At 34.1% G+C, this 60,948-nt stretch overlaps 4 protein-coding genes across 5 annotated transcripts; all 4 read right to left on the bottom strand.

The window, feature by feature from the left end:
- Positions 1-778: 778 nt before the first annotated feature.
- Positions 779-13,570, bottom strand: LOC128988074 (cytochrome P450 6j1-like). Its single transcript, XM_054409273.1, has 5 exons — positions 13,299-13,570; positions 6,390-7,322; positions 3,759-3,980; positions 2,540-2,788; positions 779-1,053 (listed from the first exon to the last, which is right to left on the bottom strand). Exons 2-5 carry the CDS (start codon positions 7,318-7,320, stop codon positions 872-874), a joined length of 1,584 nt encoding a protein of 527 aa, XP_054265248.1. The 5' UTR covers positions 7,321-7,322; positions 13,299-13,570; the 3' UTR covers positions 779-871.
- An 824-nt stretch (positions 13,571-14,394) lies between these two features.
- LOC128988099 (tRNA-specific adenosine deaminase 2-like) lies at positions 14,395-33,139 on the bottom strand. Of its 2 annotated transcripts, XM_054409309.1 has the most exons (5): positions 32,891-33,139; positions 25,504-25,770; positions 17,351-17,497; positions 16,586-16,705; positions 14,992-15,126 (listed from the first exon to the last, which is right to left on the bottom strand). In XM_054409309.1, exons 1-4 carry the CDS (start codon positions 33,113-33,115, stop codon positions 16,595-16,597), a joined length of 750 nt encoding a protein of 249 aa, XP_054265284.1. In that variant the 5' UTR covers positions 33,116-33,139; the 3' UTR covers positions 14,992-15,126; positions 16,586-16,594. The 2 variants fall into 2 exon arrangements, with proteins under 2 accessions (XP_054265292.1, XP_054265284.1); XM_054409317.1 differs by lacking the exons at positions 17,351-17,497; positions 25,504-25,770; positions 32,891-33,139 and having other exon boundaries at positions 14,395-15,126.
- On the bottom strand, positions 21,669-23,856 carry LOC128988084 (histone-lysine N-methyltransferase SETD1B-A-like). The gene has a single exon (XM_054409284.1). The coding sequence runs from the start codon at positions 23,833-23,835 to the stop codon at positions 22,666-22,668; it is 1,170 nt and encodes a 389-aa protein (XP_054265259.1). The 5' UTR covers positions 23,836-23,856; the 3' UTR covers positions 21,669-22,665.
- A 1,858-nt stretch (positions 33,140-34,997) lies between the features above and the next one.
- Positions 34,998-38,687, bottom strand: LOC128988113 (uncharacterized). Its single transcript, XM_054409330.1, has 2 exons — positions 38,634-38,687; positions 34,998-35,496 (listed from the first exon to the last, which is right to left on the bottom strand). The coding sequence occupies exons 1-2, from the start codon at positions 38,640-38,642 to the stop codon at positions 35,047-35,049; spliced, it is 459 nt and encodes a 152-aa protein (XP_054265305.1). The 5' UTR covers positions 38,643-38,687; the 3' UTR covers positions 34,998-35,046.
- Between the last annotated feature and the right edge of the window lie 22,261 nt (positions 38,688-60,948).

Raw genomic sequence — 60,948 nt, 5'->3', positions numbered from 1 at the left:
ACTGAAGTCTGCAACGCAACTGCAACGTCGGGCCCACGGTTGCATGTGACTGGTTTCAAACTTTTTTGAAATCGCATACAACCAGTTGCGTCCTGTGCGCCTCCCCATTACAATACATTGCCGAGGTCTCAAAACAGTTGCACGCGCAACTGGTTTGCAACGAAAGTTGTAAAACAGTCACACCGTGTGCGCTGGGCCTTAGTCAGCGAAGCTGAGGTGATGTCAATGTATGGCCTGGCAAAAACAGCACTACCATATTGATCATGAGGTCTCTCTAGAATCAGTCTCATTCCCTCTATGTTGGGTCTAGGTTTTAAATGCCCCGGTGTGTTTCTTGCTCAAGGAGGAAGTCGCATTCGTACATCTTGCACATATCAGACAGTAATACTTCTTTGTCTCTCGATATTAATCGAGATCGTTACTAATGGCCTTGAAAAAGACCGTTTAGGTAGATTCATTTTTTGAAGTCTTCTGGTTGTAGAAGGATTTGCCGCTGAGATGTCAGCGTTGCCCAGGGTGCGTCCGTGTAATGGTCACAATCTTCAGGGAGGCGCTCCTTCTCTGCACCCCAATGTTTTAAACAAGAATGTACTAATGAAAAACAGTAAACTGCAATCATTTTACATTATCTTTAAATAAAATTCCATCATTTGAATTTAACTAAGGTGTTGCACTTTTAATGCCACCAGTACTGGCCATTGTATTGCTGGACAGCTTGGAAAACAAGGTAACAAATTTTAACTTACAAACTCATGTGCAAGCTTTAATTAAAATGTACAATAACTTAGGTGATAAACGTACCAATGTCCTATTTTATAGTATTAGCTTAATAATTTCTATAGGAAGTTTGTTTATCCTTAAGTGCAAATTTTCACATAAAATATACATCTTGCCGCTTGGACACCCTGAGTAGGATGGATTCTAGAGGAGCAGGAAGAAATGAGCGAGGGTCCAGTGTTATCTTCTCTGGAGTTTCTGGAACCACCGAAACTTCATATTTGGAGAGAATCGTAGTCAAAGCACATTTTACTTGCATCTTTCCAAAGCGCATACCTAAAACAAACATCTCCAATAATTATACACCATTAAGAGTAGGGAGTGAAAATATTCAATATAACAGAACACAGAAAAATAATAACTTATGTTTAAAATAATTTAGTGTTATGCTAACCTCACAGGAAGTCAATCTTCTCATATTAAAAAAAAAAAATTGTTTTTCTTTTCCGAGTAAGTTTCGCTCTTCTACCCGACTGATTTTCATGATTGATGTCTCAAATTTAAGGTTTGTACGCACAGATTTCACATCAAGCATCGGCATATATTTATTTACTGTCCCACTCGACTTATACGTAAACGAAATTTGCTCCCTGTGTATTTCTTATGGGGGTTATATTTGGCTTTTTTTTCTGAGTTCCTTCAACCGATTTTAATGATTGAGGTCTCAAATTGAAGGTATGCACGCACAGATTTCACATCAAGCAATGGCATATATTTATCTACTGTATAACTTGACCAAAAAACATAATTCTGCTTTTTTTAAATTTATACTTCAGTTAAATATGTATTTCACCAGTTATCTATATAAATAAAATTACAGTTATGTCTGTACATTGCTTAGAATCATGCAGATTTGGTTATTTTTACGTTTCATAGCCTAAGAAAGGCGAAACGAGTCTTATCTCAATTTCTGTCTGTCTGTCTGTTTGTCTGTCCATTCTGTCATTCTGTCTGTGATGCCAAAATGTCATTTTACACGGCCTACTCCTAGAAAACTAGAGTACCGATCATTTTTCTGCATTTACTGGATTGGTGATGTCTTTGGCTATAAAAACATGGTCTCGCCTCTTTGAAAACTAAATAACAAACCATCAAAACCCCAATTTTGTTCGATTTTTGTCAAATTTTCAGAATTATGTAGCCCGATTGGTAAACTGACGGTATTATAACAATATGTCCGTGTGAATTACCTTTTGGATTAAAAAAAATTTGTTTTAGAGGTTGAAAAAATCATATTTTATTTGAACAGATGGCGTTTTTGGTCTCTGGGAATCTGAATTAAAAAAAGTAAATTGGTCCTGGTCCAGGTCTTACCATGAGACCTGGGGTAATAGAGCTTATTCTCTATATGGAAAATTCACACAAAAAATGGGTTCTCACCAGTTGGTAGTCGTGCACAAGTCACTATACTTCACCCTCGTCTTTCTGGATTTGACTTAACTCTTAAAATTCCCCTCTTACTTCCCCCTCACAAGTCAGTCGGGGTGTCATTATATTATATAAATGTCATTATATTTATGTAGTTTGACAAAATAATAACAATTAAAATTAAAAAGTATATAACAAATCACATCCGCAGTTTCAATAGCTTTAAAATGAGATATTTTGCAACTTTTTATCTTAATAAACAACGCCGGGGCATCAACTATTAACATTGCCATTATGGGCAGAAAATCCAAGACAGCCAGCGGTCCTACCGACTCTTAAGTACAATTTCGCAAATTGTTTGGATTTAACAAACTACCTACTATCCAAGACTCACCAATGCATGCCATTGGTCCATCACCAAAATGAAGATTCACCACTTTGTGCTCCTTGGTGTTAGAGGGGTTGAAGCGTTCTGGGTCAAATCTTAGAGGGTCTGGGTAAATCTCAGGATCTCTATTGATGGCAAAGCTGGGAATGATCACCCTCACACCACTTTCAACCATCAAGTCTCTATCCGGCATCTTGTAAGGTTTTGTACATTTTCTTGTCAGAATTGGAAGAGAAGGATAGAGACGCAAGGTTTCTGAAAAACAAGATTTCCTCACACTTAGTGATTAAAATTACAATTAAAATTAAAGTCACAAACACTGATAAATAGTTGTTGCATACTTGTTTTTATACTTTAATACTTTTTTCTGAAATGGCAAACATTCGAAAGTAGGGGTTTTAAGCCACTTAAGTATGAACGGAGAGGAGTGGCATATGGTTACAGAAAAGGTATTATCAAAACATATACACAGGGTTGAAGGGACTATGATCTAACTGTATTTACAAATTTGTTTCATGTACAACTTAAGCAATTAGATTGTATAATCTATTGATAACTTCTTGATCAGCACTATGTGTTATTAAATTTTACAGAAAGTAAATAAAAGAAACGTTCTATAACACTTAAAACATATATTTACGCTTATACTATTACTCTCTATGTATATTTAAAAAAAATTATACTAAAAAATTAAAATAAAAATTAAATTAAAAAATAAATATCTATGTAAATATACATAAAAGATAGTAAGTGGTGGTCGATGTCGATTGGACACTGCAATCATCATCAGACCCAATAGGCGAATTATAATAGCGAATTAACATTCGCAAATATATGTTTTTAAGTTTTATAAGACGTTTCTTTTATTTGCTTTCCGTAAATTTATTGATGTCACAATAAATGCCTTGACTAAGAAGACATTCATAGCATTCACAACATTTTCAACTAGTAGAAAAATGTGGAATTTAAAGGCTTAAAACATATTTTTATACGTAATTGACCTCTAAAATATGTGGAATTTAAAGCCAAAAAACATATTTTTATACGTATTTGAACTCTAAAATATGCTCATGCTAATAGTATTTATGTTAGCTAATAAAATATAAAATATTTCGGGGAGGGATATATCCCTCCCATCCCCCCCCCCTGGGACCACACTGACTTTCTGGTCTAAATAGAGTGAGGAAACCAGCAGATTTCTGTAGTGTGACAAAAAATGTCTTACCATAAATCACTTGTTCCAAATAAGCCATATCTTTGAGAGATTGATATGTAATTTGTCCTCCGTGTCTCTTTAAAACTTGATCCACTTCCTGGACGGCCTTTGCAAGAATGTCAGGTTGTCGAGCCATCTCATACAAGGCCATTGTTGTTGTTGTTGATGATGTTTCAAACCCAGCAGCAAACATTACAAATACTTGAGCTGCCATTTCCTCAAATGTAAGTCCTGCAATGCATCAAACCTTTTGTACTTAACAAGTTTCAAGTTTTAACTACACAATTAAATAAGGTACGGTTTGAAACAAACTTAAATGCAGTTCCCTTTTAAAATAATGAACTCCGCTCCATTCATTTTATTATTTTATGAATACATAAAACAATGGTGATTCCTTTTTTAGCGAATTTCCCATATAGGGAATAAGCTATTACCGTAGTACTCATGGTAAGACCTGGACCAGGGACCGATTTTTTTTTTCGTTTTGAGGTCCCTAGAGGCCAAAAACACCATCCGTTCAAATTCATATATATATATATATGTGTCCGTTAGCGCGATAACTCGAGCAAAAATGATCCGATTTTGATGAAATTTGGTACAAACGTGTAAACCTACGTTTATTCGAACGAGTTCGCGAACCAGCATGATCGGACCATGGGAACAGGGGTTTATGGGGGCTTTTATGGGGTAAAAATGGGTTTTTCCTATTTTTGACCCAAAAAACATAAAACTTTGAAATTTCTTTCAAAACTATTTTGTAGAGCTTAAAAAAACAAATAATTTAGTATATTGAAGCGCTATAATGCGCCTAATGGTTACGGAGAAAATTCCAAACAATTGTTAATTTAAAATTCCCATGTTATTCTTATGGAGAATAAGTAAACCGTTGTGGTGTGCTTGTTTATTAACATATTTTGCCCAAATTTGGAAAATGCTTTTATTTCTTACTAACTATTAACATTTTACATAAAAAAAAAACACTTTTACCCTCCCTGTTGCAGCAAACCTAAGTATGTGTTAAACTGATTCTATTTAAATAGGGAATAAATGTGATATTTTTAAGGAGACATTTTAGTCTAAATCCAATCAGGCAAATGGAAATTCGCTTAGTCTGCAGGTTTGCTGCGGCGGGGGTATTACGTTGTTTAGCATTGTTTAAATGGAGAAAAGTGGTCATACATTATGAAAACAACACGTTTCTCTGTTATTATTTATCCAATCTTAACAAATGAGGTATCATTGAAAACTACATAAAATTTACAAACTTTTTTGTCTCTTGCAATTTTTTTGTTAAGTTAACGGTTTTCGTGAAATTTGGCATCAAATATTATAAATGGCCGCCATTTTGAAACGGTTAAGGATTTTTTAGTATAATTTCTAACGATAATAGGTCTTTATAAGATTAACATTTTTGCAAAATATCAAAGCTGTATCTCAAACCGTTTAGAAGTTATTAGTTTTTTAGTAAAAAACACATAAATACCGACAGTCGGTAAACTAGACACCACAGACCCATGTTCCTATGGTGAAATGTGTTTGACTTGACCTAAGGAATAACGCTATATACAAGTGTCCAGAGAGTTACGGGACACCCTGTATAATCAATACTAAATAGTATTCATAGGAATATCCTTTTCTTTTGTACTGTATTTAGTACATAATTTGCTTCTATACTTTAAATGATTTGGTACAAGCATAATATGTTAATAAGTTAATTTATTTAAATTTTAATAAAACTTTCATCATGGCTACTTGACAGCCCATAAGACCATAGACAAAAAAAATATTAAATATAGACTGTCAGCTGTGATTTGGTTACTATGGTTACCATAGGTTCTGGCGCACACCGCTCTGGGAGCGCCGTGTAGTTACGTAGCGCGTAGGCCGTAAAAAAAAAAAATACTAGGCCAAATATTCATAATCATAATACCAGGGGGAGGGGAAACTTGGATATAGTACCACATAGGCTTACCAAAACTAAAACTTCTTTTAAACTAAATTTACTTTTTCAATAAGCTGCCTGAGTATGCAAGAGAGGTTGGTTTAAACAGGTTTTTAATCTGTATTGTACACCTGGCTGGGTAGAAAATCCCTTTTATAAACTTGAGGATTTCTGTACAAACAGACCAATGGAAATAAAATATTCTTATTCTTATTCTTACATGGCGCTTCCAGCGGTGTGCGCCAGAACCTATCGTAACCACAGCACAGCTGACGGTCTATATTTTATTCTTTTTGTCTATGACAAGACTAATGTTAAAAATAATAAAATTTAATTTTAAGTTTTTAATGAAAAACAAATTTTCCCATAACATGGGTATTGTTTTTAGTCTGAAACTAAGATATTTCTAACATTTTGGAGGAAATTGTAGGAGCCGTTTTTTAAATCATTGTGCGCAAACGTTAACATGGGAAACTCCAGAGCCACTGGGGCGGCGCCCAAAAGGATTTTTGAGATAAGAATGTGTCTATCGGGAATGTGAGCTCATCACACCAAATTTCAACCCAATCCGACCAGTATTTTTCAAGTTTACTTGTCACAAACATCCATCCATCCAAACTTTCTCACTTATAATATTATTAGGATTGATCTATAATTACATAATAAACTATATCATTAAGCATGTTTCAAATACAAACCATCATTGGATCCATCAGAATGTCTGCTTTCAGCCTTTTCTTTGTCATCCTCTTCATCGTCATACAAGTTCTTATTTTGTTTAATTTTTATTAACAAATCAATAAAATCTTCTCGGTAAATGTTATTATTTACTCTATAGTCATAAGTTTCTTTGGCAACCTGCATACAAAACTCCTTAACTTTTTTGTGGTTTATTTCAAGTCCTAACAAATCATAAACGTAAGGTTGATTTATGGACAACATTAGTTTTATCTGATTCCATAATTCAATAGGGAACATTAGCTTACTTATTTTTCTGACTTCACTGTCCTTTTCCATTACGGCATTTGTTTGAAGTCCAAACAGACACGAGCTGATGGAATCACTTGTAAATCGAGACAACAAGTCCTTAAATTCAACAGTTTCATTACTTTTAGCAACATTTTCTAAATATTTATCCAGCTCCAACGAACACATAAACATAAGGTGATACATCTTCTTCATTCTCCCGGAGGTAAATGTAGGCGTAAGTTTCGTTCTCATTCTTTTCCATTCTTTATCCTTCAAGTTGAACAAGTGCAGAGCAGCAAGAAAATCCTTTTTTACATCTTGATGAATATGACCTCTGTCAGCAAAGTTGTAGAAGTCAGTTACCATAACAGCTTTGATAATGGACTGATCTCTTAGTACCAACGTTGGTTTTCCAAGTTCAAATATACCAAAGTATTTTTCATTAGGCATTTGATCGTATAGAACTTTGAAACAGGTTCCAATGTCAGCCTTATTTATCACTTGATCCTTGATGTTACCAAAAGGAAAAGATGGCTTTATGTAAGGTACGTTACGCTTCTTCCAGTAGGAATACTCTGATGTCAAGTAAAAGTAAAATAACACTGGTAATAAGGTGATGATTGCAGCCAAAAATATCTCCAGAACATAGTCCACAGCCATGGCTACAAAACAAAAGTTAACATTTAATATTATGATGGGTTAGCCTCTGGATCGAAAATTGCAATATAAAATGGTTATGTTACCTTTCGCGTTGAACGATCCTTGTGTAGTAAGTGATAACTACAGCTGTTTCATGCCGCTGGGGCACATCTTCAGGTTGTAGAGCGTCAAGATAAAATAGCTGTCATCCGTGGATGATTTTGTCGAAATAAATATTACACAGAAAACATAAATAAGATAACATTTAAATACACGAGTTTAACAAACTTGGCCAAGTGACAAACTGACAAACACGCGAGACAGGCGCCAGTGAATGTGAATGCGTAGTTATAATGGCATAAAGCTTTGTATAAATAAAAATAAATAACTTGAAGTTCATACAAAAACTTAAACGTGTTAAAAAACAAATTAAAATTACAGTTTATTACCGGTAGCTTACATACTTTTTTTAACAGTGGATTGGCATGTTTTCATCATGCACATTTTAAGCAGAGAACTTAATGAAATATATATAAAAAAAATGATTGGTTATTGACAGGCCCCAAGGAGCTTCATCCTTTGTCGGATGATTGAGCCCGCATTCAACTGATTAGTTCTTCCTCAGGAAGATGACCCCTCTTACCTGATTGCCAAGAGTTGTCTTACCACTATTATAAATGACACAGGTTTTTGGAAAATCCCCTGAATAATTTTTTGTATTACCTAACATTAACTCCTGGTACCATCTCGGTCTGCCCAGTTTATGGCTAATCAGTACCAGTAAGAGATAAATGAACGAATGATGATGATGATGAGTGATGAATGAATGAATGATTGGAAGGTTCAGTATTTGATCAACATCCGGTAATTTCCAACTAAGATGCTACTATTTCACCAATGTGTGTGATGTGTAGTATTGTAGTCAAAGTCAAGTCAAAAATGCTTTATTCATTGTCTTGTACATAACGGTAGTTGTTAGCACATTTTTTGAATGCGCCATTTCTTAAAACTAATCCTTATAACTACCCAATACAATTTGTCAATTTCTGTTAATAGTCGTACAATAATGAAAAACACCATAATTTCTGTTGGCAAATGTTCAATGTAAGGCCATTAGTTATTTTAAAACTCATCTAGTGAGTAATGCTCTCTCGACTTGGTGTTCTTTTAATTTTCTTATAAATTTTGAAAACTCATGATTTGTGTCTATTATGGGAGAAATTAGGTTTAAAAATTTAGATCCGATATAATTTTGCGGGGGTATCAAGTTTTGTTGTTATTCTTGTTATACTGTTTTTCAACAAAGTCAGGTCAACAAGATTGCCCACGAGGACAGAAAAGGAGGACACAGTTCCCCACAATTTCATGAAAGCGTTTTAAAGATCAGGAGACACTTTCAATGGCACATTTTTAAAAGGTGACTAATAATAGCATCAGTTGATTAGTATACCTATCGAGAGATGGCTGCGTCAAAGATAGATACTCAATCCTTGTTAGCCTTGCATAGTCCAAAAACAGTGATTGAAAATACCTACCAGAGCATTAGACTACAACAAACTTAATGGCAAAAACAACATCCCCAAACATTTTGTGATCCCCTTTAAATTTTCTGGCTTGTAAAGTCCACTCAGGGTGGGCTTGCCAACTTGGGAGATAAGGATCAGGCAATATTAGCCGCCACAGTAGACTAAGCGAATTTCCATTATTTTGCCTGATGAGTCATTCATACATTTCCTGTATAATAAAACACATTTCCTGGGTACAATCTGGGAATTTTCACATTTAAAAAAATTAATAAATAAGAGACAAATTTAAAAACGTTCCTATGCTCTGATATTTATGATTCAAACTCATTAATTCATTGTTGGTTGAATTAGTTTGTTGGTGTTTGTATAGTGTGGTGTTTAGCTCTTTAGCCCATTGGGGACACCGAATTGTTAAAGTAAAACGACCCAGGGTCCAAGTCTAGGTTTTCCCATGAGACCTACGAAATTAACCAACAATTCCAAAACTTGGGGGAGGTTTTGTAATAGCTTCTTTCCTATTGGGGAAATTTGCTAAAATAATAATAATTACCACACAACTATACAGAATTTTGCCTTTTGTATCAAGAACAAGAAAAATATGGAGACAGTCACTACATTATAGCCTTACAAACTTCTTGATTGACTTTGTTACTTGGAAAGTTCAATTAACACTAATGGTTGTGATTCAAATAGTGCTTCATATAAATACTGTATTTGAAATTATTTATATAGACTAGTTAACCGCCCGTTCTCCGCCACGGGAATATTGACAGCAATAAAAGATATAATAATAATAATTAACAAAATTATTTATTTTAGAAGAGGCTTAACTTTTTACTGCTATTAACCTATAAAGTCTCTATAGTGTATATCAATAAAATAATATACGATCAACCTTTTATTTCTAGCTACAATCTTTTAGGTCTCTGTAACAAATAAAAAGCATAAAAAGTCACTAATATCAAATTAAACTTGATAATTGCTACTAACTCACCTAATATTTAATACTGTTTATATTTGTATTTTATTTAGGGGCTGCTTAATTTTTTTTTACATGAAGTAGAACGGATAGTTGGCCTGTATAAACTATTTATGTTAATCAAACCGATATATTAGTTTAACCAAATGAATGTTTTAAATTAATTTGAGTTACATTTAAAAAATAAATAATGTAGCCTATGAACTGCACAATGCTGATAACCTAATAAGCTACTTATGCTATGGAGATAATTTGTTCATATATATTCCTACATTCATTGTTTTCTTGTTCATTACATTCGTTGTGTGGAATAAAGATAGTCACTTAAATCACACCTCAGCAGTTGGTCGCATTTCACGGATCTTTGACCCATTCTGTGAGTTAACAGCTGTGTTTACATCGTATAGCCGATAATATAAAGTTGGGCATACTTTGGTTCAATGTTAGAGGGTATTAACGGGAACGGTCCAATCCAATGGTAAAAGGAGTCCCAGATCTAAAATTATATAGACTACCGTACCAGAATTATGATTCATCTAAGTGAGAATTATAAACTCACCATTGCAAATGCAGAGTTGTATGATCTTATATTATTCAAATAGTTTTTTTGGACTTTTTTTGTTTCTTTTGAAACTTAATACTTTATATAGGCCTATAGTTTATGTAGCCCCGTTGATAAGATTTTCTATGAACTCAGAATGTTGATAAGGAGCTAATTTAACATTCCCCTTGTGACAACATAAGGAGAATATACTTGTGTCCCTGTTAGTCTGTTCTGACTCTAAATTCATAGATTTGCAGAAGGTGAAAAATCCAATTTAACAACCCCAATTCAAAAAAGTCGGGGTTTTTTCAGAAACTTCCAGAGCACATTTAATACCATAACTGCTATTTAATTTTTAGTTCCATGGTTCTCCGCGTTTTTTTCGTTCTGGTTGTCACTTTACGCACAGTTAACCCTAGATCTGGCGGTCATTTTATTCACCAGTGGCGGGTATATTTTGGCGCTTTTGTAGTGGTATCATATATTTTGCCACAGAACATTTATTTGTGAATATAAGTACACACATATATATATTTTCTATTTCAGTGATGAATTTAGAATATAATAAAATAAAAATATTCTTTTCCTAGCAATGCGTTTAGGCGTCGTAGCAAAAGGTTTGCAAATTTTTGGATTATGCAAATTAGAAATTTCAAAAGCAACCCACAAGAAAACCACAAAAAATACTCATAAAAATAAAATTATAAAAAATAAATTCTTCATACATATTTTCTTTTTTGAAAAACTACCAAATTACTTTTTGTCACATAGGAAATAATAGAATGCATCAACAAAAAATGAAATGATACTGTACAATAGGTAATAAAAAGATCTTTCTGAAAATATATAGTTATATTTAGTTGAATTCTAAAATGTCGGAGAAATTAACGTCGGAATGTAAAATTTTGAAGATTTTTTTACAAAAACATAATATTTATGACATTTTAAAAAACAAATAAAATTTTTACAATCAACCTTATAGATTCACAGGGAATTGTAGGGAATTTATTGTAGTTTCAGAATATGTACTAATATTGTATACAATTTAATTGACAATCACCAAAAACAGCTGTTTTTGTAGTCAGGTGACCAAAACTTTCCACCGCCATATTTTGAACTCTCTAGTTTTTCAAACTACCGTTTCTCGCTACATAATACTCACTCAATAATGTTTTAAGCAAGAAAATGAATCCTCAGAATCTCATCTTTCTAATGGTATAAGATTTATTGCGTTTTAAAACTGTTTTCATATTTTAATAATAGAAAAACCCGACCCATGTCATCTTGGTCTATAATCGACCAGCGCCACTGAGAACTCACGTTTTAGTGGTCGAAAATCGACCAGCGCCAGATAGAGACCAATGACTTACCTTTTCTTTTTCTTTTTGTACTTTTCACACCCTGGGGATTATGATAAAGTTGTATAACGCTGTAATGACCCGAGTCAACTTTGCCTTTAAACATCAAGTCACACACTTTTACGCCAGAACCGAAATCATAAGTCACAGTTTCTCAAACCAACTACACTTTCCCTTGTTCGAAATCGTGTCTGATTTTAACAGGAACTCCTAGATTAATAATTACATACTGAAAGTGAGGTTATAAAAATAATAACAAATGTCTGACAAATATTAAACAGCTGACAAATAATTTATAAACTGTGTATATATTCTTCAATAGAATTGTATTGACTCGACCTTTGAAGGGCTGTAGGTCGTAGCCCTTAGAAAATACGCAAATTATAAGGAAGTTCGGCAAATCTACGCATTATCCTCTTTAATTTGAGACATAAATCTTGTAGATCGGTCCAGAAATGACTGAGAAAACAGTGTTACAACTGTGTATTAAATATATAGATAGATAATTTATAAACTGTGTATATATTCTTCAATAGAATTGTATTGACTCGACCTTTGAAGGGCTGTAGGTCGTAGCCCTTAGAAAATACGCAAATTATAAGGAAGTTCGGCAAATCTACGCATTATCCTCTTTAATTTGAGACATAAATCTTGTATATCGGTCCAGAAATGACTGAGAAAACAGTGTTACAACTGTGTATTAAATATATAGATAAGAAGATTTTAACTAGTTTGGTACTTTACTGTTTTATCTGTAAATTCTTGGATATACAGTAGGTATTATAAAAGTAATAGTTATTTGTGCAACTAGTGAGAAAAGTGAGCAATTGACTCACTCGAGAGAAATCCTTACTCACGAGCCGTAGGCGAGTGAGGAATTGTTTCTCGAGTGAGGCAATTGTACTTTGCACTCGAGTTGCACATTATATTTTTCCTACAGTTACCATAAAACAAATAAATTGGTGAAGAAACGTAACATATTTTTACACAGAAGTGAACTTTTGATATAACATTTAATGTGAAGTGACAAATACAACAGTACAACAGCTGACCAGCTGATTTACAGCCAGTGCTGCCAACGTATTTCGCGCGCATACGACGTTGTCTGCATGTTACGCGCTCACTATTTCGTGCCTTCACGTTGCAAATCTGGAGTGAGACAAAGTAATTAGAGTGAGACAATGTTAACATTGTCTCACTGATGAGCGAATTGGCCACTTTGCTTTCTCAAATCAGTGAGAGAACATGTACATTGTTAGGTAACTGTAGGAAAAAAAATCATTGTGATACTAAAACAGTGTTTGAATATTTTTTTACAAAACAAGAAAAGCTAAAGGTAAAAGCTTGAAGTTTAAGTTTCAATTTTGTATTTATAACTGGTAGCAAAAGGGAAGCTCACTTTGTTCATTTATTTTAGAAGAGGCTTAATTTTTTACTGCTATTAACCTATAAAGTCTCCATAGTGTCTATCAATAAAATAATATAATCAACCACTTTATTTCTAGCTATTGCTTTTAGGTCTCTAAAACAACTAAAAAGCATAAAAAGTCACTAATATCAAATTAAACTATTGATAATTGCTACTAACTCACCTAAAATAAAGCAGTTCTGTCCTATAACGACTGAGATAAGTTGTTGTAGTTGTGAGTACAGATGTTTATTTATCACTAAGGTTGGCTTATCACTTGAACCAAATCAACCTTTATCTCTTCCTTCTTTACAAAATAGCTTTTGATAATTTGAAATGATTAGTGCATAGCAGAAGTATAAATCTAGAAATAATTATAAACTTCTTAAATTTATAACTGGCGATACATTAGTCATATCCACTTCCTTTTTTTATGATCATGTCTTTATAAATTGGCCGAAAGACAATCGTGTATGTAATAGCTTTTCAACGGCATGCAGAGAACTATATTATTGTCTCAATTGTCACTAATTTAGAGAGACCTACTTTCTCTTTGTTTCAGAGCAGATATGACTCACGCAAAACTAAGGTCAAATAAATAACCTTAAGCAAAATGGAATTCACAACAAAGCCTTGTAAATAAGTTCTATATATCTAAAAATCTACTTTTTGAAGCAAATATTTTTCTCATGCTAGAGACGGTACACAAGGAGTCAGAAGGATGTAAATGAGACCAGTATTCAACAAATGGATATACTGTTAATTTAATTTACAACTCATTTATATTTAAGAATTCATTCAGACTCTTTGAGGCGCTTTTGTAGAATGAAGAAAAAATTTTATATCTGCTTCTAAGAGTAGATTTTTTTGTAAAATACTTATGTACAGTATAAAGTTTTGTTACATTATCTGTACGGTTAAATTGATAAGATGCTGTTTCCGAACGTTTTGGGGAAAAGGAATGACAGTAGAAATGATGAAGAAATGACGAGCCTTATATTTTGTGTGACTGTTAACTGTCATTCCTATGTATGTGTGTATGTTTCAAGATAAATGAACAGCATACAGCAATCAAACATCAAATTCTACGTTTAGCTTCAAAAGTCATCTTGATATTCAAGTTTAGGAAAGAAGAAAATGGCGTAGTAAGAGTGATATTATTAAATTATATTAAAATTTGTACCAATAATCGACATGTCTACTAGTAGTGAATAGCTGTAAAATTGAACTATAAGTCATTAAAGTTGCCAAGATTATGAGAAATCTAAATTTAAGATAGTTTAGGAGAGAGTTATAAACTGTTAAAAAGTAATATACATTATTTATTTCACACAATATACAAGAAGATTTATAAAAGATCGATGACAAGGAATACATGGGCTGAAGATTTACCCACCGAGAATTACCAAAATTACTACATACCGGTACTACACCATCAGTAAAACACATTTCGTTTAAACTTACGTTTTTAAAGATTGCTCACTATAAATAAAGTAAGTCTCAGTGAATAACATCAGTGTTGTCAACTATAATTTAGGCTTTTTAAGTTTAACCTTGCACTCTGGAGCATTCGGATTCTGGCCTTTATAAAATTCCTTGAGCAAATCCATAGCTTCATCAGCCATCACACCTCCAACTACGGGACAAGGGTTGGTGTACATCTTGGACGTATCCAAGACCGAGGAGCAGCCTCCAAAACGATCATTGGCACACCCGTACGTGATGGAGGCTACTCTGACGTCGTGAAGAGCTGCTGCACACATGATGCACGGTTCTACGGTCACTACCACCTGACAGTCATGTAGAACATCTGTCCAGTTGGGGTACTTCTTGACTATGATCTCTACACAGTCCATCTCAGCATGCCTGGTAGCATTGCGGGTTTCATTGACAGTGTTACTGCCAGTGGCAATCACCTGGCCCTTGTATATGAACAGACATCCTACAGGCACCTCCCCGCCAACAAGAGCCTCTTTTGCCACTTTCAGCGCTTCTTTCATGTAATTTGCCATCTGTAATGTGTATCATCAGCTCATTAGATATTTTGTTACAAGTGAAATGTAATTCAACAGTTTTTCCAAACATTTGTCATCATGTTGTTGAGAGGCAGTTTTTGTAGGGAAAAAAGGGTATTTGAAATACAATTCAAAAGTGATCCCATATAATAAAATTTTAAAATGTATGAATATTTAAGTCTGTTACATCCAGTTTTGATTGATTATGAAAACGATATGTGAATATTACAACAAGGCTTTTAAAATTAGGTTTCAGTTGGGTAAAAACAGTATACTCTAAGTAATTCAAACACCCAATAAATTTTGAACTCCAAGCAGATGGCAGGTCAAATTGGAACACACCGTAGTTCGAAGTTCTGTTGGCAAAACACTTTATAATAATTAGAAGGGAGGGATTCCTTCCTGTCATACAGTGATAGGAAACTAACTATACAGTATGTTAGCACAGTAGTTTGTCAAATATAAACTCATTGACGCAACAATCAATAGCACAATGCAAAAAAAAAGTCTTTTTTGTAACTAACTAAAAATAGGCTTTTGCTTGTTTTAAAGTAACTGAAATAAAATTTTTAGTTGTGCTGTTCTGAACCTTATACAGGGTGAGTTTCTACTAAGTGCGTTAATTTTTACCAGTTATTTTACTCACTAAAAGGAACAAAAAATGACAAATAAAAATTTTCTATCCCCACCCGTTATGCTGTAATGGCCGATTATGTGAATTTTTAAAATTACCTGTAGTAGCTTCACTAAAACGAGCATTGAAATTAAGCCAATAATAACAGCATAATAACTTATACCAATGAAAGGAGCGTTAAATTTCCTACAAAACCATTGCAACACCTTTAACATACAACCATAACATAAAAAAAAGTTTCAAAATCAATTCTTTACAACTTCAAAGTGGTTTTACAACTATACATACTAATGTGATGTTTTGTCAAATTACGTAAAAAACTTTCCCATTTAATGCCCTTTAAAATGATGTAACCCATAAGGTTATTGCTGTAATAAAAGTTCGAAAAATTTGGTCAAAACCGCGTCAAGGTCAGAGTTTTCGGAATCAAAACATTGAACCAAATGTAATACAGTATTTGTTAATTTCTTTGCTATCTTATAATTAGCTGACATCTGATCAGCTGGGTGTTAAACTTTGTTTACAAAACCAGCTGATTTCATATAATACAGTAACTTATTAAATAAGTTACACTTTATAATTCAAATGGTTAATTTTTCTCCTGATAAATCAAACCTCGATAGTAAAAATTTTTTGGTTGGCCCACCATTTTCAAATAGTCAAGAGTCTTTTAAGTTTTAACCTTAACCTGTCTACTGATCCTTATTTCTATAAAATTTAGTATATCGTGAACTTTTGGAGCCCAAATCCAAGGATGTGACATGATTTGCATAAAAATACATAGATAATTTGAAAATACAGATTAAATAACGAAAAAAATACCTTGAAAGATCAAGTGAAGTATTTCAACAGATCCAGTTGGGCAAACTGAGCTAGAGTTTTTTCGTGCCAGTTTTGGTTACTCTTGGCATTTCGAGGACTTGGGTGAGGAATAGACACGACCTGAAACACACGACACATACATAAAAAATGCTTAGGTAAGAAAAATAAAAACCCTTGTTTGAATTTGCTCAAGTACAGAACTGCCCAGAAAGTAGAAGGCGGCTCCAAACATGCACCAGTTGCCATGCACAGAGTCGCGATTAGTGTAGATAGGTGGTCTATTTGGCAAGCAGCAAACATTCGTCCTCGTGTTTCCCATTTATTGTCGGTATTTTTGCCCACATCAGAATGAACGAATATTTGCTATTTCCGAAACGAAAGAAAAAGGAACAGTTGCTCATAAAACAACACATGTGTGTAGACATCTTCTCGTTAATCGGCTAATAGCAAGACAGCTAGATTGCCAAACATCAAATGTTTTGTGCTTATCGAATGGCGCATGTCTGGAGCCGCCTTTACTGAAGTACATTCTACTAACATCCAAAAGTTTCAATGAAACGTGCTCTGATTATGTATTCGTAGCAATGTTGTTAGGATTTGTATTCAGGGTTGTACAACTTAAACTTGGATTTCGTACGGTATGAATAATCCATAATTGTGATAGTAGCTGTGGGTTCTAAAAAGTATTATGTTCAGGTTCTTGAGTATTGCTTATTGTACTTTTGCACATAATATTCTTGACCTATCCCAAGTAGATACTCTTACCTTTATGAAAGGAAATTCCTTCAGCGCTTCTTTGGCTCTTTTTTCAGCAAACCTCCCAATAGCAACAACAATTTGAACTTGCAAAAGGCTTACAATTTGACGCAAAGCTGCATCACACGGATTGAAGAGCTTCTTCTGTTCATTTGCCTGAAAAGAAAACATAAAGTACCGGTAACAATTTTATCAACACTTGAAACAAGAATAGGCATTTAGCAAAAATCCATTTTACTTTCTCCCCCTATTGATGGAAAAGGCTTTTTTGTCAACATTTTAAAGTTTGTTTTTTTGGTTGCACATTTGCGCCCCCCTCAACCCAAAAAAGGGGGTTTATAAGTTGTGTTTGAGTGGATGGATTTGTATAGAACTATACAGACTACACCTGTGGTCTGGATATGTACTAATCTATAATATCTCCAGGGCCCTGTTTCATAAAGATACTAGTCTAGTAATTACTAGTCTAGTAAATACTAGTCCCGTATTTACCTGTCCTACTAAATTGTGTTTCATAAACGTTTTTATACCGCTAGTAAATACTAGTGTATTTTACTAGTCACGTGACCAAAACTACTAGTCACGTGACCAACTTTACAAGGTAAACTTTCAAAACAAATTTCTAACCTCAATCACGGGTTTTCAAACCCTTTATAAAGGGTTTTAATTTTGTTTTCATTTGATGCAAAAAGTAAATAGTTGTAGAAACGCAGTGTTTTCTTTTAATTAATAAATATATAGACACATAAGTAAAACAATCACACATTATTTACCAAACCGCTATTATTTATGTTCATCAATGAGCCCGACGACGCGCCGGCGCGTCGCTGCAATCAACACGGTGATTGTAGGCCTAGTTGCGGCGCTTAACTGTTGGGTGGAAGTTGATCTGTGTCTGCCGCATTCGCTGTGATTTGTATAGTTTTTGTTTTATTCTGACATATAAAATTAAGCTTGCTATGAGTAAAGAAAAGAAGGCTTAAATTTTGAATGTAATTAAATCGTATAAGGACATTTTGTTAGGAACGTTTTCAAGTACCCTAACCTATGTTTTCAAATATTCGAATGCATAAGAATATTTCGGTTAAAAACCATTCTGTGATATTCTAATTTTGAGTCTACAAACCATGAATAATAAGCCTAAACGTTTATTGATGTAACAAATAATTGCAACGCCGTTACAAGCAATGGAGAAGTAGGTTTTCAAGTATAGTAAAACATGGCATACGCGCTATTGCAGGGCGTAGCTCAGAGGAAGAGTTTTCGCTTCTCATGTGGTCGGTCCTTGGTTCAAATCCGCACCACTCACTATACTTTAGTTACATTAATTAAACTTTTACATGTTTTACATTTAAATAACAGCTCTAATCAAAATTTAATTTTGTATTACTTTGAATAACAAATTCAGAATACCAAAATGGATTAAAAGTAATTTTTTAATGATAAACAGTTCAGTCCAACGCCCAAAAATCAAATATAGGCATACAAAATGGTTAGTACATCACAGGGTTTTAGCTATTTAGGGAAACAAATAATGAGCACCTAAAAAAATACAATGCAACCCCTCTTTAAAATTGTCTTACTATTATTTCCTATTAAAATGTCTTTAAATAAAACCGAGAGCCTTGGGTGTAAAATAATCTGATTAATGTTGCAATGTTGGATACATTTTTGTACATCTTTGTATGCAATACGATATGCTGTTTTAATTTGATTTCTCTCAAAGCTTAAAAATCTTTTCTCTGTGATAGCTAAATAGTTGATATAACCATGAAATTTAACTCAAGTAAAATTAGACTAAAATTTCACAGAAATTGATAACTTATAATTATAATTAATTCTAATAGGGCGATTGTACATACATTATAAAATTCAATTTCACTCTTTTTGTACTACGCTACATTTATTGATTGTAATTTATATCTAATAATAATTATCATTTTAGCACTCATGGATATATTTTTATCTTAAATTGCAAACGTGAGCCAATTCGCACTTGCAAAAAGAACCTAATAATTCATTTTTTTAAATGATGTGAGTAATGAAATAACTCTCTTTCCAAAAATACTAGTCTACTTCAAATAATACGGGTGTAGAGAGGTTGTTAGAAAATGGCAAGTATTTACCAGTGTAATTTACAAGAGTAAAACTTTATGAAACACATTGCTGTCTACACTAGTAAAAACCACTAGTAATACTAGTCCCTACACTAGTAACTAGTATTTTACACTAGTAGGTTTTTGAAACGTAGACTTGTAAAATACACTAGTATTACTAGTCCATGGACTAGTAAATACTAGACTAGTAGTTTTATGAAACAGGGCCCGGGTGGTTTTTTTTCATTTTTTCTTAAAGTTAATTTTAATGGTGACTTTCTCATAAAATTGTGGTAAAACCGGATTTTCACAAAAGCGGCCAAAACGATTTTGAATAAAATGTATTGTGTTATTATTAGAAACAAAATGTGTTGTTGTTTTGTTTCATTATAAACAAAATGTTACAAACCCATTACTGTAAAAAGTATGGTTTGAAAATCATTCCTAACTTATAAGATTTTTCCATAAAAAGTAAAAACCTATAAAATGACTGAAATATCGGATGAAAACAAATTAATCCTATGTTAAATTGTTTACCTGCAGACTATAAGCACTTTCTATTTGTCTGAGTGGATTTTTCTTCAAATATTACCATAAACAAGAAATTTTTATCCCCCAATCAAATAACATTATAGGTACTTTAAATATGGAGTTACATGGACCATAACTTATGGTCCACAACAAAACACCAAAAAAACGGTACAGTAAAACAAAAATGGTACAGTATAACCTCCAATACTGTAAAAAGTATGGTACAACAGATATTGTAGCTTTTGTGATTGTAGCCATAAAATACAATTACTCCCATCGCTTGTTCATGATAAGGGTTTTTGACAAGTTGAAATAGGAGAAAGTGTGTGCAAGATTGATGGATGTACCGTTTATTTTACACAATTTTATAAAGGAAAAGAAAATGTTAGTTGAGTTTGATATTTATTTTTTTAACTTCAAATTCCATTCATCTTTCTGGCTGCAGTAGAATGGTCCAACAGGTACTTCTAGCCAAATGGGTAAGTTTACATTCCAAGGGAATATACAGGACTCTGAAAATCTCATGAAGGGCAATTGGTCAATTTGCAGGTACCTACAAAATACAACAGCGGCTGACAATATCTTATAACTGCACAGCATATTCTAACCAAGAAGCAATACAATTTTCTGTTAGGATAAGGATGGTATGTGTGATCTCTTATCAAAACATTTACGTTTTAGACCCAACCGTGCTTTGTCTTAAGTTTGGGGTTTCTTATAGCCCTTCCAAACTAAATCTAGTTTTTACCAAAAATATTGCCAGCTATGGGAATAGGAATATCATTTTTGGAGATGTGTCTAATGTAGGTATGTCTGAAGAATACCTAACATGTTCATAACCAATCAACGTTTGTTTTGTATTTCTCTAAGGAAAATTTTTGAGCTAGCATCTGATATTTTCAAATGGGTTTTATTTTATGACATGTCCGCCGCACATGTGGCATTCACTGAGCAGAACCGAACTGCACAGAATCAGACCAACACAAATAGTCCATCTCTTGTCAAATATTCGACCCTCAGTAAATGATGCGTGGAAAAACTAAAAAGCAGCATTGTTAAAAAAAATCAAAATTTATAAAAAAAGGTTTTTATTAAAAATTTGGAATTTCACAGCTGAATTTTCAAAAGACAAGGAGTCTTAGGCCCAATCTATTAGTTTATCTAATCTCTTTGGTCACTGTGCATATTTCCAAGCTGCATGTACACTTGACAAAATATGTTTACCAGAAAAAGGATATTCCATTGATGTGGACATCTCAACAAATATTCCAAGGGCAATGGTAGAGGTGACACCAAGTGCAATTTTCGTTTTCCATAAATCTTTGCTCCGAGAGCGCGTTTTTTTTTTTAGTTTAGAAAACGCAATCGTTTGTGTGTTGGAACCCTTAGTAGGCATTAACTAAAGTGACTTGACGCTTGGCACTATAAATAATGTAATACAGAGTTTTAGTCATTAAAATTTTTATTTTTAGTGCAAAAGAGTATAATATTCCTCAAGGCCTGCAAGTAAGTGTTTACAGTAAGAGCATGATAATTTAATGCAGAAGAAAAACGACCTTTAAAACGACCTCCTGCAGCATTGGTTTAGCATTAGCGCGCAGGTCGTTTTCTAAGCGGCCGAACTATAGTACATCTACCACACTACCAGAAACAAAAAACAGGGTAATTAAAACACAACCCATATCTATAATACCGTTTAATATACACTATCTGGACACAAGATTTTAACAGAGTTTCGATTATTTGTATAAAACATAAAGTTTTTCTAATGTTTAGTGTCAGTGTGAAACGAGCCTGCCCAAACCTAATGTTAATTTTTGTTGTGTAGTTTTGATGGAGACATCTGAAATAACGCTTTTTATGCCGTTTTGACAGAGTGAAACAGTATTATTAAGTGGAAATTTGTTATTTTTAAGAGAGTGATCGGTAAATTTACAGAATTCCAACAGATTTTACCAAAATCCTCCTTAGTTCCCCTGGAGATAGACCTACTCTTTTAACATTTGTGTACCTATACCACATATTATACAATTCTATCATCCTACTTTAAGTACAATACACATTTTAACCACTAAAGCACACCAACTCAAGTCAACATCAAGTACATAAACTAAAACCTTTACATATGTAATTCACAAGGAAATTAATTGAACTAAACATATTTTCACTTAACGAGAAGTGACAATCAGTTTAACTAAAACTCCTTGATGATTTTTCATGACAAAATGCACAATCATATGTTTAAAACTCAGCGCTTCAGTAATAATTGCTTTGTTATAGGCTTATTTCTATTGATAAATTTAACTGACTTCACCAAGACTGACACTTTCCACATCTCTTAACTACCATTATAAAACCGAACAAAAAACAAATTTTTGAAAATGCTTTTAAATTTCTTAATTGTACACATTTATTCCAAAGAGAACAAGAGCTAAATAGATATTGATCACAAACCACTCTTATTACTAGCTTAAAATCTAAAATGATTATGGTTAGAGACAACCATAAATTAACTAAAAAAAACTATGAACACTTATAGATGATTAAAATCTATGATTTCGAAACTTGGTATCCTTTTAGGATCATTCATATTAAAAATTTGTGTTTGGTTTTCCATAGCATAGCCTAAATGCCTTAATTTGTACGGCTGTACTGATTGTGATCATCTTAATCAACTCTTGCCATTACTAAGCCGTATTAGTTTAACGATTTTTTGCATCCAGAATCTTTACATAGGCATTGAATTTTGTCCTCCTCGATTTTCATCTTATAGTCAAAAGTAATTTCCTCGCCCACTTTAATATCTCTTTTAGAAAAGAAAACAATTTTCTTTTTGTTTTCGATTGCTAAAATCTTAACATAACTATTAGGGTTACAGCTGTGGTTGATGTATCGGTTAATGTTTCCATATTTTGTCGCATCGATTACTGTGTTATCATCAACAGCGAAGCAGTAATATCCGAGTCCAGCTTTCTTGTACTCTTTTTCTCTTAGATCTGCTATGACAGGTCTTATGACTTGTCCAACATATTCTATGATGAATTCATTAGCATTAATCGGTTCTGCAGCAAACACACCTAATCCGTGAATCTCACTCTTTTCTACACTTAATTTTTTTTTACGAAATTTAAGTTCGTTCAATTTAAGTAAATTACTGTTTGTAATGTTTTGGTATGCTGTAGACAGTCTTCTCTGGTTGTTTCTGGCTTCTCTAGACATTGTTTGCTTAGTAACTTTATATTTTTTACAATAAGAAAATTCTGTGCTAGTAACTGCTGGTTCTGCTTTTTGATGTCTATACTTGGCTTGCATTTTGGAATGTTTTTTAACCCCTTTCACATATTTTTCAGATCTAGCACATCCACTTCTGTTCACTGGGTTATGACCAGTATCTTCAGGGGATACAGAGGTGCCAAGGGCATTGTCTGTGGTGGGTGGATGAGGAATCCATTCTAGCTGCTCAGTCCAGTCACTCTCTCCATCATCCAACAACTGATTAAAGCTTTTCTTCAGGTACATTCTATCTTCTTCATCAAGACCATGTAGCAGAATATCACTGAACAGTTTTTCTTTGCTGTGATCGTGCAAAGGAAGAGAATGTTGAGGATTGCCAAGATTTTGATCCCTGCAAGGTGATTTAGGGTGATGGTTGCCACTATCAAAGTGATAATGTTGTGCACTCAAAGTACAATTGAGCACATGAGAATTATCACGTAAAGGGGTTTTCAATAGTCGACTCTTCCAAGTGTAATTGTTTATAGCACTTTTAACTTGGAAAATGTTTGGGACTTGTTTTTTAAGCTCTTCTACATTGTCTTTGACCAGGGTAAAAGGGAAAATTGAACCACAAGTAGCTTCACTAAACATTTCCGCAAGTTTTTTTCTTTTCAAAACTAGATGTTTTCAGCCTGCAATAAAAAAATATAATCAGTAACAAAAAAAAAAAAAAAACAAAAAAACATTAAAGCAGGACTGAAGGGTAAATAAACATGAATTTCTGATCAATGATAATAACAATTTAGTTCATTTAATCAACTAACAATCTAGAGGTGGGAGGTACCGGTACCTAATGTTTTATAGAATCAGCCTATTAACTTGATAAATGACCCTAATTAAATGTCTTGTTGACCCATTCATTACCCGCTCAGTACTATGCTGATGCTTACCCTGCTGTTTGGGTAGTGAATAATTACGGACCCATCAGATAAAAACATTTTAAATTTGTGATCTCTTCATTGAATTTGCTCCCAGACCCACCACTGGATTTTGACCCTTAGGTTGGGAACTGCTGCTCTAGGCTAATGGGTTAATCACAATAATGAGACGAATGCCCCCACCAAATTCCCAACCTGCAATCTAAGCAATTTCCATTTTCCTGTTTGGATACTTACTAATGCAAGCCCTTCTAATGATCTCATTATTGCAAAGTACATTAATCAGGGAATCATTCACAACAACATGCATAGGCCTACTCAAAAGTGTACCTTCCTATATTCTTAATTTCCTATTGTATATTTCCGTCCGATTTTGTTTTGGGTAATTTTTCTAGCTACGAGAAGTTATCATGCTGGGCAACAAGTGTGACGGGGAGGCAGAATCCAGGCAACTATTCAGGGATCATACCAATAGGTAGTACACTGATAGATTTTAAATAAGACAGCTGTGGTGGGAGTAATTAAACCTAGAACCAGATACCAGGAGCCACTGGGTCATTCTCCCAGAAAATATCAGGGTGAAGTTTGGGCCGTCGAGAGGTGTGCTCAGATTAACCTGAGTAATAGGTATTAGGAGAGGAACATTTTAATCCTATCAGATATCCAAGCAGATATTGGAGTTTTCAGCTTCTATGATGTTATGGAACTTTCGTTTAGAGTCTACAATTGCTAGGATAAAGTTACAGATTGCCCCCCTTTGGGTTTCTGGACACCAATGGGTGGTAGTTAATGAGGAGACAGATAAGCTTGTGAGAGGAAAAGCAGCTACTTCTTTTGTGGGACCAGAACCAGGCTGTGAAATGGAAATTGTCTTCTTTAAAAAAAGCTTAAGGAGGAAGATATGGTAACAAGATCAAGAGTTTGGACTGTGACAGGGCGTAGACAAGCCGAGGGGTTATTTGGGAACCAAGCAGATCCGACCCATGATCAGACTAAACATAAATAAATTATTTAAGGATGGATGCTGATATGCTTTTTAACTGGACATTGCAGATTAAAATGATTGAGAAAATGGGTACCGGTATTGTATAAAAGGATAAACATTGATTCTACCAATCAGGGGAAGAAATCGTCCGCAAGAAAGCCAAAAGCCTGGGGCTATAGCCAGATAGGAATTAGGGATATTCCTCTGTTAAAACCCGACAAGACACTGAATTTCACAAAGAAATTAGGGCTAGAGGGGCTGCTTTGGATAAGACTAACTTATTACTGGTACACAAGTTTAGGAACACAATAGATCTTTTAGGTCACAGTGTGATCCCTCCGTATAAACATCAGTAGCGAGAAACTCCATTGAAAAGGTGTTCGATTAATTACTCACCTTCAAATCAGAGGGTGTAATATTCTTTCCTGATTTTGATACCAGAGCTAGAGGATAGTAGTTGTAAATAAATGAGTTTTTGAAAAATAGCTGTGGATCACTTTTGGAAATGTCTTTGACCAATGTCCAGAAACGCCTCCCACTAACTTCACTTCGTTTACAAGAAAATCCTTTTACAAGTCTTGATGGATGTTGGTGTTGAGGAGGAACTATTTCTCCGTTTAATTTCAACCAGTCTCTTACTACAGCCACTTCTCCAAATGGAATCTGCAAAGCAAAATTATTATTACAAAGCAAATACCTTCAACCAATAAGCATACAAATTTAAGTAGGGCCTAAGACATTTTTTCACAAAATAATGATTTTAGGTTAAAAAACTTATGTATTTTGTATTAGCTATATGGTGCTATGTTAACAAAAAAGTACCAACAGGTTTTTTATATACAAAACCTTCATGTTTAAAAAACTGCCAAAAAAAAAAACTAATTGCATTTAAATATTTAAAACAAAATATGCACGTCTAAAATATTATTTTACATAATCTACCATATCTTATGAAGACAGAAAACAAATTGAAATTGTATTGTTTTTAACTTACATTGTAAATAAACAACATATAAAATACCATATGGGAAGGCACAGTATACAGAGTAATAAGGAATAGGAACATTAAATTTGTAAATCATACTATATAAATCAATGAATATAATTTTTTACATTTCAATTAAAGTACTGTGGGACCGTTTGTAGTTAATCGGGTTTAATAGTTAAAATTAAACAATATTGTAAACAAAGATTTTAAAAGTTAATTTACAAAAAACATTTTTATGACAAACCATAGACAGACATTTGATTGCAAAAATAATAACAACTCTGTAATGTAAAAGCATTTAAGTAAAGTAAATGCAATTAAACAAAAATAAGATACATTTTTATGGTCTCGCTTAAGTTTAAGTGCTACACGCACCAAATTTTTCTCCCCTCTAGTCAAACGGATTTTTCACTTTTCGATACTACTTTTAAAGAAATTAAGATTCTGCCTGTTTTTTTCTTTGGTTTTTAGAATACGGTAATAGTTTTATACCAATTAAAACCCCCAGGTGTAATTAGTTTACCTGGAATGCCTGAGTACCTCAGGGATTAAGTTTTTGTAGGAGAGGGCTAAGTAAAATAGTCGGGGTTTGATCGTAACTATTTTCTCCTATATCGAGTTATCTTCAGTGTAATCTTTGCTCTTTTCTTTTGTTACTGTGTTTTGTAATTTGCTAGTATACTGTAGATGGCTTGTTATAAACACATGTGAGTGGTGACAACTCTTTTGTTTACTTTCCCCTTGTTATTTTGTTCAACCAACACGGTTACTTAGCAACCCATAAGGCCAATGTTAAATTTTAAAATGAGTTGTTTAGCGAAATTTTCCTGATGTAGTGGCTATCACCAATCACGTTTTTAGGGCTATAAGTTCCTAATTCCAAAGTTTCCTTCCGCTGGATTTCGAGATATAAGTTATATTACAGAATGACAGACAGACATAGCTCGTATTAGAGAATAGGATAAAACCATTTTAACGCACTGTCGGTTGCACCTATTTTTTAACACAACCGGTCGCACTATTCTTTCAGATACATTTTTCCTAAACATTTTTTAAGTACTTTAGACATTTCCCCCCTAATTTTTATTTTACTTTATAAGGGTGTCACAAAAAAGTGTGATGGGCTATAAAGGACCTAATTCTACATGCAAAAATAAGTCAAAAATGAAGAATACATTTTTTTGGATCTCGGCTTAGTTTAGCCGTAATCCGCCATTTTGTTTTTTGGGGAAAATATTTATTATTTAAAAATCTCTTTGAAATATTTTTACGAAACGTGGCAAAATTGTTTACACCAAAGTAAATAACATTTATTAAAAAAAAAATATTTTTTTAACTTTCCAAATTTCAAAATGGCGTCTATTTGAATTTTTTGATGCCAAATTTCATGAAAACTGGTATCTAAATCAAAATTTTGCAGGACATAAAAGTTTTGGTATTTATTATGACAAATCCAACAATACAAAAATGGTTCATAAATAAAGAAGCTGCGTTTATTTTAGTAGTTTAGACTGAAATTACCCATTACATTTAATAAATTTTAATATTAATAATTTCAGTCTAAATTACTAAAATAAACACAGCTTCTTTATTTATGAACCAATTTTATTCATTTTTGTTTTGTTGGATTTGACAGAATAAATACCAAAACATTTATGTCCTGTAAAGTTTTGATTTAGGTACCGGTTTTCATGAAATTTGGCATTAAAAAATTCAAATGGCCGCCATTTTGAAATTTGGAAAGTCAAAAAAATATTTTGTTTATAAATGTTGCTCACTTTAGTGTAAACAATTTTGCCAAGTTTCGTAAAAATATTTCAAAGAGATTTTTAAATCTATAATTATTTAATACGCAAGCAGGATTTTTGTGACAATTACTCCTCCGAAACTACTGAACCGATTTACATGTTTTTTGTGTCATTGGAAAGAGTGTTACGTGAAGTTGTGCAAGAAACTTTCTTTTTAGGTAAATAATTAGAGAGTGAGGCCCTGGGGCCCTTTAAAGTTTCGTATTTCTCCATAAGATTAACATGGGAAACAAACATTGTTTTGAAACTCCCCCAGAAATTAAATGTTAATAGTTGGTCTCCATGGAAGCATGAGAAAATTCACAATGTTTACATTTGCTTTGACATTTAAATGTAAACAACCAAAACTGTCAAATACTTATTTCACAATTTCAGACAGCTGATAAAAAAAAATAAAACAACTATGTGGTAGGTTTATTTAATCATAAACTTTATGATAGATTATTTATTTTAAATCTATTTCAATGATTATGAAACAGATTGTTCCTGTTGTGAAGCAAAAATTAAAAGTGAGAAGAAGAACATACCTATGTTAATTGTAAACAGTCAATGTGTAAATTATCTATGATGTATTAAAAATGTGTATAGTTTTGGATGTTGGTTTGTGTTTAATTATACAGGGTGTCCCGGAACTCTCTACCAATATTTTAGGGCATTGTTCCTGGGTAAGAAACATATCTAAATATCATATTTAAACTGTCCGGAAGTCCTTAGTTACTCAGATAGCCGCCATTTTGTTTTTTTCACTTAATAATTTCTTTCTGAAAATTGGTTAAACATACGAAGTTGAAACTTTGCACAAACATTTATGACAACTAGACAAAGCTACAAAAAAATTATGACGATTTTACAAATTCATAAAACAAAATGGCGGCTGCTTAAGGTTTTGTTTCTTAAATTACTCGAAAACCGTTGATTTTACAAAGATTTTATAAGAATAACTTTTTAAAGTCAATTTTATTACAAATCGATCGACACCTTAATCTTTAAGATCGGACGAGCATTAACTGAGATATGGCAGTTTTAGTGATATGTGACGGCTTTCAGCATGCGGTCACGTATCACTAAAACTGCCATATCTCAGTTAATGCTCGTCCGATCTTAAAGATTAAGGTGTCAATCGATTTGTAATAAAATTGCCTTAAAAAAGTTATTCTAGTAAAATTTATGTAAAATCAAAGGTTTAGGAGTAATTTAAGAAACAAAACTTTAAACAGCCGCCATTTTGTTTTATGAATTTGAAAAATCGTCGTAATTTTTTTGTAGCTTTGGCTAGTTGTCATAAATGTTTGTGCAAAGTTTAAACCTCGAATGTTCAGCCAATTTTCAGAAAAAAATTAATAAGTGAAAAAAACAAAATGGCGGCTATCTGAGTAACTAAGGACTTCCGGACAATTTAAATATGATATTTAAATATGTTTCTTACCCAGGAACAATGCCCTAAAATATTGGTAGAGAGTTCCGGGACACCCTGTATAAGTTATTAATTATTGAATTTTTATTTTAAGGATTTGGCATATGAGTATGCCTATGATAAGTAACACCATTTCAGAGTTCTGCCAGTTTTTGCCTAACTCTGTTCTGTAGAGTTTAAAGTAGCCTACACCTTATTGTCTACAAATTGGCTAAATAACTTAGGTACGGTACATTATAAAAACTGACAGCCTTTTTACGATGACTTAAATTGTAAGCTTATCTTTTCCCGTCGATGGGCAGTTTGATTGTTAATAATTAACCCTTTAAACTGGAATAGGACTGTTATGTAAATTGTGAGTATTTCCGTTAGTTAATAATCTTTTAGTCGACTCTTTTAAAATCATCGGAAATTAAGACTGTTTTTAGTTTTAAAACAAGTCATTATTTGTTTATAAATAACTCCTGTACTTATTTGCTTGATTTCGAGCAACATGTACACTAGTAATAAATATTTTCCCTAAAAAACAAAATGGTGGATTACGGCTAAACTAAGCCGAAATCCAAAAAAATGTATTCTTCATTTTTGACTTATTTTTGCATGTAGAATTAGGTCCTGTATAGCCCATCACACTTTTTTGTGACACCCTATAACAACTCTTGACCTATAGATTCCATATATATTTCACATCGTCTAAGCATTTCTCAATTAGTAAAAAAAGTAGTCCGATTATGATGATTCGTAAGCCCATTCAAATAAACGCATGTAAGTTTATACAGGTTTGTACTAAATTTAATCAAAATCGGATATCTTTTGCTCCAGTTATCATGCTAGCGGACAATAAAAATGGAAAATTGGCTATAATTCCCTATATGGGAAATTAATTCCTAGTATCGTGATGTTTTTAGTTTGAAATTAGCATTTTTGAGGGTCGATGACCAAAACACTAGCGACTATAGTTCGGCCGCTAATGCTAACCAATGCTAGAGGTCGCTATCTAAGTGGACGAACTATAGTATCTTTACAAACAGAGGGTTATTTTGCAATGTGTGGGTGGATTAAGCACGAGTCATTTAGCGAATTTCCCTATAGGGAAGTAGCTAATACCATGGTTGGCACGGTAAGACCTAGGCCCGGGACCGATTTCCCCAGAGGCCAAAAACACTGTTCCTTCAAAATGCTATATGTGTCCGTCAACGCGATCACTTGAGTAATTTTTTGGCATGATGGTGTAGTGTGGGATAGGTAAACTTGAATGAGTTTGCGAACCAGCATTATTGGACCATAGGTGTTTTATGGAGTAAAAATTTGTTTTTCCCATTTTCAATCCTCAAAATATAACATATTCTAATTTCTCTCTTAACTATTTTAAAGATCTTAAAAACCAAATATTGAAGTGTTTTTATACGGTTATTGGTTACGTATAAAATTCAAAAAGATGTTAACTTAATATTATTAATCTATTTATATAAAGCTCAAATACCACTGACTCACTCATCACGAAATCTCAGAAACCATAAGACCTAGGAACCTGAAACTTGGCAGGCATCTTCCTTTTGGGTAGTAGACGCTCACTAAGAAAGGATTTTACCCTCCGACCTCTGGGCTCCGCCCCAGTGGCTCTGGAGTTTCCCATGTTAACCTTATGAGTACTCATATTTAAATGGAATTAATTAATCTTAACAGCTGTTTCAATTAAACAAGTTGGTTCTGTTCTATGATGATCGATAGCATTAAAGTTACAAGTATTACCAACAGGGTGCAGCACTATTATTTCTTTTACATTTATGACAACAGCTAATTTGCAACCAAAAGGTGAGTGAGTGTAGGGAACGAACTTCATTCTGGAGGCGAGTTAGCGTAGCGAACGAGCTAACCTGAAGGCAAGTGAGCACAGCGAAAGAGCTCTAACCTAAAAGTGAGTGAGCGTAGCGAACGAACTTCAACCAGGACGTCAGGACGTGATTGAGCCATGCGAACGAGATCATCTTGAAAATTAAGAAGTTAAATGGGGCAAAGCCCGCGGATTACAGCTAGTATTTAATATTAAGGGTAATAAGTAAACTGTTGAAGTTTGTTTGTTTATGCATATAGGTAGTTTGATCAAACTTGGCAAATAAATTTATTTTATACTAAGCTCCCTGTGGCAGCAAACCTAGGTACTCGTTAAACCTTAAGTTGTTTTAATAAATAAGTGAAAATCAAATCAGGAAAATGGAAATTTGCTTAGTCTGTAGGTTTGCTGCGGCGGGGGTGTTAATTGAAATTAAATGAAATATTTATTTATCAAACAGAACTAACGGTTTATTTCAAATTACATTTATTTACTAATATTACTTTATATTACATTTTCTTTCATTGTAAGCCCAGTCCACACGCTCACATTTGTTTGGGAAAATGTCTGCACAAACCTGATGTGCTAAGTAAGTGTGTGGACTGCAGATTTTAACAAAATTTAGGTAGGCCTATCCGAAAATGTTGGAGACAACAAATGAAGTTTGAGCAAAATCTGTTAAATGTCTGCAACAGTCGCACATCTTATGCCTAAAGTTTGAGCGTGTAAACGCTCTTTTAACATTTGCAAACATCTATGCAAGCATCTCGAACGATTTTACTTTGTCAGTCTGTGGTTTCCTCATTCTTCAGGGTATGTATTGGCTGTTCAGGTGACAGCCAATAGATAAAGGCAGGCTCCAGAAAGAATTTTTCTCGGAGTTAATTGGAACTTTATAATAGTTTATAGGCTACTTTATAATAGCCGTATTTAGGGAAATCCAAAGAGTAGGTACAGTTACTGCGGTAAAAAAACCTTGCTTATGACGGGTTACTAAACAACACCAAAAAAATTAATGAGGGGACTTAGGAAAGACACTGTTAAAAAAAGTAATTCAATTTTGACCATCAAGAACGTCGAATTGCTTGTTTCCTTTTTAATTTACTGCGGTGCTTTTTAACAACCAAGATAGCAGACATTGGCCAGCAAAACTTCCTCCGTGACGGCAAAGACGAACTGAAAGTTGACATGAGCCTCCTGATGTGAGGCTAGAACTGCGTGTTTAGACTGTCTCTGATTGCACACGTCTTATCACACATCAGTCAGGATTGTGCACACATTTGCGCAAACAAATGTGACCGTGTGGACCGGGCTTAAATAAGTTAGGCCTAGTAATTTAATTTTAAAAAAAAACTCAGAAGTTAATTTAATAAAGATGAGTGACACTGTTTGTTATAAAAATATTCATTAACTGAATTTGTCTCCAGTAAGTTACATCTACATTAACATTGACATGCCTTTAACTTATTAACTTAAACGCATTTTAAATTTAGTTTTAAATTAAGTTATGTCACCATTGCAACTGAAGTTTCTTGTCCCCGTGTTTAGGACAGGCCAACAGCTAGTAGGTAGGCCTATTCATAGAAATATTTTTTGTTTCTAATTAAGATAGTAGACTACGTCATGAATGTTCCAAAAGAACATCAACTAACTATCTAGGATAGGCCTATTATTTGGTGAGCAAGACTCAATATAAAGATTGGCTATTAAGTTAAATCTATAAACGAAGCTTGTCTTACCCCAGTTTGAACCATACCCCAAGGTCCGGGGTTTATTCCCATAAACAACAACTTTTTGGGGTTATTCGCATAAGCATACAGAAATTTCAAATGATTATCCTTTGCGTAGTCAAGGGGGTTATAGACAAATTCAATGTCTAGATGCAAATTTTTACTTAGTTCTTCACTAGAAAGTAGCAAAGACAAATCGTGTTGGATACCAAATAATTTATTTGAGAAATCCATTTGATATTTTGTTTTGGATTGACTGTGTTGGTCATACATGTAAATTAAGTTAAATAGATAAGTTAACTAAGTTAGGCTAAATTACCAATTAAAAGAAAAGGCAAGAAAGAATCAACTATATGTTTACTACAATAAAAAGCCTGAGCCCATTCCTAAGGATAAGTCTAACCTATCTTTCTCTTGTTTTCTTCTTTGGATGGAACTTGCCTAAAATGTAAGTTGAGTTAACTCAATTCCCTGTTTACGATTTAGGTAAAATTATAGTAACAATAGAATCCATCAAATCAATTTACAGCCAAGTAGTCTAGGGAATTGAATTATAACTATTGAAAACATACACTTCACTTCACAAAAATTTTCCTGTTTTAAAATTGTATTTTAAATAAGGACTAGGCCTAAATAATAATAAATAAACCTTTCACTTTCCGACTTCCGTCCGTATCGAGTAAAACGAGTAAGAACTAAGAAGAAAATATAAACAAACGATGAAACGAAACTAAACAGATTTTTTCCCCTTCGTCCACTTCCACTAAGTGGGGCTAGCGTTTGTACTCTACCATGAAGCTGAATATAAAATTCTGACTTTTAAGTCTGGACTTGTAACTCAATGTATGCATGCATACCGTCCACCGCGCAGTCGATTTGTGGCCACACGTGTTTTTTTTTATAATTATAAAAATGCGTTTGATTGAGTGTTACTGTTATTCGTTTCGTATTTATTGACTTTTTGACGACCTCTTCGGAGTAATTCCACGTCTATTCTTCGCCTGAGGATGACGCCATTGATAGGTTGAAACCGGTCGCCTTTCATCGGTGACATGATCCACGGCCACCTTTAACTACAGGCTGCGGCATGGCAGAATTGGCAACGTCGCAAGTGGTGTTGTTTAGTGACAGACGGCCCACAAGATAACATGGCAAACGGGTGACATCAGCTCATTAATTCACCCTTTATTGATTTAAATTTAAATTTATGAGCATAAATTTATTAAATTATTGAAAATAAAAACATGCAGGATTGAAAACCGAAACAATATGAATTAAAAATCTATATCTGTACATTTTAAGCGGAGTCAATATTGTCATAGTCCAGTAACCAATCTTTCGTAAATAGGTACACAAATACCATTAGCTGCTTCCGAACAAAACAGCTGTTATAACACCACTTGCGACGTTGCCACTTCGAAGGCCGTGGCCTGAAGTTATAAAGGCGGCCGTGCATGATCACATTGTTTTAACCTCTAGTATCAAAAAAACTTCCTAAAATAGCTCATGCATTGGCTATCAAATAATAATGCTAGAATAAGTTAACTCCCATCATTGACTATATATACCTATAGTCAATGCTACCATCTAACGGTATGCTGAAGTTAATTTAGTATTACGTCAATAGTTTATTAACATCCATGTTTTAGCCTCTGGGCTGTGATATAATTAAAAATAGGTTTTATCTATGGTTTTACCTTCGTTTTAATCAGTTGTAACTTGCGTTACGGTAACGACCGTTGGACCGTTTCGCCATTAACATGCCATCAGGTATCAGATATCTTCAGCTGAATCAGCGTAGTTACAACAGAAACACCTAACAGGAACACATTTTGCAATTACGAAAATATCTACGAAATAAAAATTAATTGTATTTCATTTACAAAACATACATTCAATACTCGCAGTCTGTTTCTGCTACAATCATCCACAAAATCATTGATAATGGTTGTACTAGATTTAACACACAATGATTTGTATCAATATTTTTATTTTTATTCCATTATTTTACCAATGCAAAAGTATACAATATTTATATTTAAGCATTTTCTTATGATTTTTTTAAAATCTAGTACTTATTTAAATTTCACAAAATACAGAAAGAGTAGCATGTAAGCAAACGTGTGGATGGAGTGGAGTTGTGTCGAGTGTTCAAATTGATAGAACTATCCAAAGTTTCGTTGTTGTTGGAAGCCTTGCACTCCTCTTGGCTGAGAACCTCCAAGCTGACCTCCAAAACCTCCAGGTTGTCTTCCCCCAAAACTGTTGAATCCTCCAGGCGATCCTCCGAACCCACTTCTGAGTCCTCCAAATCCGCCAAACGGTCTTCCAAATCCGCCAAAGGGTCCCCCAAATCCTCCAAAGGGTCCACCAGATCCTCCCCCCAGTCCAAATATTCCTTGGCCTAAACCTCCTCTACCAAATAGACTCCCAAAACCTCCAGGAAATCCCCCGCCGAAGGGACTCCCAAAGCCTCCCTGGAACCCTCTAAATCCTCCAAAGCCACTTCCCACCGAACCAGGTAATCCTGCTTGTGGTCCATTTAGTTGACCAGATGCTGAGCTTCCAGGACCTTGGAACTGAGCGTCCACAACACTGTACAGGAGGAAGAGTGCCTGCAAAATGAAGTTTTGATTACACAATTGCACAGTAATTGTACTTAATGTAGGGTTTTAAACGTTGAAATCAATTCAATTATAGTTATATTATAGAAACATTGTCAAATTTCAAACGAGTTTTTTAATTTTTTACCACATTTTTCGTTTTTTGCCTGATAGTTTTGCTCAAGGCTATTAATAAATCTTCTGATATATTCGGAATGGTTACCAACATTGTTGTAGATGTAGGACGTAGGATACTTCTCTAAGAGGATAAGTGAGCCTGTCATGTTTAGCAATGTAAAATAACTTAACTACGAACACACTGCAACCATAAAATTTCCTTGAATACTGGGACATAACAAGCGTGCACATTGTTAAGTAAATCTGGCAATCATGATATGCGAGTATTATATATAGTGTATAATAAAAAGTGAAATTGTATCGCACCCATTTCATTGGAAACTATAATAGTGGTACAATAATTGTCCTGTGGCGGGGTAGGGGAAAGCTTATTATTAGTGTTGACGGGCAAAAACAAACACTTAGATTTTTTTGGGGTCGATGCAGAAAATTTCATTAAATTAGCAAAAGTTATTCCATTTAAAATCATAAATAATTAACCATTAAACTAATTTGATATTTCTGTAATAGATGCCACGAATTTACTACTAATTGGTTAATTAAGAAAATTCAATTTTACTGACGTTACATTTTAAATTTCAAAAGTCTTTGTAATGTAGATAAACTTCAATAGTACGGTATCCATGTTTTGGTAGTACATTTTAACTTAAGTAAATTAGCACTCTGTATTAGGCAGGCTTAAACATTTGATCACAATTTTTAGTTTTGTTTTATCAAATTACGTTATTTAACATGTTTTTTTTATGGAAGTACTAGCTGACCCGGCGAACTTCGTATCGCCTAAGTTATAGGTTTCCCCTAAGACAGACCGATGGAAAGAAAGTACCGTTACGTTTAATTTTCAAGATGATCTCGTTCGCATCGCTCAATCACGTCCTGGTTGAAGTTCGTTCGCTACGCTCACTCACCTTTGGGTTGGAGCTCGTTCGCTGCGCTCACTTGCCTTCAGGTTAGCTCGTTCGCTACGCTAACTCGCCTCCAGGTTGAAGTTCGTTCGCTGAGCTCACTCACCTTTGGGTTGGAGCTCGTTCGCTACGCTCACTCACCTTTAGGTTGGAGCTCGTTCGCTGCGCTCACTTGCCTTCAGGTTAGCTCGTTCGCTACGCTAACTCGCCTCCAGGTTGAAGTTCGTTCGCTACGCTCACTCACCTTTTGGTTGCAAATTAGCTGTTGTCATAAATGTAAAAGAAATAATAGTGCTGCACCCTGTTGGTAATCCTTGTAACTTTAATGCTATTGAACATCATAGAACAGAACCAACTTGTTTAATTGAAACAGCTGTTAAGATTCATTAATTCCATTTCTCATAAGGTTAACATGGGAAACTCCAGAGCCACTGGGGCGGAGCCCTTTTAAGAATTTCGAAACGGGAAATAGTTTACGTCCGATTCGCATACCTACAGAATTTACACACCAAATTTCATAACGATCGGTGAAGTCGTTCCGGAGGAGTTTGCAGACAAACACTGTGACACGAGAATTTTATATATTAGATCATTATTCATCGGAACAACAATTTCTTTAGTTCCTCGTGTATGAGAAAAATAATTTTCTAGGGAATATTTGTTTTTGAACTCGTATGAAATCAGATTGGCTGGGTAGTTGAGTGGTTAAAGTGCTTGCCTAGCAATCATTAGGTCACCGGTTCGATCCCGAGAAAAGTCAGTAGTTTTTTATGGTTCGAAACTGGACCCAGCTGTTCTTGACCATTGTACTCTAAATAAATGACCCTGAGTGATCAAACAGCTGATCTTAGTCACTAGTCAGTAAACTATTGATTTGGAACTATTGACTATTGGATTTGATGGATACTATGTAGTTGTATCAAGAGCCAAAGATTCTTCACTCATAATTGGGTTTGAATACGCACCTCGTTGACGTCCCCATCTCAATTGATAATTGATAATGAATCCTGAACAAAGCAACAAGGGCTTTGCTTAGTCTTTAGGTTTGCCGCAACGAGTAGTCAGATTCGTGAAATAATAATAATTAATTGACTGCTAGACTGCTATACTATTTAACAGAGTCGATGTATGTCCAAAATACTGTACTTGAAGGAACAGCTGAGTCTATTTTAGGCGAGATAAAACATCTTTATTGGTACAGTAAAATTGTATTGAGTACATAGATTATAATGCTGAGCTATATAATTTCGTAGCAGCAAGAATTTCATCTCTTAAATCTCAAAAGGCATATTTTATTATTAGCTTATGTTGGTGAATGAATGAGTAAACCCCTTGACAAAAATAAAGTTTTCGTCTCTGCAATAGACAAACGACAAATAATTTCGGCATGGTTGTGTTGTAGGCACATGACAAAATAATACACTCACAGTATTCTAGCTAATAATTTGCAATGTAATAAGAAAGGCAAGACAATGTAGTTAATAAAAACGCAAAAATGCAACTAGGCCAAAAAAACAAGCACTGCACTCCCCGAATCTTTGATTATTTAAGAAAACGTTAAGTCGTGCAAAAATACATGTGTGCTAATATTGTATATGTTTTTACCTGAGTCAAAAGTAATATTTTAAACAAAAAAATTAACAAATTGTCAATGGTCAAAATACAACTAGGGATAAAATTATGTTGGAAAGAATGTGACTAACTTACTTTTCTATTTTGGTCATTGATTACTGTTAATTTTCTATTGTTATGTGAGGCTGATATATGCAATGTGACGTTACTATTTTTATTGGGGTTACCCATAGGAATAAACTAATTGTCATAACTTACACCAGAGTACCAATAAAACCAATTACACCACAACAACCAACCTAAACACGAGTTGTCTTTCTGACTAACTAATGCAACAAAACTAATATAATAAACATGCAGTCCTGAATTTTCAATCGTTAAGAAATATTTGGCCAAAACACCATACTATGTATGTATTAATTTCAAAGTATATGCCTATCGTCAGTGCAAGTGTGAATACAAATGTTGTCTACACAAAAATAATATATATTTTTTAAATCAGGAACAATAATGCTCGTAATAATGAGGACTTACCCAGATCATGATTTCTGTAGAAATAGCAGCCGCTGTAGACAGAAGTTTATTTAAACTTGAGAGTTAATGTGAGAAAGTGAGATGGTGTAAACCCATTAGAGATTAGAGAACATTGCGATATACCTCAACAGAACTCAAGATTGCGAGCGTATGAGCTTACAGATGTGCTAATTTTGGTTTTACAATCCTTTTCTTTGCCAAAACAAATTTTGTGCCTATAAAATTGTAATTTTAGGCTCAGAATTGTAATTAGGCGATAAAATAGCATAATTTCCCCGTTTGCATGCAAGACAGTCGCAAGTAAAACGCATTATGGCAATTTAGTGTGAGTTACATAAAGTAACTTCAAACATATAACGTTTTAAGTTAAATATATTCGGCATACAACGAGTTGTTTAAGATAACAACACTTCTCGTTTACAAGGAAAAAACTGGAAAAAAACTCCAATAGGTACTGTAATATCTAAAATAATTCCGACATTGTATGTCCAATACAACTTGTACAACGATTCAATACAACGAGTTGATGACGATTGACTGTTAGTCTATACTATACAATACAGTACTCATATTTTAGTGGTCAATCCAAACCTTAAGTTACTCCTTGTGTATAAATCATCAGCTAGATAAACTTTGTAAAAAGTATTAAAGTATTGATTATACAAAATCCAAATAAAAAAGAATCGTATAAATTAATAATATAAATTGTCTATTCAATACAATTGTGTTCTTCCATTGACTATATAACACTAGTAGTGTTATATAGTCAATGGTTCTACATTTTACCTCTTTTAATATCCAAACGCTGATAAATATTTTAATAGTTTTAATAATAGAAGTAGACATTTCAAAATCTTCTAGCTGAGAAACTGATAAAAAGTTCGCATCATAGTTAACATAAGTACCCAAAGCGGGTCTTTTTGTAAAGAAAATTCTCTTTTGAAAGTTAGCATGTGACTGTTACACATGCCCGTTGATAAGTTATTTGATATTCATCTCGAGTTTGTCTTCAAAGTAAAGTAAAGAAAGTACTATAAGATGACTGTAACTTTTCACGGAGTAACTTTTAATCAATATTTCAGAGTAAATGGTATAATTTAATAAATATATTTAGGTCTCAAGCTTCACTCATAATTGCAAAATTAATACTTTAATACTTTCCTATTAAATTGTGACCATTCGTTGCACATTTTGTCCACGACAGTTAACAATTAGATTGTTTGTGCGAGCAGTAATGTACCTGTTAGTTGCAGTATGCATAATGGAGTACGCCTCAACGACAGTGCAACTAACTGCCTAGGCAGCCATCAACATCCATAATAACGCCAACGACAACAGATTTGCTATTTTCAGATACTTATTATTCATAAATGAATTATACATAATGAAAGCTGTTGATTACAAAATAGTTAAATATGACTGGAATGATGAGTGATAGTTAGCATTTATACCTTTTCATAAAAAAAGAAAATACTACCATTTACTGTATTTCATTATTTTAGTAAGGTGTAATTCTTAGCGAATTTCGCTATAGGGAAGTAGCTATTACCGTATGTCTCATGGTAAGACCTAGGCCCGGGACCGATTTACTTTTTCATTGTGATGTCCCCGGAGGCCAAAAACACCATTCGTTCAAATTTTTATATATGTATATGTATCTATATATAGATATATTTATATGTGTCCATCCGCACGATAACTTGAGTAATTCTTGTCCGATTTTGATAAAATTTGGTTTGATGGTGTTTAAGGCGGGATAAACTTGAATGAGTTCGCGAACAGCATGATCGGACCATGGGAATGGGGTTTAATGGGGGGTTTTATGGGGTAAAAATGGGGTTTTCTAATTTTTTACCATTAAAACACACAATTTATCAATTTTTCTATAGACATTTTTAAAGAGCTTAAAAAACAAATAATTTAGTATATCAAAGTGTTTTTGTACAATAATTGGTTACGGAGAAAAATTAAAAACAATTTTAATTTAAAATTTCCATGTTCTTATAGAGAATATTATAATATGTTGTAGTTGACTTGTTTATGGATAAATTTTGATCAAACTTGGCGTTTTCACTTATTTCATACTATATTTATCATACTTATTATATATTGATATTTTAATAAAAAACACACTTTATTAGTTTCCCTGTAGCAGCTAACCTAGGTACTCGTTAAACATAAATGTTAATTTAATATATAAGATAATTAAAAATCGATCCAGGCAAATGGAAATTCGCTAAGTTGGCAGGTTTGCTGCAGCAACCTGCATATTTTTTTATTATTAATATTTAATATAATTAATATTTAGTTTATTATTCAAGCCTATGTTATTTATTCTTCTGTTTTACAATTCACAAAAATATTCTCAATGTATTATCTCGTGTGTTTTAGTCTATCAAATAAAGAATTTACTTACAACGTATAAAACTCATGAAGTATATCCGCCTCTAAAAGCTTTTTACCCTAAACTTCCATGTGACGAAAGTTCACCAGAGAACTCATACAAATTGGTACTTACTTTTACGAACAGTTCATTTATTATGGTAAGATACTGAGAAGATTGTATTGATTATTTGTATAATACGAGTATATCAGTCAAACCGGTAGCCTAAGTCTTTTCTATAAAATGCAAGTAAAAAGTGATCTTAATAATTTCACATGATTATCATAATTTCTCATGCAGTTACATGTTTTGCAGTTACAGTTGATATGTGGTCAGTAATGTTAGGTAGTATTTTTATTTGAGTCAATTGATGAAACGTCATGATAGTGGGGTTAAGGGACGCGTCACACACTATGGATTGAAAGTAAAATAAACGTAATGGATAATGGAGTACTTAATTGTCTTTGGAGTTGGGACCAACCGACGTTGTCTTGCCTACCTTGTACCATAACACTATAGTGTTATATATTCAATGCTTGTACCCAGGGGTTGACTAGCTCCTTTATGGAGGGGGGCAATTTCCTATACTTGTGAAATATCGGAGTCTGAGCTGACGAAAATATTAAATAAACTAGTTATTTTTTCAACGAGTGCAGCAAAGGCACTTTGCACTCGCGTTACATTATGTTTTTCTTCAGTTACTATAAAGCATATAAATTAAATAGTCTTTCACACACTATACAACACATTTTTAGGTTAGGTTAAATCAAAGTTAAACGAAACGGGGAAACGCTGCACCAGCTGATCGTAGTCGTGTTGTCAACTTATTTTCAAGTGTACAAGTATTACGTGCCTAATGAAAGCACACTGTTTTGTATTGTTTTTTTCAGTATACTGGCGTGCATCAAAAAATAGTGCGACAAAAGTAAGTAAATGCAGCAATTAACTACTTTGCGTGCTTTAATTTATGAAAGGAAGCCCACTTTGTTAAGTAACTGTAGGAAAAGTATTAATTGATATAGTAACTCCTGTGCAGTTTATTAACAGGTTCGACATAGTTATGTTGCCTCTTTGCCTCTTAAAAAAAGATTTTTCTTAACAAGATAAGGCCTATCTTCCAGATTTGATTATTGACCTTCCTATCCTGGATAGGAACCATGCATTGGCGTTTACCAAGTATGTAATCCTATAGTTATTCTAACATGATAATCCATGATATCCATATAGTAACTTGTAGCCTGCAACTAGGCATATGGGCAAATTAACCAAATATTGTTTAAGGCAAGCAGCAAAAAAAATCTGTGATATCAGCACCATTAAAAGTATATATCGTCAATTTAATTCAATGTAGTCATGATAACATAATTGTATTTGCAGTAGTAGTGCATTATACTGTATATCATAATACGCATTTGAAAACAAGTATGGACATACATAAAATCCAACATAACAATGAATTTGTATAAACTATGAATTATCAATTCCACTGGAGTCTTGCGTTGAGAAGTTTGTATACGAGTTATCTTGCCTTAGTGCACCCTAGAGCGACAAACTCTAAAGCTCACTTACTGACTACGACTACGTTACAGTCTCACAAGATAATGTTGAACAGTTTGTAGACGAGTCATCTTACCTGAGTGCGCCCTAGAGCGACAAACTCCATATTGCTCACTTACTGACTACGCCTACATTACAGTCTCACAAGATAATGTTGAACAGTTTGTAGACGAGTTATCTTACCTGAGTGCGCCCTAGAGCGACAAACTCCATATTGCTCACTTACTGACTACGACTACATTACAGTCTCACAAGATAATGTTGAACAGTTTGTAGACGAGTTATCTTACCTTAGTGCACCCTAGAGCGACAAACTCCATATTGCTCAGTTACTGACTACGCCTACATTACAGTCTCACAAGATAATGTTGAACAGTTTGTAGACGAGTAATCCTTACCTGAGTGCGCCCTAGAGCGACAAACTCCATATTGCTCACTTACTGACTACGACTACATTACAGTCTCACAAGATAATGTTAAACAGTCTGTAGAAGAGTTATCCTTACCTAAATGCGCCCTAGAGCGACAAACTCTATATTGCTCAGTTACTGACTACGACTACATTACAGTCTCACAAGACAATGTTCAACAGTTTGGAGAAGAGTAAACCTTACCTGAGTGCACCCTAGAGCGACAAACTCTATATTGCTCACTTACTGACTACGACTACATTACAGTCTCACAAGATAATGTTCAACAGTTTGTAGACGAGTAATCCTTACCTGAGTTCGCCCTAGAGTGACAAACTCTATATTGGTCACATACTGACTACGACTACATTACAGTCTCACAAGATAATGTTCAACAGTTTGTAGACGAGTAATCCTTACCTGAGTGCACCCTAGAGCGACAAACTCTATATTGCTCACTTACTGACTACGACTACATTACAGTCTCATAAGATAATGTTCAACAGTTTGTAGACGAGTAATCCTTACCTGAGTTCGCCCTAGAGTGACAAACTCTATATTGCTCACTTACTGACTACGACTACATTACAGTCTCACAAGACAATGTTCAACAGTTTGTAGATGAGTAATCCTTACCTGAGTGCGCCCTAGAGTGACAAACTCTATATTGCTCACTTACTGGCTACGACTACATTACAGTCTCATAAGATAATGTTCAACAGTTTGTAGAAGAGTAATCCTTACCTGACTGCGCCTAGAGTGACAAACTCTACAGGGTGTCCCGTAACTCTCTGGACATACGTATATAGCGTTATTCCTTAGGTCAAGACAAACACATTTCACCATAGGAACATGGGTCTGTGGTGTCTAGTTTACCGACGGTCGGTAATTATGTGTTTTTTACAAAAACATTAATAACTCCTAAACGGTTTGAGATACAGCTTTGATATTTTGCAAAAATGTTTATCTTATTAAAACCCTTTATCGTTAGAAATTATACTAATCATTATTCGTTTCAAAATGGCGGCCATTTAAAATATTTGATGCCAAATTTCACGAAAACCGTTAACTTAACAAAAAAAGTGCAAGAGACAAAAACGTTTGTAAATTTTATGTAGTTTCCAATGTAACCTTATTTGTTAAGATTGAATAAATAATAACAGAGAAATGTCTTCTTTTCCAAATGCCTGACCACTTTTCTCCATTTAAACAATGCTAATACTCCTCTTACGTTGTTTAGCATTGTTTAAATGGAAAAAGGTGGTCATACATTACGAAAACAACTAGTTTCTCTGACGCACAACTAGACGCGCATGGGATTTAACTATTAAGATTTGAGTTATAATTCGACTTTAATCCGTTATCGTTCAATATTATGATTTTGGAAAGATTTTACACAATTCTCCAACTAGAAAACAGTTAAACACAGTTTGGTATTAGGCTTATTTATGGACGTGTTTAGTACAGTAGTGTATGTTCACTGTATCGTCAGGTAGTTTATTGTCGGAACAAATGGCATATGACGTCATTTACCCTGACCTGTGATACCTAAAATGGAGACAGACAGTGATACCAATGATTAAAACAACAAACAACCTCGTACACCGGTACAGTGCAGTCCATTGCTATTTGGTCCAGGAAACCCCTGAATAAATCTTATCCATCGATTTTACCATATTAAAATGAAATAAACCATTTTATTTCTCAACCATGTGAAATGCTTTACGTAAAGGATATAATTTAGCCAAACTAGTTTAGTGTATTTCATTGTGTACTCGTTTATTACTTGTCCAAAATACTTCTCCTCTATAAAATGTTTAGCTATTATTTTCTGTTAAACTCATTTCAATTATTGATTGACCGCATAGCAAAGACAGACACTCATTTCATTGAATGTATCTTTACCCAGTCTTGTAATTCTAACATCTATAATACCAGTGGTTCTAAAAATACCTCTACAGAAGATTCTACCACAGTTCCAACTGCACCAGTTTGTACTGCATCCACCGTACCATATACAGCAACGTTGTACTGCATACAGCAACGTTACCAAGAGAAGCAATTTTAAAGTATAGTTTTGGTACTAGTAATTCACTGTATGTGTAAGATGTGAAATGGTTATGAATATGTTAACATATTTAAGTTAGTCTAGTTTGTTTGAATTTTGCAATTAGAAGCTTTTGAAATAGGTAACATAATTTTTATACATATTAATTTTATACATAATTAATTATACATAGGCTATTAATTATACATATTAACAGTTTTTCCTATTAATCAAGTCTGTGCTTTTTTATACAAACCCTATGGTTTACTATTAGAATGAACACGATGTATAATGTGTTTGAAAGTGAAAGCCTTAATGCCTACCTTTTGCGTTGTGTAACACTTTCATAAATTGATCTAAACTAATACCGTGTGATTTGTACTTTTATTCCTCGAAAATTCACCTTTTAAATGTTTAGAGGATAATGTGGGGGGCGAATGTAATAGAATAGTTTTGGTTTCCAATATACACGACAACTTGATATACACGAATAATATAATATAATACAATATACACGAAGACAGAAACTTGGTGACATGTTTTTGTGTGAAACTGGGACAAACTGAAACAATGTTTATTTTTCTCAAACATTGTTCAGCTGCACACGATATTTGCATTATCCGTTAGTATAAATGTGACTGTGTTTCCTTCATTGGTGATTCTCTCAATCTCATTTGAATCACGTACATTTATGTCAATAGTATTTCAATAAAGGTTCTATAACAGAAAATATTTGCTAGATAATTTGTTTCATTATTTACCGGTGAGGTTTTCCTAGAAAACATTATCAATTTAAATTTTATATAATCGTTTAATAGTTTTGAGCGAACGAATGTAATCCTTAGATCCATTGCCAATAGGACATAACGAGGAATTAATTAATTAATTATCTCCATGTTGATTAATTACGTTATTGGTCCTTTGAGAGTTTTAAATTTCTCCCCCCATACCTATAGTATAACATAGAAAGTTTTGTTCCGTAAAAATTATTGAATTTTGAGTGGAAATGTCCGGTTTGGGTCCTCTTGAACCTACTATGTAAAAAGTGGATTTCGAAGTGATGCCTGTGTGTGCTGATTTGTACAAAGCTACAGATTAAACATGTGGCCCGGGCTTATATTAAATATTTTCAAACGAAGATTTTTCCATAAAATCCCACAAAATAACGGAAAATCTGGTTTTCATAAAAATTACGCTAAAGCCGTATTTTGATTGAAATTTAATATATAATAATCTTTTAATTCTGGAAAAATGGCACAACCCCAACGCTCTAGAAACAGTGGTTGAAAAGTTATCGTAGTTGTTATTGTCCTCGCAAAAACTCATAGTTACTTCGTTTATCCAATATTATGTCAAGCCTCTTAGTCGGAAAACTATGCCAATATACATAAGTTGTCGTTCGTACCTACTTGTATAGTAACAAAAAACATTCATAAGTTATTACACGCGCTAGTAAAGGAATTCAATTAATCACAGAGAAATAATGTTAGTAATATGTATCACCTACCCAAGATCACATCAAAACTTAAATCTTAAAAAATAGTTATCCATGTTGGTCTTTGGTCCCTATTTTTGTACTAAAACATATCCTGCATATAATAAGTGTTAAACATTGTAACATGTCCATTACAAAAACGCCAGAACCTTTTGTGTAGATTGATGTTGGTTCAGACGACGTAATCCCTAAAAGCATTCTGACATTTTATGTCCAATACAACGTGTTGCAGATTCGACCAACCCTATAAACACACAAATCAATACCCAATACACAAAATACTCCTTGCGTCTGTTGTATCGAAATCTTTCTTTGGTAACAGCGTCAATAGCGAGTCAATATTAGTAGTAACAGTGAAAGTGCATTGCATCTGTTAATCATAGAAAGTGTTGAGTGTCCTCAAACGTTCAAGTAATTTAATTTCAACATATAATTAACTAACTATCTGTACAGTTAAAGGCCGGAGAAGCAGCACTTATACGATTTAACATCTATACAATTTCAAATATTGGTATCGGTATAGTATTTATTACATATATTTTACGTAAAGATTTATATCAGCACACTTACGTGATCAACATCCCCTCGATAAACGTAACCTGCAATAAATCAGGTTGATTAATAAACGTTTCGTTAAGTTCTCCTTACTTTTAAACACAAACTAGCTGGTACGACAGACGTCGTCCTGTCCTAATGTGGTTTTATGTAAATGCTCGTTCATTTTCAAGATGCGCTCGTTCGCAAGGCTCAATCACGTCCTGGTTGAAGTTCGTTCGCTACGCTCACTCACCTTTAGGTTGGAGCTCGTTAATGCTGTTGAACATCACATAATCAAATTGTATAGTTGAGCCAGCTGTTAAGATTCATTAATTCCATTTAAATATGAGTATTCATAAGGTTAACATGGGAAACTGCAGAGCCACTGGGGCGGAGCCCTTTTAACGGATCTGCACCAAACTTCACACAAACCATCCTTAAAAAATGCTTAATAATGCCTGAAAGTTTCATTACAATCTGTCAAGCGGTTTTGGAGTCTATAAAGAACAAACAAACAAACAAATTACATTGGATTTTGTATACATACAGGTAGAAGATAGAAGATGAATTCGTTTGGTGTATTAATGCATGTGACAAATAGTTTTGTTTAAGATGAATTTACATGTTTAAAAAATAGTTTTTCATGTTGTTTTTTCTGATGTTGTTCCCATCACTCTTGAGCCAAAAAAGGATGATGGATTTATAATGTTGTCTTTAGTTATAGAAGTTAATTATTAGTGATAGGGATAATATTCGTGTTTCCCAAATATTATGGTAATCTAAAATTTCTATATTAATTTCTGACTTACTGCAATGACCATAGGTAGATCCTAAATAAGGCCGTTACAATTCAAGACACCCACATAGGCTACAAATAGCAGGTATGTAACATAGGTACAGGTAAAGGTAGCCATATATCGCCCACAATGTGGCACGTGTGGGTGATATTTCATCTTTATGGAATGGACGTGAATTGCCGCAAATAACTTTGTGATAATTCCTACACTTTTATCACCCTAAGTAAACGATACACTGAACCGCACCCATATAACATGCAAATCGAGGATTAGTACATGAGATGACTAGGATTGTTTTACAATATTATTTTTCTCGTCGAAGAATTATCAGTTTAGTAACAGCCATTGTTTAAAATATCTCACAGACAAGGTGATGGGTCTACTTTAATTTATTCCTAATGTAATTTAAAGCAAACTTACCTATTCATTCCACTTATATGTTTACCTAGTTTTGTGTCCATGGTGTGCTTACTTAACGAACGAAAAGAATGTTCGTATATATTCTGTATGTATACTGTTGTTTATTGTTCATCACAGAACAATTATGAAACTAAACTACCAACAGTACATCAATGTGTATGAACTGTATTATAACAATTGAAGGCGATAGTGAATCTATAGAATGGCAATGTGTCTGTGTTGCATATCAATAACACTCTTTTGTTTTCTGAAAACATAACTGGTACGTTTTCTGTTTATAAGATGAAACTTAAAAACACAGTAATATTATTTGGTAAAAATTAGCGATTAATTTAGTATTTTATTAAACTTTTACAAACACTCAGTAAAATTCTTGATACAGTAGTAAAACTAATTCGTAAAATAGATATTGCGCTTAACACTTGTAACATTAAGTGCTGTACCTGCTTGTGAACACTTTTCAGAAGTAGATAATAATTGTCACACCTATGTCCTTAGGTATAAAACTGCTTCTTGCTTGATCAAATTGTAAATTACTAAGCATTGGTACAGACAGACTAATTTCAGATGTCAATTTTAAGAAATATACATTTAGAAACAATTTGTCAAGAGGGTGAGTCTCACAAATGTCTATGAAACGAATATAGGTTAGACTGCATGAGCATGGTCTAATAAAATCTATGCAATCTTGCCAATTCTGCATCTCCAATCGGACTGCGGTCTATTCATTAAAATATAGTTGTTTCTAGTAGTAGAGTTTGGCAAAAAAACCAATATTTGTCAGCCATATAGACGGTGGTGAATTTGAGTGATAATATAAATTGCATTTATTTAATTTAACAAAAGAACAACATAATTAAGGAGAGCTAACTAACTAAACCCATGTAAAGTAATCAACAACCATAATGTATATAAACTTCTTGTGTGAAACATTTCACCATTATTATCAGCAAATTATACTACACGTTATAATGTGTCCTTAAGTCATCGTAATTTTTGTTATTAGTTGAAATTAAAATATCTGTTTATAAACTAAAATATCATATAGAGAAATCTATACATTAGTAGGCAAATATATTTCTTTAAAACTTTTTTCACAACTCGTGTGCATCGCAGGGAAAATACCGTATACTGTTAGAAAGATATATTTTCCTGGAGATGTGCAAAATCCTTTTATAAGTCAAAATACAATTGTAGGCTTAAAAATAAGCACAAAATTGAATTTAACATTAAAAAAATTAACATGGGGCTTGTGGGTTGCTATGCTGGTGACGAAATAACAAAGAAATAATATAAACAGAAAATATAAACTAATGGAAGAAATCCCAATCCCATGTTTTATTTACAGCGTGAGGTTACTTGCCTGTGTTCGTTACATAATTTTGTTTGAGTTTTCAACCACTGGTTGAACCACTGGACCTCTAGTTTATGTTATTTAATAACAAATTTAGTGGGGTTGATGTAAAACACTTTTACACACAAAGGCCTACTATTAATAGATACACAAAGCGAGTGTACATACAGCTTTGTTTTAATTTAAAATGTTTTTTTTTTATAAATTAAAACATTGGTGTATAGTCAATGGTATTAGCTATTACAACTACTACATTTTACGAATTTTAAACAATGTTCATGTCTTAAGTTGTTAAGATAAAGCTCGATAGAAATATTAGTAAATGTTAAGACCATGAAACGCTCATAACAAATTGTTCATTATTAGAATGAAATATGAAATCTACATGATACTTAATGGTACTTAGATATCTTAAGTGAATGTATATTAAAGTATATTAAAAATGTAAACAAAAATATATCAGAAAAATGCAAGTAATGTAAGCATTATAATTTTATCACCCCACTTAAAAAAAAAAAAAAAAAAAAAAAAAAAAAACTGTCAATAGAAAAACGTAATTATAACTTAATTATAAAACGTAATTACATAGTGCTATAAGTTAGGTTGATACAGCGGTTATAAAATCTTACTAGTTTCCAATAATCAATAATCAATAAACCATTAAAATACAAAAATAAATAAACCTGAAACATATTTGAACAGAATATTATACCTCTATGTAAAATTTACACAGTTTGTGTGGAAATAACATTTGACAGTTCTGCTTGTTTACACTGACATGTTATAGCAAAATGTAAATATTGCGAGTGTTCTCATTGCAGCCATAACAACTACAGTATACAAAGAGTACATAAATCGAATTGTGTTTCCATATGTTCTCTCGGGATATAAGAATAAAAAAATAATTCGCCCCGGGTCTAAAAATGTACCTACTATGAATAGTTTATTCTTTATTAATATCAAACATATTCCTAGATCATTAAACAATATCAGATAATAACTAAGATAATGATGTTCAGCAGTGTCTAGTACGAGTGCAGGTGTACGACGGAGACTTGAGGTTTTATCCACACAATATTTAGTCTGATTAATGTAAGTGGAACAGCAGCTTAGAGTGAGTCTACAGCTAGGTAATGTAAAATATCACCTCAGATAAATCTTACCCCAGGATATGTTCATTGTTGCCGCTCTATCTACAGCGCTGCCTAAATCACTTGTCAAGTAATACACACTGCTAACTGCTAGGGAGTTAGTTACACACTGTGAAATATATTTATCGTCACTTCTGGATATTAATATGCAAGTGTCATAAAGAATGTTTGTTGCAGAGATAATTGTTTTATATGAAAACTTAACAATACTGGCGAAAGTTGGGATTTGACCAGATACAATCTCTAAAATAAGTATGGATAGAAATAAGTTGTTTGCACTTTTTGAACACCATTACAGTTTTTACTATGTTAGTTGACTAGTTTGTTTTTATAATCCTTGCACATGATTATTACAAATGTATTACATGACGTATTACTGTACAATGATTAGGCTGCATGCATTAAAAATGTTATACCGCAGACAATATAGGTTTATTCCATTGTATGTGGTTATACCATAGACAGATAGTAGGCCTATTAAATTCTTTTCTCTATGGTACGGTTGGTACTGAGTCGTTGCAAAAGAAGTCCAGGTAAGTATTGAACATTGTTAGCATGAAACCAATAAATCTAGGCTTACCTTGATAGCTATCTGTTAGCTGCCAACAGACGTCCAGCAAATATCGGTCCCAATAAAAGTATTATAATTTTAGTTTACAGAAACGTATTTTGTGGTAAAATACTCTATTATCCATTGTTCAAAGTATATCCAACTGCTAAAATGTTGGATTAATACGCCAGTGTTGTCAAGTAATGTATTGTAATGTAATGGGATGGATTCAATGCAGTTCTAGCTCCTAACTCAATTGTATATTCCGGAGTGGAGTACGTGTTCTAGGTAGCGATGTGGCGACACATACACTCACTAATGTTAAACTTATCTTATTGTCAAGAATGGTTTATAGTGAAATTAACCCTCTCTTAACTATCTACCCTGACTTAAGATGAATTACCTGGAAGAGGAAAAGTTTTAGTTGGATCCGCTTCTAAAAAGATGAGATTATTCAAGCATCAATCGCGTATATGCTGATACGCATCATTTCACTAGTTCTTTAAAGTTTTGCCTGCAACATTTTGATTTCTAAGAATTTTGCAACCAAGCAAAGTATTTATAGCGAAATCCTATTTCCGAACATAGTGTTACTTTCTGAATTCTTAAATCTTTTCTTTCCCCAATTATGGTATACGTCACTTGGAGGCTTTTTACGAATCTTTACACATGTATAAATAGTATTTTCGACCTGTTTTCGTACTTATGAGGTCAATTTTCAGATTCAGATTCAATTATCGGAGGTTCTCGTGGTCTGTGGAGATGGAGATAACCACAACCAATCCGAACCTTGAGTGCTAAACCACTAATGGGGTAGAGTTGCTGTACACATGTGCAGTAGTGCACTTGTCCACTGCTGCCGTTTAAATACTAATCCTAATGTTTGGACATTTACTGCCATAAGTCAGGCGCTAGACTTAATTGATATCAATAAAATTATTTGTGTGGTAGATTGGACTAAAAACTTGGAGAGTTTTGTTGATTACTCACAAGTCTTGTGTCTTATTTTCAGCTTGCTGACGTTGTGGTTTTTGCCAGACTTGAGTTTATTTCTTGGACGAACATTCACTATTTGCAGATGGAGGCCTGGCGTCTTCCCTTAATTCATTATGTTAATTTGCGTGTGCTGCGACTCCAACTTCTAAGCTGGTGGGACTTGAGTCAGTAATCTCAGAAAAGCTAGACCGTGTCGTACGTTTTGTTCCTCTCACCACGGACACATAGTTTCTTCGAGGTCCGCACCTCACACCCATATCCACCGGTCCTCCGCCTCTGGTCCTCGGTCACTGAACCATCATTAGTGTTCCGGGACGTGGCGAAAGGAACCCACAAACGGCTTGAATGTCATTCAACTGTTCCGATCATCAAGCGATGATTAGTCCCTCAGGGACACTGCCACAGGTGATATACAAGTGTGCGGCTTATAACTTTCTCACAGTGCCCAAGCATTTGAATCCGAGGAGTACGCTTGTAACTATTTTTAGCATATCTAACTAACTTACTTTAACTTGCTTCTACATCGAAAAGAAATAGACTAATTGGTTTCGCACGAAATATATTGAAGCGAGAACCCCTTACGTTTCATTGTTACTGATCAGTGGCTAAGTTTTTCAACGAATGGATCCGTGCTGGATTATTCAATTGCTTGTGCGTTACAGTATTAGGGTTCCAAATGTCGGGTTTTACCACCAGAGATATGTGTAGTTAACAATATTAAGTCTGGTAGAAATTATCTCGAAATTTACAGTGTAATCAGAAGACACGTCACGAAGAGAAAATAAACCAAAAGATGGCGGATATTACAGAGGGAAACAATTTCAAGGTGATATTGAAACGTATAAATAAAGTACCGATATTGAAAGAAATCGTTTTTCTTTTGCGTACGATTGAGTTGAGAATGCATAGTAGACATACAAGTAGGATTGGAGACAACAACCAACACGGTTGATAAGATTACATTGAACAAGCTGTCGTTGATTTGACGAATTGTGCACGGGATGCTGTCTGTAGCTGAGAGGTTTACAAGACTCTGGCATATTGTGCGTTTCGATTGTTTACGACGATCAACATAACCTCCATCAGACTATTGAATGAAGAATGAAGTTTGAACTGCATCTGTGTTTTAAAACTGGATTCAGCACGGTACAATATAATATAAGTACAATAATATACAGTACTATATGAGCAAGTAAAATTAATCCTTTCATTAGGATTGAAAAAATTCTATATACGGTTTACGGCTTTAAACATTGCAGATTAGAGTTTCCAGGTTATTATTAGACCGATTGTTTTTCAGTTTGCGTTAATTCACTTAATTTTACACATGCCTTTGGTAAAAATTTTTGGGGTTACTGTAAATGAATGTCAATATTACGTTGGTAATCAAATAAAGATTAGGCCTATTTGTATCTCAATAATGCTTGTATTTTTATTCTTCAGCGAAGTAGAATGTCAGTACTGAATGCGATTCTCGTAAATGATCTCGTAAGCTACATCGTGATAGCATTGTTTTTTTATATATATAAAATGTATATAAATAATATTTTTTTTTAGTTTACTATTGTGTAGGGTTGATTCTCCTATGTATTTTAACTTTTCCACTTCTCATTCTCCCTTGACATTCCATATATCAACAGTGTAACCATTAAGTTAAGGGGAGTTCAAGAAACGGGGGTAGCGACCACCCTTCAGTGGCAGAACAAAACAACAAAGTGCCGATGAGCAATTCTGGAATTAGTATGGAGGAGCATTTAGTAAATGAGACGCTTTCATCAACAATGAGTTGAAGGAGCGAGAGCGTCATCAACAATACAGAGAGAGATGCAGCTCTCGAGAGATAGAGAGCATGTGGGGGAGGGTCCCCTCCATCCACCGTAGCATCCCTTCTCTCCCTCCCCTCCCCCGCCAGTCAGTCGCGCGTGGAGACTGGAGCTGCGCAGAGGTCGGTAGCGAGTTGATCGAACAGTGAGTGAATCAGTGTTTGGCTGCCTTTGTCCTTCGCTGTTTTGGATTATTGACCGCGACGATGTTTTCTCCTGGCAATGTTGAAGGTAGGTGCTATTGTATGTCACTCCTAGCTGTTACTGTGTAGGCTACAAGTGTAATGTGTGAAAGTGAGAGGAGGGGAGAGCTGATCGTTACCGTTCTCTATTCCTAACCTCCTTCGTCCTGGCAGCATCTATTTTCACCTCATTGATCCTTACTGGTCAGGTTTTTGATATATTCCATCATATTGGGAAGAGCGCTGGTTAAATTGATGAGTCTACTATTGATTGTGTAATAATAATAAAAATAGACCTATTTGCTCACATCAATTTGCTCAAAATCGATTATGTTCATCTGTTGTAGCAAAATGGAAATAGCTAATTGATATGAGAGTAGTGTTAATAGACTATAATAAATTAAAAGACTGCATGATTAATTATTTGCAATTGCTTAGTGACCTAGGTCATGGCTATAAATGCAACTTAGCAGTGATAATAATACAATCAGATTCCTAACTCAGTACACAATTAGAGAGACGCTCTTTCCTTTTTTCCATTAGCTAAGAAATAATAAAAAGCCTCGTATTTTAAACTTGAAATCAGTTGAACAATCCAAACCCAAACACACTTTTTTCAAAAACTAAATATTAGTATTTACTGCAAAAATTTGGAACGTATTTAGATTAATAATTGTGTAATATTTACAATGTAAACAACGTAACTACACGTAAACATATACCGTACCCAATATAATTAGTAGGTTATTTATTGGAGATGCACTTTCCCTATAGGCCTACTGTAATATTAGTTGTTCAAGGAACGCCAGGAACGGAAATGCGATCTCTGATTTGACAATTAATTAAATAACTTTTTTTAGATAATAGTTTTTTTTAATTTTATTCATTTCTGTTAAACACGTTATTGTAATAATAAACTTCAATCCTCTTAGGATTTACCTACAATACCATAAATGATCAAATGTTATGCCTAAATAAAGACAGAGCAGACTTGCCTTGACATTGCAGTCTCCATCAGTCACGCCGACAGTTGCGATTGCGCCAAATTAGGCAGACCGAATCGCGACGACATTGAACCACGAATTGCGCGGAAATGCGGCTGAGTACGGTCGTGGGAACGGATTGGTTTCCGAGTCGATTACGTCTGCTGAAAAATTGCATTTCCGCGACTAGCGTTGCCGCAAAGCTTTGTCTCGTGCCCGTGTCGCTTTGTCTCTGACGTCGCGGTTTAATGTGGTTCCAGGACTGCATTTTAGGTTCTGCGGTCAAGTGGAAGTTTACTCTTCTCTAACTACGTGTACGAGAGGACACCCTTTGTTGACATAATGTGTATGTCACAGTCACATGTTAGTCATCCTGCCCAACTGCAACATATAAAAATTGGTACTGTCGTAGTTGGTCGTAACGTACCGTACGTCTTTTAAAATAGAAAACTGTACGAAAAGATCCTAGAGCACAACACAATAATTGAATTATGTTCAATATCCCTGCGTATCTTCACTTACTACTGACACGATAACAAACAACTGCACGGAGTGGCAGCTCTGGCTGTGGCAGATAAACCAGTTCACCTTCACTTCATTGTCGTCATCTGCTGGACGCTGGAGATGGAGATTGACCACTCTCCCTACTTGGCATACTTTCAGTTGCAGTCTGTGAACTGACCTTGCCGCAGTCGCAGTGATGATGAACTGTGAATATACAGCGCTGTACTAATTGTTTATGCCTACAGGCTGGGTTGTAGCAAATAGGAATCATCAGACCTACTCACCATCTCACGTCCGAGATTGGCCGTTCTCTTTGCTTGGCAGTTTTGGCACACTTAAGCAGCGGCTACACTTACCCGATTCGGTCCGGTTCGGTCCGGTCCTCCAAAATGCGGAACAATGCTTCCCATGTTTTTAAATGGAGGCGGCTACACTTACCCGATTCGGTCCGGTACGGTCCGGTTCGGCGCGGAACAATCGTCCAGGGAGCATTCATCCGCATTTGGCGGAAGCATTCGGGGCGGACCGGACCGAATCGGACAAGTGTAGCCACCTACTCCCGAAATTCGGATGAGAATCGGGTGTTTCCGTGAGCACTCGGCTACGAAAGTGATGAATTAAATTAGGAAAAATAGTTATTTGAAGGACATAGGCCTAAGAATTTAGGCAATTATGTTCATATTGCCTCGATTATGGAAGACGATAATTATGTCTACACGACCGCGGAAAATAGTATGAATTTTGCCGTAATATCGGGAGACGATTACAATGTCTACACGGCCGCGAGTGATTATAGGAAGTTTACCGCGATTGCATGCAAATACAACCACAATTTTTTTAATTTTTCATTTTTTTGGCACCGCCCAAAAAAGCCAATTGCCTCGCGCCCTATGCACGTGCCTATTCGGTTAATCGGTCCTGACTAAACACTGTATTGCTGTACTTGTGCCCCGTGGTCGTGTGTGTCCTCCAAAATATCGTACAAGTGTAACTACCTCTTCCGGCCGGACCGAAACGATTCGTACAAGTGTAGCCACCCCTCACAAATTCGGGCCGGACCGAAACGAATCGGGCAAGTGTAGCCGCTGCTTTACTCCCGCTACTTTAGTGCTGTGATGAGCCGCGGACACACAATACTGCCGTAGCGTATGTTGGAGCAGTTACAGTATCGAGAGGGAAGCATCACTTGCTAGAGTCGTAGTGTAGTCTACTTTGTTGTACATATAGGCTATGTAGTTTTGTTGATATTTCGTGTGGCATATGATCCACGACAGCATATTGAGGTTGAAGTTTACCACAAGCCCTGGGGCGGCTGGCTGCTGACCTTGTTTGTTGTGTTGTCTCGCACCCTCGCCTAGCAGCCAGACAGGGGAGGTTCATTGTCACACAACACAAGGGAGTGTAGGACTTTCGGCCTGGGGTGATTATGAGAAACTTACCCTCCGCAACAAACAATAGGGAACGTGGGTAGCTCTGAGTCTGTTGCCCCCGAAAGATTCCCTATAGGTTAATTTAAAATGTTTTGTGGGTAAGAGGGAAGTAGGGAAGGGGTGATATGGGGTGTTTGAAACTGCAAGCTGGGCAAAAACTACGAATAGGATTAGGTACTTCCAAGAAGGACCTGAGTCCCAGAGCACTCCAGAGCAGGTATTAGATGGATTTAAATCTAAGTTTGGGCTGGTTTAGTTACAAACGCCGTGCTAAAAATTTTATATTTAAACAGTTTTTAACCAATTTTAACGACAATTAGATGACATATGTGTCACCTCAAAAAGTTCAAGATACCAAAACAGTCGGTATGTATAAATTGACCATCATATAAGTTATAGATATTATAGTGTTATATATACATTATAGCTTTTATAGATAGGCTACTGCAGAAGGTGGGCCACCGTCCGCCTATTGTCGCTTTAGCTTTCTTAAATTATAGCCTAAACGTTGACGAATTAGTCTCACTTATTATGATTTCAAGGCATGTTTACATAAGAGTCCATCCACTCAATAGTACAACAATATTATCCATACAACAATTTCAGTTTAAAGTGTGAATTGTAGTTTAACAGCTGAATGTACATTCGTAGTACATTCATTCAGATAATTTAAACAAGAGACGTAGTATAAAAATAATGATAGGCCTACTTTAATTAAATGACAGTCTGGTGTAAGGTACAAAAAAACTGCAGTGTTAAAATAATGTTTACTTAAAAAAACTTCTGGTAGTGTCCTATTTACAAGCAAATGCAAAGTGAAAGTAAATTACAATTTGTTATGTAAAAATCAGATAAACACTAAGTATAAAATACGAAATTAAAAACTAAACCAATGTAACAAGAGACAAGTATGTTATAAAAATGCGTTTAAAATATAATCCTATATATTAATTAACAGTCTGGTGTATTGGTACAGCAAAATATTAAAATTAAACTTGCAACTGCAGTGTTTAAATTAACAATTACTACAAAAAGGCTTCTAGTGATGTAGAAATATTTACAATCAGTAAAAGGAATTTACAGTTTGTTATATACAAAATCAGAAAAAAGTTAATTCAACATAAAATACGAAATTACATACTTTAAGGAAATAATTTAACACACAAATACAAACTACCTGTCATACGTTTTGGTAAGAAGACAAATAGTTAGTTGTTTTAAATACAGTTTTTTTATAATACACACATAACAAATATATACAAACATAAAAGCTAAATACATCAATGGAAAATTCAAAATGTTAAACTATAACCTAAAGCAATGAAAGGCTGTTTGAATGAAAGACAAATTAATTTCACTGTTAATTTACAAATACAAACTACCTGTCATACGTTTTGGTAAGAAGACTAAAAGTTAGTTGTTTTAGATATAGTTTTTTTTTATAATACACACATAACAAATATATACAAAGATAAAAGCTAAATACAGTAATGGAAAATGCACAATGTTAAACTATAACCTAAAGCAATGAAAGACTGTTTGAATGAAAGACAAATTTCACTGTTAATTTACAAAATTAACACAATACTAGGAAATGGTGTTTGAATCTGTTAAAATCTTACGCATTTCCAACAAAAATTCAGTTGGATGAAATTAAATGCTCCTGTGCATTTCATTCAACAATTAATGTAATTTGCAATCTAATAATTGGAACACATAATTCAACATTGCACATTTCCAACAAAAAATCTGTTGAATGGAATTAAATGTACTGTTGTTATTAGGTGAAATAACGGTGTCGCGAAGTTTGCGTACTGCGAAATTTGCGTACAGCTGGACTTTAGCGAAGACTGCGTACAACCCACCAGGTTGATGTTTGACGAGGGTGATACAAGACCTGACCCTTGAGGCAGTGGAATTTGATAGGCGAAGTTTGCGTACACCACCACGAACCACGCCTTGGTGTTGACTATAAACATTTGACCTAAGTAACAGATCAGTTCTTGCCGATTACATAAAACTGATACAAAAGAAAGTATCGAGCTTTGAAATTACTATGTAGATTAATAAATATGTGTAGATGTAACAGCCACTCATACATTACTAGACAGGTTTGTCTTAGGCCACATCTATCTGGAATTGTAAAAAGTTGTCTTTCGGCCTTAACGGTTTTATTCCTATTTCCAGTTCTGATTATGTACAGACTTAGTGGCTACTATTTCAATCAAAGTTATTAGTAATGTACACTAATACAGTTTCTAAATTAAAATTATTTACATTCGTCAGTTATGCTAGGTTTAACACACTTGTACATAGTCAAATATAGTAACTCAATTTGTGGATCGCTTTCAAACTTGAAGCTATGTCTCCAGTGTCTTGGTATTGTTTGGATATTCTTTCGATTCTCTTGTCCAGCATATAGATAGTGACCAGAAATCATAACATACCCAAAATAAAGTACCTCCTAACTAATAATGTTTAATGGTAGTTCAAAGTTATTATCTGAAGTAACATTGATTGAAAACTACATTTGTATGTATTAAAAATATTATTTATGTTACTATTACTTTTACAGTTAAACATATTTAACAAAGGATTGTGACGTTGTATTCAGCGTTGGATGGTTACTAAAACCCACAAACCTAACAGAATTGAGCGATGTAAATAATTTTAATTAAAAAACTGTAAAATATTGTACATTACCAACTTTTTATGTAAATAGTGGCCACTAAAAATGTACATTTTAATAACAGCATATAGGAATAAAACCAACAAGGCCGAAAGGCCGCTTGGTAAATTTTTAGTCTTGAATTTGGCTTAAAGTCAAATCTGTCTGGTAATGTATGAGCGGCTGTTACATCTACACATATTTATTAATCTACATAGTAATTTCAAAGCCCAATACTTTCTTTTGTATCAGTTTTATGTAATCGGCAGGAACTGATCTGTTACTTAAGTCAAATGTTTATAGTCAACACCAAGGCGTGATTCTTGGAGGTGTACGCAAACTTCGCCTATCAAATTCCACTGCCTCAAGGGTCAGGTCTTGTATCACCCTCGTCAAACATCAACCTGGCGGGTTGTACGCAGTCTTCGCTAAATTCCAGTTGTACGCAAATTTCGCTGTACGCAAACTTCGCGTATTCGAAATAACATAGAACAAGTAAGTATCAAAATTAAACTTTTACGGCCAACATTTAGCGTACGCGGCCTACGAAATAAAGAATTCAAGTTAAAATTACTACAAGTATTTTGCATTTAAATGTTTCGTAATACAGTAGCCTACAGTTAAATAGACACCCTCTAGTGATGACATGCACTATTTTGTATTGTTTTACTACTGTACACGAACATCTGTTACTTTTATATTTAATGTTCGCGGCCAACGAAATAAAGAATTCAAGTTCAAATTACTACAAGTATTTTACATTTAAATGTTTCGTAATACAGTATTGTTAAATAGGTACCCTCTAGTGATGAAATGCACTATTTTTTATTGCTTTACTACTGTACACGAACATCTGTTACATATTTAGCGTTCGCGGTCTACGAAATAAAGAATTCAAGTTAAAATTACTGCAAGTATTTTACATTTAAATTTGTCATAATACAGTACTAAAAATCACTATCATATACAGTATTAAAAGAAGCATAAAAGATTTATTATATGTAGTAGGAATTTGCGTATTTTTGAAT

The sequence above is a fragment of the Macrosteles quadrilineatus genome, unplaced genomic scaffold, assembly GCF_028750875.1.
Source record: "Macrosteles quadrilineatus isolate MER2022 unplaced genomic scaffold, UCM_ALF_1.0 Scaffold_1__1_contigs__length_201487025, whole genome shotgun sequence".
NCBI lineage: Eukaryota > Metazoa > Arthropoda > Insecta > Hemiptera > Cicadellidae > Macrosteles > Macrosteles quadrilineatus.
The sequence above is the reverse complement of the archived record's forward strand: the minus strand, read 5'-3'. Positions and strand labels throughout refer to the sequence as shown.

Excerpts from the sequence above, each read along its gene's own strand:
- LOC128988074 (XM_054409273.1), bottom strand. The coding sequence starts at position 7,320 with ATGGCTGTGGACTATGTTCTGGAGATATTTTTGGCTGCAATCATCACC. Across the intron at positions 3,981-6,389 it reads TTCTGATGGATCCAATGATG|GACTTACATTTGAGGAAATG; the intron begins GTTTGTATTTGA and ends GATGCATTGCAG. Across the intron at positions 1,054-2,539 it reads TGGACCAATGGCATGCATTG|GTATGCGCTTTGGAAAGATG; the intron begins GTGAGTCTTGGA and ends TGTTTGTTTTAG.
- LOC128988084 (XM_054409284.1), bottom strand. The coding sequence starts at position 23,835 with ATGTTTAGTGAAGCTACTTGTGGTTCAATTTTCCCTTTTACCCTGGTC.
- LOC128988099 (XM_054409309.1), bottom strand. The coding sequence starts at position 33,115 with ATGGATTTCTCAAATAAATTATTTGGTATCCAACACGATTTGTCTTTG. Across the intron at positions 25,771-32,890 it reads GGGGTATGGTTCAAACTGGG|ATTCCATTTGGAGAAGTGGC; the intron begins GTAAGACAAGCT and ends TTTGCTTTGCAG. Across the intron at positions 17,498-25,503 it reads TTACACCCTCTGATTTGAAG|GCAAATGAACAGAAGAAGCT; the intron begins GTGAGTAATTAA and ends TTTTCTTTTCAG.